A 52,007-nucleotide genomic window follows, 5' to 3' on the forward strand; every position below is an offset into this window, starting at 1 on the left:
AAGTTAGGGCCTTAAGTGAATAGCATAGGGAGGACAGCTGCTGGTCTATAGGGTGCTTGTGTGTATTTGAGGAAAAAAAACATTCCATCTCCTTCTCTAGACACTGCTGTCAGAAGTTGCCATAGTTATTTTACTGCCTCTCCCGGGAAATTATCATAAATCTATGATGCCTAAAATGTGAATGGCACTCCCTTAGATGTGACACTGTCACGTACTGCACAACCTGCAGAATCCTACACTGTGATTATGACTGTACAGATGAAAAAGGGGCCTAGAAACAAATAAGTGCCAGTTTCTTTCCCAGAGTCTTTATTTAGTCCTGGATTGTCTGAAAGGCTGAAGTCACTGACTGCTATTACCCACTAGAATACCTCGAGTTTCTCTAAATCAAGTCTGGTCAAGAGAATGTTTAAAACTTATAAGTTCTGGAGTTATTACAAAGGTGAGACCCAACACTGGGATCCTAGACAGGACTACACTCTCTGGGTCCTGTAAACCAGAACCATCCCCAAATCTAGCAAGAGCTAGTGGTACAAATTTACATACATTGAGTTAAATGCCATGGTTACTCACCCTGCCAGCATCCTAGGATATCTTCCTAACCAGAGCTCACACATACAGGCGCTATGATGTTAAATTCCCAGTTCTGAGCCTGGTGGGTCTTGTTCTGCTATCAAAGAAGAAAACATGCATGCTTTAAGTATTTACTGTATAGTAAGCACTGTGTTAGAAATTATAGGGCTTCCCTGGTGGCAGAGTGGTTAAGAATCCCCCTGTCAATGCAGGGGACATGGGTTCGAGCCCTGGTCCAGGAAGATCCCACATGCTGCAGATCACCTAAGCCCATGTGCCACAACTACTGAGCCTGCACTCTAGAGCTTGCACACCACAACTACTGAAACCTACACACCTAAAGCCCATGCTCCCCAGCAAGAGAAGCCAACACAATGAGAAGCCCATGAACCGCAACAAAGAATGCCCCCACTCACCACAGCTAAAGAAAGCAATGAAACCCAACGCAGCCAAAAATAAAAATAATAACACATATATATGGAATCTAAAAAAAAAAAAATGTTCTGAAGAACCTAGGGCCAGGACAGGAATAAAGATGCAGACGTAGAGAATGGACTTGAAGACATGGGGAGAGGGGATGGGTAAGCTGGGACAAAGTGAGAGAGTGGCATGGACATGTATATACTACCAAATGTAAAATAGATAACTAGAGGGAAGCGGCCACATAGCACAGGGAGATCAGCTCGGTGCTTTGTGACCTCCTAGAGGGGTGGGATAGGGAGGGTGGGAGGGAGACGCAAGAGGGAGGGGATATGGGGATATATGTATACGTATAGCTGATTCACTTTGTTATAAAGCAGAAACTAATACAACACTGTAAAGCAATTATACTCCAATAAAGATGTAAAAAAATAATTAAAAAAGAAGAAATTATATAGTCAGTACCTAATTATACTTGTATTCTTTAAAACCTAATATATCAATTCTTTATTTCACTCATTTATTCAAGTGATATTTACTGAGGGTTTCATTACCTGTTCATGCTGATGTGATGAAGCTGGTTCTTAGAAGGCTGGTATCATCCCAAACTTTTTGATCAAGGAACCCTTTATTTTATTTTTTTCTTTTTCTTTTTAAATTTTTATTGGAGTATAGTTGCTTTACAATGTTGTGTTAGTTTCTGCTGTACAGCAAAGTGAATCAGCTATACGTATACATATATCCCCTCTTTTTTGGATTTCCTCCCCACTTACGTCACCACAGAACACTGAGTTCCCTGTACTATACAGTAGGTTCTCATTAGTTATCTATTGCATACATAGTAGTATATATATGTCAATCCCAATCTCCCAGTTCATCCCACCATCCCTTCCCCCCTTAGTCAAGGAACCCTTTAAACTCTTAAAAATTATTGAAGACCTTAACAGCTTTTGTTTATATGATTTTACTATAGTAACAATTAAAACTAAAAAAAAATAAGTATTTTTAATTAATTCATTTAAAGATAACAACAATAAACATATTGGATGCTGACATAAATAACATGCTGTTATGAAAAACAATTATAACCAAAACAAAAAAAATATTTAGAAGAATGGCACTGATTTACATTTTTGCAAATCTTTTTAACATCTAGCTTTAATAGAAGATATCTGGATTCTTGTGTGTGCTTCTGTTTATAAACTGATGCCATATCACATATTATGTAGCCTCTGGAAAACTCCTCTCACAGGAGAGAATGAGTGAAAAAGATAATTAATCTCAGTATTATCATGAAAACAGTTTTGACCTGACAGACCATCTGAAAGGAATCCCCTGACCACTCTTTGAGCATGTCTGAGCTAGAGTATAAGACCTTGTCTGTCTGTTGTGAGCTGTATTTGCTAATGTTTCCCCTCCCTTCACTGACTACACTGACTTTAGAATTTAAAAGGGAGCTAGAAGTAGGGAAGCATCATTTCTTAGAAGTAGTGAGTAAAGGAACCAATGAGAGGTCACAGGTCTCTCTCATCTTTGGGCATTTCTATGGTCCATTGGAAGGGGCATCAGAAAATGTCTGAGTGGGTGAGGGGAGGAAATGAGATGTAGAGCTGGGGTCAGGAGGTTCTAAATGGGTCTCATCACCCATTAGTGTTTGGTATATGGGTAAGGGATGGGCTTTACAAAATGTGTTTTCCTGTTGATTTTCTCTTATTCCTGGATCCCAACCAGCAAATTGGAGCCTATGCTGTGATTCATAGCATCAGTTTCTGAGAATCAAGTAAGACCCTTTTTCCTCCCTCCCTCCCTCCCTTCCTCCCTCCCTCCATTGTTGGCTCTAAGCACACTGGAGTTCAGAGCCAAGAAGTACAGTTAAAAAAAATCAAAAGAAAAAGAGCTTCATCACTGCATATATCTAAGTGGCATCTATTAGTCATATTCCTTTCTTCTTTATCCTATGCCAAATTAGTATATGTGTACACAGCTGTATTTTATTCTGTTCTTAAGTATGGATCAAGTTTGACTATTTTGTGCCAATTTTATGCTGTTTTAATTAATATAGATTTATGATTTATCTTGATATCTGCTAGATCAAGAAACCCGTTGTATTTTTTTTCTAAAAGTCTTATCTATTTTAGCATATTACTAAATATAAGCCTATGAAAGCAGTGATATTGTTTATCATTTTGATTGCTGCACCCCAGCAGCTTTAATAAAAGTGACACAGTGTAAGCACTCAATAAATATTTGTTAAATAAATGAATGAACTAATTTTAGAATTAGTTTTTCAGTGTACATGCAGCATCTTACTGGGATTGTTCATAGGATGGCACTGAATTTGAAGATTGACTTTGGAAGAATGGACATCTTTGCATCCTTAAATCTTCCCACCAATGGATATGGCTCCATTTATGCAGTTCTTTCTTTAGGTCCTTCAGTAAAGTGACATAATATTCTCCAGGAGGATCTTGTCAATTTTTTTCTGTATTTTTATAAGGTGCTCAGGTGTTTTGTTATTGCTGTAAATGGATATTTTTATATAACAGCTCTATTGAGCTATAACTCACAGAACATAAAGTTCACTCTTTGAAAGTGCACAATTTAGTGGTCTTTGTTAAATTCAGAGTTGTGCAACTATCACCACTGTCTAATTCCAGAACATTTTCATCACGCTAAAAGATACCCTGCATTAGCAGCCACTCTCCATTTCTCCCCTTTCCTCAGCCACTCCCAAACACTAATCTACTTTCTGTCTCTATGGATTTGTTCATTCTGAACATTTTATATAAATGGAATCATACAATATGTTATCTTTTGTGATTAGCTTTTTTTGCTTAGCATAATGTCTCCAAGGTTCATCCATATTGTAGCATGTATCAATATTTCAGGTCCAGAGGAAGATGGCGGAAGAGTAAGACGCGGAGATCACCTTCCTCCCCACAGATACATCAGAAATTCATCTACACGTGGAACAACTCCTACAGAACACGTACTGAACGCTGACAGAAGACCTCAGACCCCCCAAAAGGCAAGAAACTCCCCACATACCTGGGTAGGGCAAAAGAAAAAAAAGAATAAACAGAGACAAAAGGATAGGGACGCGACCTGCACCAGTGGGAGGGAGCCGTGAAGGAGGAAAGGTTTCCACACACTAGAAGCCCCTTCGCGGGTGGAGACTGCGGGTGGCGGAGGGGGAAAGCTTCGGAGTAGCGGAGGAGAACACAGCAACAGGGGTGCGGAGGGCAAAGCGGAGAGATTCCCGCACAGAGGATCGGCGCCCTCAGGCACACACCAGCCCGAGAGGCTTGTCTGCTCGGCCACCGGGGCGGGCGGGGCTGGGAGCTGAGGCTCGGGTATCGGGTTTCAGTCGGAGCGCAGGGAGAGGACTGGGGCTGGCGGCTGGAAGAGAGCCTGGAGGGGTTGGTGCTACGCGGCTAGCCCGGAGGGAGTCCAGGGAAAAAGTCTGGACCTGCCAAAGAGGCAAGAGACTTTTTCTTCCCTTTTGTTTCCTGGTGCGTGAGGAGAGGGCATAAAGAGCGCTGCTTAAAGAAGCTCCAGACACGGGCGCGAGCCGCGGCTAAAGGCGCGGACCCTGGAGATGTGCGTGGGACGCTGGGGCTGTTGCTGCCGCCGCCACAAGGCCTGTGTGCGAGCGCAGGTCACTGTCCAGCCCCCTTCCGGGGAGCCTGTGCAGCCCGCCACTGTCGGGGTCCTGGGACCCAGGGACGGCTTCCCCGGGAAAGCGCACGGAGCGCCTCGGGCTGGTGCAACTTCACGCCGGCCTCTGCTGCCGCAGGCCCGCCCCGCACTGCATGCCCCTCCCTCCCCTCGGCCTGAGTGAGCCAGAGCCCCCGAATCAGCGGCTCCTTTAAACCCGTCCTGTCTGAGCGAAGAACAGATGCCCTCCGGTGACCTACGTGCAGAGGCGGGGCCAGGTCCAAGGCTGAGACCCGGGAGCTGTGAGAGCAGAGAAGAGACAGGGAAATCTCTCTGTGCAGCCTCGGAGGCAGCGGATTAAAGCTCCACGGTCTGCTTGATGTGCCCTTTGTCTGTGGAGGGCATGAATGGACAGCGAATCATCCCAAATTGAGGAGGTGGACTTTGAGGACAAGATTTAAGATTTTTTCCCCTTTTCCTCCTTTTACAACGAATTATCCCAAATTAAGGAGGTGGACTTTGAGAGCAAGATTTCAGACTTTTTCCCCTTTTCCTCTTTTTACAACGAATTATCCCAAATTGAGGAGGTGGACTTTGAGAGCAAGATTTTCGATTTTTTCCCCCATTCTCTTTTTGTGAATGTGTATGTGTATGCTTCTGTGTGAGATTTTCTCTGTATAGCTTTGCTTCCACCATATGTCCCAGGCTTCTATCTGTCCGTTTTTTTTTTTTTTTAATAATTACGTTTGTAGTTTTAATAACGCCACTATATTTTATACTTTATTCTATTTTACTTTATCTTCTCTCTTTCTTTTTTTCTACCTTCCCTTCCTCCCTCCCTCCCTCCACCCCTTTCTTTCTTTCTTTCATTTTCTTTCCTTGCTCCCTCCCTCCCTTCTTCCTTTCACTTTCTTTTTCTTTCCTTCCTCCCTCCCTCCCACCTTTCTTTCTTTCTCTCTTTCCGTCTTTCCTCCCTCCTTCCCTCCTTTCTTTCTTTCATTCATCCTTCCATCCTTCCTTCCTTTTTTTCCTTCTTCCTTTCTTTCTCTCTCTCTTTCTTTCTTCTACTAATTCTTTCTTTCTACTTTTTCTCCCTTTTATTCTGAGCCAGGTAGATGAAAGGCTCTTGGTGCTGCAGCCAGGAGTCAGTGCTGTGCCTCTGAAGTGGGAGAGCCAACTTCAGGACACGGGCCCACAAGAGACCTCCCAGCTCCACATAATATCAAGCGGCGAAAATCTCCCAGAGAACTCCATCTCAACACCAGCACCCAGCTTCAGTCAACGACCACCAAGCTACAGTGCTGGTCACCCTATGCCAAGCAACTAGCAAGACAGGAACACAACGCCACCCATTAGCAGAGAGGCTACCTAAAAACATAACAAGGCCACAGGCACCCCAAAACACACCACCAGATGTGGACCTGTCCACCAGAAAGACAAGATCGAGCCTCAACCACCAGAACACAGGCACTAGTCCCCCCCACCAGGAAGCCTACACAACCTACTGAAACAACCTTAGCCACTGGGGACAGACACCAAAAACAACAGGAACTACGAATCTGCAGCCTGCAAAAAGGAGACCCCAAACACAGTAACATAAGCAAAATGAGAAGAGAGAAAAACAAACAGGTGAAGGAGCAAGATAAAAACCTACCAGACCTAACAAATGAAGAGGAAATAAGCAGTCTACCTGAAAAAGAATTCAGAATAATGATAGTGAAGATGTTCCAAGATTCTATTTCCAAGATCCAAAATCTTGGAAATAGAATAGACAAAATGCAAGAAACAGTTAACAAGGACCTAGAAGAACTAAAGATGAATCAAGCATGGATTAAAAAGACAATAAATGAAATGAAAAATACTCTAGATGGGTTCAATAGCAGAATAACTGAGGCAGAAGAACGGATAAGTGAGGTGGAAGATAAAATAGTGGAAATAAGTGATGCAGAGCAAAATAAAGAAAAAAGAATGAAAAGAACAGAGGACAGTCTCAGAGACCTCTGGGACAACATTAAACACACCAACATTCAAATTATAGGGGTTCCAGAAGAAGAAGAGAAAAAGCAAGGGACTGAGAAAATATTTGAAGAGATTATAGTTGAAAATTTCCCTAATATAGGAAAGGAAATAGTTAATCAAGTCCAGGAGGCACAGAGAGTCCCATACAGAATAAATCCAAGGAGAAATACGCCAAGACACATATTAATCAAACTATCAAAAATTAAACACAAATAAAACATATTAAAAGAAGCAAGGGAAAAACAACAAATAACACACAAGGGAATCCTCATCAGGTTAACAGCTGATCTCTCAGCAGAAACTCTACAAGCCAGAAGGGAGTGGCAGGACATATTTAAAGTGATGAAGGAGAAAAACCTGCAACCAAGATTACTCTACCCAGCAAGGATCTCATTCAGATGTGATGGAGAAATTAAAACGTTTACAGACAAGCAAAAGCTGAGAGAGTTCAGCACCACCAAACCAGCTTTACAACAAATGCTAAAGGAACTTCTCTAGGAAAGAAACACAACAGAAGGAAAAGACCTACAATAACAAACCCAAAACAATTAAGGAAATGGGAATAGGAACATACATATCGATAATTACCTTAAATATAAATGGACTAAATGCTCCCACCAAAAAACACAGATTGGCTGAATGGATACAAAAACAAGACCCATATATATGCTGTCTACAAGAGACCCACTTCAGACTTAGAGACACATACAGATTGCAAGTCAGGGGATGGAAAAAGATATTCCATGCAAATGGAAATCAAAAGAAAGCTGGAGTAGCAATTCTTATATCAGACAAAATAGACTTTAAAATAAAGACCATTAGAAGAGACAAAGAAGGACACTACATAATGATCAAGGGATCAATCCAAGAAGAAGATATAACAATTGTAAATATTTAGGCACCCAACATAGGAGCACCTCAATACATAAGGCAAATACTAACAGCCATAAAAGGGGAAATCAACAGTAACACACTCATAGCAGGGGACATTAACACCCCACTTTCACCAATGGACAGATCATCCAAAATGAAAATAAATAAGGAAGCACAAGCTTTAAATGATACATTAAACAAGATGGACTTAATTGATATTTATAGGACATTTCATCCAAAAACAACAGAATACACATTTTTCTCAAGTGCTCATGGAACATTCTCCAGGATAGATCATATCTTGGGTCACAAATCAAGCCTTGGTAAATTTAAGGAAATTGAAATTGTATCAAGTATCTTTTCCGACCACAATGCTATGAGACTAGACATCAATTACAGGAAAAGATCTGTAAAAAATACAAACACATGGAAGTTAAACAATACACTACTCAATAACGAAGTGATCACTGAAGAAATGAAAGAAGAATTAAAAAATACCTAGAAACAAATGACAATGGAGACACGATGACCCCAAACCTATGGGATGCAGCAAAAGCAGTTCTAAGGGGGAAGTTTATAGCAATACAATCCCACCTTAAGAAACAGGAAACATCTCGAGTAAACAACCTGATCCTGTACCTAAAGCAATTAGAGAAAGAAGAACAAATATCCCCCAAAGTTAGCAGAAGGAAAGAAATCATAAAGATCAGATCAGAAATAAATGAAAAAGAAATGAAGGAAACGATAGCAAAGATCAATAAAACTAAAAGCTGGTTCTTTGAGAAGATAAACAAAATTGATAAACCATTAGCCAGACTCATCAAGAAAAAAAGGTAGAAGACTCAAATCAATAGAATTAGAAATGAAAAAGGAGAAGTAACAACTGACTCTGCAGAAATACAAAAGATCATGAGAGATTACTACAAGCAACTGTATGCCAATAAAATGGACAACCTGGAAGTAATGGACAAATTCTTAGAAATGCACAACCTGCCAAGACTGAATCAGGAAGAAATAGAAAATATGAATAGGCCAATCACAAGCACTGAAATTGAAAGTGAATAAAAATCTTCTAACAAACAAAAGCCCAGGACCAGATGGCTTCACAGGCGAATTCTATCAAACATTTAGAGAAGAGCTAACACCTATCCTTCTCAAACTCTTCCAAAATATAGCAGAAGGAGGAGCACTCCCAAACTCATTCTACGAGGCCACCATCACCTTGATACAAAAACCAGGCAAGGATGTCACAAAGAAAGAAAACTACAGGCCAATATCACTGATGAACATAGATGCAAAACTCCTCAACAAAATACTAGCAAACAGAATCCAACAGCACATTAAAAGGATCATACACCATGATCAAGTGGGGTTTATTCCAGGAATGCAAGGATTCTTCAATATACGCAAATCAATCAATGTGATACACCATATTAACAAATTGAAGGAGAAAAACCATATGATCATCTCAATAGATGCAGAGAGAGCTTTTGACAAAATCCAACACCCGTTTATGATAAAAACCCTGCAGAAAGTAGGCATAGAGGGAACTTTCCTCAACATAATAAAGGCCATATATGAGAAACCCACAGCCAACATCGTCCTCAATGGTGAAAAACTGAAACCATTTCCACTAAGATCAGGAACAAGACAAGGCTGCCTACTCTCACCACTCTTATTCAACTTAGTTTTGGAAGTTTTAGCCACAGCAATCAGAGAAGAAAAGGAAATAAAAGGAATCCAAATTGGAAAAGAAGAAGTAAAGCTGTCACTGTTTGCAGATGACATGATACTATACATAGAGAATCCTAAAGATGCTACCAGAAAACTACTAGGGCTAATCAATGAATTTGGTAAAGTAGCAGGATACAAAATTAATGCACAGAAATCTCTGGCATTCCTGTACACTAATGATGAAAAATCTGAAAGTGAAATCAAGAAAACGCTCCCATTTACCATTGCAACAAAAAGAATAAAATATCTAGGAATAAACCTACCTAAGGAAACAAAAGACCTCTATGCAGAAAATTATAAGACACTGAGGAAAGAAATTAAAGATGATTCAAATAGATGGAGAGATATACCATGCTCCTGGATTGGAATAATCAATATTGTGAAAATGACTCTACTACCCAAAGCAATCTACAGATTCAATGCAATCCCTATCAAACTACCACTGGCATTTTTCACAGAACTAGAACAAAACATTTCAAAATTTGTTTGGAAACACAAAAGACCCCGAATAGCCAAAGCAATCTTGAGAACGAAAAACGGAGCTGGAGGATTCAGGCTCCCTGACTTCAGACTATACTACAAAGCTACAGTAATCAAGACAGTGTGGTACTGGCACAAAAACAGAAAGATAGATCAATGGAACAGGATAGAAAGCCCAGAGATAAACCCACGCACATATGGTCAACTTATCTTTGATAAAGGAGGCAGGAATGTACAGTGGAGAAAGGACAGCCTCTTCAGTAAGTGGTGCTGGGAAAACTGGACAGGGACATGTAAAAGTATAAGATTAGATCATTCCCTAACACCATACACAAAAATAAGCTCAAAATGGATTAAAGACCTAAATGTAAGGCCAGAAACTATCAAACTCTTAGAGGAAAACATAGGTAGAACACTCTATGACATAAATCACAGCAAGATCCTTTTGGACCCACCTCCTAGAGAAATGGAAATAAAAACGAAAAAAAACACATGGGACCTAATGAAACTTCAAAGCTTTTGCACAGCAAAGGAAACCATAAACAAGACCAAAAGACAACCCTCAGAATGGGAGAAAATATTTTCAAGTGAAGCAACTGACAAAGGATTAATCTCCAAAATTTATAAACAGCTCATGCAGCTCAATAGCAAAAAACAAACAACCCAATCCAAAAATGGGCAGAAGACTTAAATAGGCATTTCTCCAAAGAAGATATACAGACTGCCAACAAACACATGAAAGAATGCTCAACATCATTAATCATTAGAGAAATGCAAATCAAAACTACAAGGAGATATCATCTCACACCAGTCAGAATGGCCATCATCAAGAAATCTAGAAACAATAAATGCTGGAGAGGGTGTGGAGAAAAGGGAACACTCTTGCACTGCTGTTGGGAATCTGAATTGGTACAGCCGCTATGGAGAACAGTATGGAGGTTCCTTAAAAAACTAAAAATAGAACTACCATATGACCCAGCAATCCCACTACTAGGCATATACTCTGAGAAAACCCTAATTCAAAAAGAGACATGTACCAAAATGTTCATTGCAGCTCTATTCACAATAGTCCAGAGCTGGAAACAACCTAAGTGTCCATCATCGGATGAATGGATAAAGAAGATGTGGCACATATATACAATGGAATATTACTCAGCCATAAAAAGAAACGAAACTGAGCTATCTGTAATGAGGTGGATAGACCTTGAGTCTGTCATACAGAGTGAAGTAAGTCAGAAAGAGAAAGACAAATACCGTATGCTAACACATATATATGGAATTTAAGAAAAAAAATGTCATGAAGAGCCTAGGCGTAAAATAGGAATAAAGACACAGACCTACTTGAGAATGGACTTGAGGATATGGGGAGGGGGAAGGGTAAGCTGTGACAAAGCGAAAGAGAGGCATGAACATATATACACTATGAAACGTAAGGTAGATAGATAGTGGGCAGCAGCCGCATAGCACAGGGAGATCAGCTCGGTGTTTTGTGACCGCCTGGAGGGGTGGGATAGTGAGGGTGGGAGCGAGGGAGATGCAAGAGCGAAGGGATGTGGGAACAGATGTATATGTATGACTGATTCACTTTGTTATAAAGCAGAAACTAATAAAAAATATTTCATTCATTTTTATGGCTAAATAATATTCTAATATATTGATAAACTCTATTCATTTATCCATTCACCAGTTGGTTGAAATTTGGGTTGATTCCATATTTTAAGTGTTATGAATATAATGTTGCTATGGACGTTAATCTACAAGTTTTTGTGTGGACATGTGTTTTTATTTCTTTTAGATATATGCCTAGGAATGAATTGTTGCTGGATTCCATTTTGTTGAGGATTTTTGCATCTATATTCATAAGGAATATTGATCTATAGTTTTTTTTTCTTGTTATGTCGTTGTCTGGTTTTGATATTAAGATAATACTATTCTCATAGAATGAGTTGAAAAGTATTTTCTCCTCTTCTGTTTTTTGGAAGAATTTGTAAAGTATTAGTATTAATTCTTAATGTTTCATTGACTTTACCAGGGAGACCGTCTGGTCCTGGGCTATTCTTTATGGGAGGTTTGTTCTTGTTATAGGTCTATTTAGATTTTCTATTCCTTCTTAAGTGGATTTTGAGAACTTGCCTCTTTCTGGGAATTTTCCATTTTATATAGGCTATGTAATTTGTTGGCATACAGTTGTTCATGTAATTCTCTTATCTTTTAAAATTTCTGGAAGGTCACTGGTAATATCTTCTCTTTAATTTCTGATTTTGGCAGAAATTGCATCCCCTCTCTTTTTCTCTTGGTCAGCTTAGCATAAATGTTTGTCAACTTTGTTGATTGTTTTAAAGAACCAACTTCTGGTTTTCTTAATTATTCTATGTTTTCTATTTTCTAACATCATTTATTTCCCCTCCAATCTTTTTTTTTCCTTTTGTTTGCTTTAGATTTAATTTGCTCTTCTTTTTCCAGGTTTTTAAGGTGAAATCTTAGGTTAATGACTTGGGAACTTTCTTCTTTTTTAATATACACATTTACATTTATAAATTTCTCTCTATGCACTGCTTTTTCTGTATTCCATAAATATTGGGATGTGTTTTCATTTTTATTCATCTTAAAGTACTTTCTAATTTTCTTTATGGTTTCTTCTTTGACACATCGGTTATTATTTAAGTGTGTTAGTAGTCACATATTAGTGAATTTTCCAAATTTCCTTTATATATATATATTTAATTTTGGCTGCTTTGGGTCTTTATTGCTGCACATGGACCTTCTCTAGTTGCGGTGAGCGGGGGCTAGTGTTGTGGTGCAGGGGCTTCTCATTGTGGTGGCTTCTCTTGTTGCAGAGCACAGGGCTCTAGGCGTGTGGGCTTCAGTAGTTGTGGTGCCAGGGCTCAGTAGTTGTGGTTCACAGGCTCTAGGCATGCGGGCTTCAGTAGTTGTGGCACACGGGCTTAGTTGCTGTGTGACATGTGGGATCTTCCTGGACCAGGGCTCGAACCTGTGTCCCCTGCATTGGCAGGCGGATTCTTAACCACTGCACCACCAGGGAAGTCCTAAATTTCCTTTTATAAGTGATTCCTAATTAGTTTCATTGCATTCAGGAAATATACTTTGTTTAAAAATCAATCCTTTTAAATTTACTGAGGCTTACTTAAGGGTCTAACATATGTTCTGTCCTGAAGAATGTCCCTTGTTGAGAAGAATGTGTGTTTTGATAGGGTGGAATGTTCCTTGGATGTCTGTTCTAATTGGTTCATAGAGTTGTTCAAGTCTTCTGTTTCCATGTTGATCTTATGCCTAGTTGTTTTATCCATTATTGAAGATGGAGTATTAAGGTCTCCAACTATTATTATTGAATAGTCTATCTCTTTGTTCAATCTGTCAGTTTTTGCTCCATGTATTTTGGGGCTTTGTTGTTAGCAACATGTACAATTTATAATTATTATGTTTTCCTGATGAATTTAATTTTTATCACTATGAAGTGTACTTCTTTTCTCTTGTAACAATTTTGGTCTTACAGTCAATTTAGTCTGATATTAATGTATCCATTCTATTTTTTATTACTTTTTGCATGGCATATCTTATTTCATCTTTTTATTTTTAATGTAATTTGTCTCTGCATGGCTTTGAATCTATAGCTTGTCTCTTGTGAACACCATATAGTGGGATTGTATAGTTTTAATTAACTCTTCCAATCTCTCTGTCTTGATTGGATTATTTAACTTATTTCTGTTTCATATTGCTGGCCAGGTAGGACCTACATCTCCCGTTTTACTATTGGTTTTCTTTCTTTCTTTTTATTTTTAAGTATTTGAGTTTTTTATGTGAAATTCAATTTTTTAAAAAAAATCTTTATTTATTTTGGCTGCACTGAGTCTTTGTTGCAGGCATGGGGTCCTCATTGTGGTGCATGGGCTTCTCTAATTGTGGCGTGCAGGCTTTTCTAGTTGCAGCATGCAGGCTCTAGAGCATGCAGGCTCAGTAGTTGTGGCATGTGGGCTTAGTTGCAGTATGTGGGATCTTAGTTCCCTGACCAGGGATTGAACCCTGGGCCCCCTGCTTTGGGAACACAGAGTCTTAACTGCTGGACCACCAGAGAAGTCCCTTATTATTGGTTTTCTTTCTGTCATTCTTTATTTTTTTTTCTTTTGTCAACCTATTACTGCCTTCCTTTGTTAAGTAGACATTTTCTTTTGTAACATTTTAATTACCTTGATTTTTCTTCTCTAGATTTTTTTGAATTATTTTCTTAGTGGTTGCCCTGAGGAAGATTACAATTAATTTTTACTTTAAAAAAATTCTAGTTCTTATTCATACCAACTTAATTTGCAAAGCATACAAGGACTTTACTCCAATATAGCTTCATTCCCTCACCTCTCGTGCTATTATTGTTATATATATATATATGTAATATCTTTATACAATTTTATACAAGTCCATCAACATAATTTTGTTTTGATTGCTTTATGGTTATATTTTAAGTCAGATAGGAGAAGAGTGCAAATGAAATAGATCTATATTGTGTTTTATACTTACCTATGTGTATACATTTTTGTCTTTTTCCTGGCTTTAGTTGGAATGCTCAAATGTTTTGTCATGATATATGCTGTTTGGTGCAGACTTCTGATGCTCATAGGTAAAGGAAATTTCTTTTTAGTCTTAGTTTGGTAAGAATGTTTATGATTAACTGAATGTTGGATTTATATCTAAGGTTTTAGTTTCTCATCTTTTGAGATAGTCATATGAATTTTTTCCCTTAACTTTTATTATTCTGATAGATTCTTTTAACGTTGAATCTTCTTAATATTCTTAGTCTAAACTCAAATTGGACATGCTGGGGGTTTTTTAACCTATGGATTCCTTTTGTTAAAATTTTATTTAGAATATTTGCTCCTATCTGTAGGTGACATTGGTGTTTAATTTTGTATTTTGACTGACTATTTCTGGTTTGATATAAGGTTTTTGAAACTGATGTTCTCATGATTTGAGTTGGGGAGATTGTCCTCTTCTTATAAGACCTGAAAGAATGTGCATATTTTCTCTTAAATGTCTGGTCTCATGTCTTTTTCTTGAATAGGGGTAGAAAGTGTATTTTGATTAAATTTTAATTTTTCTTGATTATTGGTCTATTCATTTTTCTAATTATTCTCAGGCCACTATTAATTTATATTTTTATTAAAATTGTGTATTTAATCTACATTTTTAAATTTATTGATCTAAAGTTTTTCCTGCTATTATCTTACAATTTTAACAATTTTACTTGTATCCCTAGTTATGTAAATGTCCTTATTTTATTTGTGGTTTTATTTACTAGTGCTTTTCTCATTTGCTCTTGATCGTATGCACCAAAACTTTTTATTTTCAAGACCTAATTTTTATTTTTATTATTTTTTATTAAGGTATAGTTGCTTTACAATATATTAGTATCAGGTGTTCAATGTAGTAATTCAATATGTGAGTCACTGTATTGATTTATCTTCAGTATTCATATATTGTCCCCTTATTTCACTCCTATTTGTCTTTTTGTTCTGCTATTCAAGACATTTCATCAAATTTCTCTTGCCACTCTCATACTTAATTTTTTATTTCAGCTGATGTATTTTTAATTTGTAAAATATCTTTCTGCTTCTGAGAACGTGTCTTTTATATAACACTGCTTGTATTTCTCTGATAAAGGATTTTGTTGTATCCTTCTGGAAATGTTAAATAAGTATCTTTTGAAAGATTTTAATCTACTCCCTGCACTGTATCTGATTCTTCCATATTCTTTGGTTATCTGTTTATTAGGTTGATGTCTCTTTTCATGTTAGTGGTTTTTCTCAAATGCTTGGTGATCCTTTCAGTGCATTATAGCTATGATTGACATACTAACAAGCTGTTTAGAAACTCTGTGTGCATGTGTGTGGTGAGGTGGGATATATTGGATGGTGGGCTTTATTTACTAGGGTGATAATGCTGGGTAATGTGATAAAGCTGGCTTTATTAGGGTAAGCTTACTTTTGCAACATAAGACATTGAGCTGTCCATATCTAAGTCTTTGTTCTTGACATGCTGAATTCCTCAGGGGAAAATCCTTCAGTTTCTTGGTGGGGAGCTGTAAGCTTTCCATTGAGCAAGAGAAGTGAGTTTAATTTTCTTATAATAAATTACTTTATAAAAAATATTATAGCATTTTAGCTCCACACTTCTAGTATCTAGTTGCTTCCTGCTGTATTTATGGGGGGTTTTCCCCCTAGTTTTTGTTATGGCTAGACTCTGTGTCACTGCCATGCCTCTTTCTCCATGCCTTTTCCAGACAAGCATTGCTCTTGTCTGGAAACCACCAACACTGTTCTGCTGCTGCCTACCTGGGAGCAATAGCTGACGGGGAGGGCTCCTTCTTCTGGGCTAATACCTCCTATTAGTTTCTCCTGGCATTTATCATTATTCTTACTTTCCTCCGTCACTGGGTATGAAGCAACTTTTGTGTTGCTCCCAAGTTTTGTGACTGGACTTTAGTTTTTATTCCCACATACTTCTAAGATACCTTATCAATCTGATTACATTTGTTGGGAATCTCTATTTCATGCCTCATTGTTGCTCAACATGACATATTTTCTGTCCACTAAATATTCCATTTTTTAAAGCAGTGGCTATATAATCCTAATTTTAAAATCTTTTTTTTTCCCTTCTTGGGTTTGGTGCAGTGGTGGGGTTGGGGAGTGTGGAGAGGAGAAATGTTGTATATACTTATTTGGTCATAGTGAACATCAAAAAAACAAACGTTCCACTTTCTTCTTTATAATTTTCTGAAACTTTTTTCAAAGAATTAGTATTGCTTTTGTGATCAGGAAAATGCCAATTCACATACTACTATTTCAGAATAAAAGGAGACAAAAGAAAAATAGGGCACCTCTTTCTCAACTACTCACCTACCATTTCAGCCCACTTGGCATGTCACTCATGTATGCAACACTGCTTATGGCATCCATATCTCCCCATGTTTTCCCTAAGTTTAGTGGGTCACACCAGGAATATCTCAAAGTTCTGCTTTGCTTTTGGTATTTGGTCAAAATCTGCTGCTGGGTTGCTACTTTGGTTTTCAATCTCTGCAAAGTTGATGACTCAAAATCTTGTATGCCATTTTTTTGGCATCTCTGAATTTGTAGGTGAACAATGATCATTTAATAGTATGGGTTATTGTCTCTAATCAGTCTAACAACATCAGTACTCTGAATAAAGCAAGTCATTTTGATTTTTTTAAATGTTCAAATATGCATTTTCAAATGCAGTTAATCATTTTATCTGTGACTTAGGCTGTGACTTAGACTGAAATAGCTTTATATGCTTTTCATGATAAAATTCTATCAAGCAATTGAAGTATACATTTCATTTATTATTACAAGAGTAAAATGCAAGAATAATTGATGATATTGTGAAAGTTGTTAATTTTCTGGACAAATTTAAGAGTTTTAAATAGTTAAATAGGAAAATAATATTTCATATAAATATTGAAATAGTTTGTTGCTTATTAGATAGTTTTAGAAAGAACACTATATCCTTATAAAGCCAATAGATATTTATAAAATTTAAATTGTACAAAGCAGAATAATGGAAATTAGATATCAGAATTTTAATCTTTGTAAAATCGTCTGGTGTTTTGTATTTATAATATTAAATAAAACAACTTTTCAACACTGTGTTTTTAGCTTCTTAATTCCATTTAAGCCATGAATCTTATCAAATTTTATACATGAGTTACAGCACAATTTCAGTTTTGCCACCCAAATCATGTATGACAGTATCCAGTATAAATTATTTTTAATCTGTATCTAATAAAGACTATGAAGAAAAGAAAGTGTTAGAGAAAAATGAGATATTACCCTCAAGATATTTTGATTTTCTATCAGTCTGTTTCTCACTTGAAAAATAAGCATCTATCTGGTATACCAAATGTGTGTTTTAGTGACTGCTAGAACAATCTAGCAGCTACAGTGAAGACTAAATGCCCTTCCTCTGAAATGTCAAATGTTTAAATATGATTACTGAATGTTTAATAATAAAATTCCAATGTTATTAAATTTTGAAATAAGATTTTAATTTTATTTAAGTATCCCAGAGACACAATCTGATGATATTGTGCTGAGGCATTGACTTCCGTTGAATATTTTAACTCTCAGTTATTGAGTATTTGGTCAAAATATGTCTTAGATGCACCTCTCTACACTAATATTACTTAAATAAAATGAAATAGAACAGAATTGACTAGAATGAAAAACATCAAAATGCATTGCATATAGTAAGGGTAAGTACTGTTTTGTCAATGTTTTGCTTGTTTGTATATGTATGTGTATGTGTATATATACACAGACACAAAGAAAATGTATGCATGCATACTGGGTTATGTTACAGTATGCATTGCTTATTGAGAGCCATGGACCATGGTAAAGAGTTTGAAATCTACTAACCTAGAAGGAGGGAAAGTGTTTGATGTAGAGCATGACAGGCATTAACTGCTGAAGTTGCTAACGAAAGAGAGTAATGCAAAGTTTGGAAGTGTTTTTTTCTTTTTTTTTTTTTTTAAATAAAGAACTACAAATACATGACCTGCAGATTTAAGGAAGGATACAACAGCAATTAGAACTTAAGTACAACTGGAAGGGAGGTAGGAGTCAAAAATTAGTGAAATAATATAAAATAGCCAGGAAAAATTGGAGAGGTAAGAATACAGGGATCATGTTAGCTAATAATAATAGGGATAATGATACATTATATTTCTTAACACCTCCTGTGGTTATCACAACAATTTCTGCTCTGTTAATTCTACTATAGTTGATTCTTACAATAGCCTAATGGGAAAGGCAGAGCCAGCATTGGTAACCCCATATTGTAGGTAAGGAAAGATTCCGTTACTTCCTTAGGAATACACAGTTGGGAAGGAATAAAGGTGTGTCTTAAATTCAGGTCTTCTTATGATTTTGTGTTCTTCCCAACAAAAGAACCCAGTTGAGAAATGAAGGGTGGAACCAATATGTCTGGGGAAACTAAGTAAAACAATCACTTTCTGTGCTCATGAGATCACTGAAGCTCTGTATCAGGCTAAATGACTGGGATGTGTCTGGAGGATTAATCATCCAGAAGCAGAATTCCCCTCATCATTCTTCAGGGTGTCTAAAGAAAGAGACTCGACCTTGCACCAGGAATAGAAATAAAAGTGATAGCAGGCAGACAAAAACACAGAATCAGAAATCTCTGTGGCAGTACCCTCCTCAAATGGATGAGATTGAACCCTCTGGGTTTCGTTGATATAATTAGAAGTTTACAGAGATTATAGCGCTTTTCTTACTCTAATAAAAATAAAGAATATTTGCCCCTGTTTTGTCATTTACAAAGGATTTTCACACTTCTTGTCTCATGTGTTTGTCGTGAGAAACTGACGTTTTGTAAGTGAGGAAACAGCGTCTTAGAGAAGTTAACTAATCATTCAAGTATATGTGGTGAATAAGAAGCAGAGCCAGGACTCAAAATGCAGTCTTTTTCTTACAGTGCTTATGTTATATCCACTTCACTCTGCTGGCTTCCAAAAACTGCTACCTAACATTTTCAGTGGCTAACTTTGCCGATATAGATTATTATTAATAAAGGTGAGTGAACAGGGCAGCATTTTTGAGGCTGCAGTCTAAAATTTAAAAAGTCTTTTTATCACATCTTTAAAAGTGACCATTGGCAAACCTGGGGTACCTTTATTTTGGGGTTCTCTTGGATTCCACCACAAATTTAAAAAAAATGCTCAAATTTATGTAAGACTGAACCATAATGGGCTATTTATGAAGTTACAATATTTGGACATAACACTAAGTTTTGAAATTAACATGAAGGAGAACGCAGCCTGTGAAAAACAGGTCACTTGGTACAAGTAAGACATTAAACTGTCCACTTAGTGAAGTCTTCATCTGTTTACAACATCACTCACTGCCCATTTCAGACTTTGATCCATGAAGACATCATGGGAAATGCTCACTATAGTAATATAATGCATGTATGAGTTTAGAGGTAGGAGAGTGAGGGAGTGATTTCTTCTTCATTAGAAAGTTCATAAAAGAGAGATGTTTCAGTTTGGTGTTTTAAAAGGAGAACACCCTGGTTGAGTGGGCAGTGAGGGTGGCAGTAAGGGATTTCTATTAAGTAGCAATAAGCTGTAGAAAAACATGAGAATATGAAATGGGAAGTGGGAAGCCACAAGTCACCAGGTGTTCTGTGTGGGACTGGATGACAGGCTGGCGGAGGGGTGCTGGAAGTGGAGGTGATTAGTGAAAGATGGCATATTAATTCAGGTCCTAGGGGGTCTGAAATGATAGTGTTGATGGTTTGAGTCTTTTTCTTTTGTTGAGTCACTAAGTTACCATATAGCTATTTCCTTACCCATCCAAACCTTCCCAATGTTCTCACCTGACTAATCCTTGATATAGATTCTCTCTTGTATTCCCACCCACTAGACACTTCTTTTCATTCTCCAAGCATCTCCAAAGGCAATACTAATTTTTTTTAACTGGGTGAACCATTCATATATATTATCACCAACAACCTTTGTACATTCTCATAATATAAGTGCCAATATGATTACTTGGTGCTACCTCTTTCTTTAATTAAATTGCCAAGGAATTTTAATCACTTTCCAAAAATGTTTCTATTACATGGTCCTGAAAACTTAAGTTCCAGGTTGGCCATATGGGAAAATGCAGACTTACGTGAAAAAGATCCAGACTTCAAGGACTGATTAATTGTGTAGATGTTTATTATCTCTGATAGCCATTTATTTATTTATTTGTAATAAATTTATTTATTTACTTTATTTTTGGCTGCACTGGGTCTTCGTTGTTGCACGCAGGCTTTTCTCTGGTTGTTGCAAGCAGGGTCTACTCTTCGTTTAGGTGCACAGGCTTCTCACTGCGGTGGCTTCTCTTGTTGCAGAGCATGGGCTCTAGGCGCGTGGGCTTCAGTAATTGTGGCGCAAGGGCTTAGTTGCTCCACAGCATGTGGGATCTTCCCAGACCAGGACTCGAACTTATGTCCCCTGCATTAGCAGGTGGATTCTTAACCACTGCGCCACCAGGGAAGCCCTGATAGCTATTTATTTATGATGTCTAAGATGCAAGGAACTTGAATTGTCCATAAAAGAATGACTTCAATTGGGTGTTAAGCCTTTGTAACTTTAAATGCATAAAAGGGAATCCCATGTCCAAAAAGAGTGTTATAGAATATATTTAAAAGTTTAGTCCTGCCTTGGAGTAGCCTGCCCTCATTAATTCGTTCTACTATCTTGATCTTATTCTGTCCCAGGTGTGCAGACAACCCATCTACTTCCCCAAATCAAGTTCTTTCTCCTATATTTATTGTTCCATACCATCTATGCTCTCTTGTCAGATGCAGGCTTGCTTGTGCTTTGGAGAACCTTCTCCCTTTCTCCAGAGGCTGGGTTTGTAGTCCTTTTTTCTCTTCTACCCAACCACTGCTTAGTAGGCTGAAGAATTTTCACTGTAGGTGCTGTGGGCACTGCTTTACTTTTTCTTCTCTATAGAATCTGCTAAGACCTTCTGTGAAACAGGCCCATCTTCTCAGGAAAGCTTCCTGCCAGTGGCCCGGAGCAGAGCATCCATGACCTCTTTGTTCCTCAGAGCATACACCACAGGGTTCAGTAGGGGGGTGATGATGGTGTAGGTCACTGAGATCAGCTGATCCTGATCCTTGGTGTTCTCTGACTTGGGCTTGGGGTAGGCAGTGGAGGCACAGCCATAGTGGACCATGACCACAGTGAGGTGGGAAGTACATGTGGCAAAGGCCTTCTTCTGCACCTTAGCAGAGGCAATTTTAAGGATGGTGGAGATGATGAGGATGTAGGAAATGAAAACCAATCCCATGGGAACCAGGATCACCAGGATACTGATGATTAAAGTCAGGATCTCATTGACAGTTATGTCAGTGCAGGAGAGCTTCCTCACAGGTCAGATCTCACAGATGAAGTGGGCCACCTTTGTAACACAGAAAGGTAACCTGAATACAGATGTAACCTGTTTCATGGTTACAATCAGCCCAATGCTTCAGGCCTCCCACACCAGCTGGATGCACGCCCTCTTGTTCATGATGACAGAGTACCTCAAGGGGTTGTAAATGGCCACAAAGCAGTCGTGCACCATTGCTGTGAGCAGGAAGCAGTTGTTGATGGCCAAAATGATGAAGAACATCTGAGTGGCACAACCTGCCAAAGAAATGGGCTGACTCAGTCCTGTGAGGTTACAGAGCATCTTGGGTATAATGATGAGTGTGTACATGGTCTCTGAAGCTGACAGCATGCTGAGGAAGAAGTACATGGGGGTGAGGAGGTGACGACCAACGCTAATGATGGTTATAATGATGATACTGCCTGCCAAGGTTAACATATACAGTGCAAAGAACATAATAAAGAGGGTGAGCTGGTGCTCATGGAAGCTGGAGAAAACCTGGAAAGTAAACTCACTCACCAAAGTGTGATTCTCTTTCTTCATTAAATCATATATGGCATCTAAGAAAGTAAAATATTATATAAGGAACCTAGATGGTTGATTTCTGTCAATAGTAGGCTGGGCAGATTCTTTTGGTTCATCTACTTCAGGTCTCTGCTTATTTATATTCATACCCATGCTCATTTCTTTTGGGAATGAACAGTTGAGTAATGTTCTTTTCTCACTAAGGAAAAAGTACATGGTTTTTAGAGTCAGGTGGTATAAACTCATATTTTAGTCCTATCATGGGCTAAGTTACCTTGGGAAAGGAATTTACATCTCTAAGTCTAGTTTCCTCACCTTTATATGGATGCAATTGTGATAACATCATAGAATTGTTGGTAGAAACATTTTAAACTGTTAAGTATCAACTTATATTAGAATTCAAACAATTATTGAATCCATTCAAGTTCAGTGGTATAATGTCGTGCAGAGCTCCAGGCTCTGTAGCTACCTACTAATTCCCAAGCTTCTAGGGTTTAAGGTAGGTAGAGCTCTTGTCACTATGGTTTACACACACTGCGTTCTCATTTCAGTCTTTCAATTCTGATGGCACTACTCCTCTCAACTTCTGTGCTTCTGTGCTACAGTCCTCTTCCCTAGATACTACTCATTTTTCAGAGCTACACAAAGCCCATAACCTCTGTAAAATCCTTTTCTATTCTCTCTCTCTCACCCTGCTCCCTCCCTTCCCCCAGCCCCAAACACGTGTCCTTGAACATGGAGGTAGCATACTAGCTCTTTTGTGTTAAAAGCACCATAGTGCATTTGTGATTACAAAATATGTTCACATACATTATTTAACTTCATCACCATCCAATGGAACAGGGAGGGCGAGGATTATTGTTTCTCTTCAGAAGCAGAGACTGAGGATCAGCTCCTTTTAGGAAATTGCCCGTGGACACACGGGTGTCAAAGGATGAAAATCAAGACTTGAATTCATGTCTTCTGATCCTGTGTCCATTGTTCCTCCTATTACACAAAACTGCATCATAGAACTGTCCCCATCATGGCTAGATTATATAGTCTTTGAGAGTAGGGACCATGTATTTCAATTCTTTATAACCCTATGACCACTGCAATGTAGGGCACAATGTCTGCTGATGGAATCGTTGCAGGTAACTGGTCCATCAAACAAATTGCCTGTTAGAAAGCAGAGTGCTGGGGAACCACAGTGAGCTCTTCTTCAAAGAAGAGGAGTTTTTAGGGCTTCCCTGGTGGTGCAGTGGTTGGGAGTCCGCCTGCCAGTGCAGGGGACACGGGTTCGTGCTCCGGTCCGGGAGGATCTCGCATGCCATGGAGCGGCTGGGCCCGTGAGTCATGAGCGCTGAGCCTGCGCGTCCGGAGCCTGTGCTCCACAGCGGGAGAGGCCAGAGCGGTGAGAGGCCCGCGTACCGCAAAAAAAAAAAAAAAAAAAAAGAGTTTTCAATGTTTTTTAACCTCTGTCTCCTTTCCCTCTGTCTATGCCTGTGATAGCAACAAACAACTAAAGAACTGGGCTGAATTTTAACATTGGAATTATAACTCTAGAAGAAAGCTAACACTATGAACATCTAATTGGAAAATATACTGGTAGTGTAACTTTTCTAGTAGCCTTTACCCTATAACTAAACAACATATAATTATGTAACGGGTTAGCTATAAATATAAATTTAATAATAGGATACACGGAGTGGCCTAAAAAGTGCATTTTGCTGGAAGTAAAGCAAATTAGCCGCATTGAAAAATGACTTAGTATTGGGTAAATTTCAAAGGCAAACTTCTTTAGTGCTTTTAAAATTAATCTCTTTTTCAGAAATATAACATTTTAAACAAAGGAAATCTACAAAAAGGTATTTATAAGGTATTGCTGCACAGTTACGCTTCAACTCCTCCGAGCATGATATGAAAAGAAGTGGAATGAGGTTGAAAAAAATTTTATGTTAGATGTCAGGGACCATTTCTTAACAGGGAAAGTTGTTTGGCCTTGATGTGTGTACCATGATAAGTAACTGTAAATGTATACTATGAGGCTTTATAAACAGTGTCTCTGTGGATTATGATTTGTGTGAAGACAAGAATATAGACAAGGAAACATAGCTGCTAAGTAGCAGAGCCACATTCTTTATTACCATATTAGTCAAGATAGTGTTTAATTCTGGAAGTCATTATTCCTTAGGATTAGCAGAGGATCTTTGAAAGTGGTAAATTAAGGCTAAAGAAGAACAAAAATTCATATACACCTGGACCCTTTCCAGCTTAATATAATTTGACCTTTAACAACAATAAAACACGTACATGTATTTTATTCCTTATGTGGCTACCTCTGTAAATGATTGAAGTCTTTTCCCAAATCTCACTTACTTTTCTTCCTGCAAATCTGTGGCTCAACAGAAAAATGGAGGTAGAGATCAGAAATGTGGCCCATTGGTCACAAGTATTCACAAATCAAGGTCATGAAACAAAGGCACATGGATGTGGTCCTTCTACCTGCTTTAGGGCCAGTCTAGGGCTGGAGGTAAAAGGAAAGTTACAGGGGGCTCCTCAGATACTAGATATTCTCTCCAGCTAGGGGAGGAGTTTTTGACACCCAAGAAAGGCTCTCTGGGGATCACCTCTCAAGGTTTCTGTGTGTCATTCCCTGAGCACCCTCGAGAGTCACACTGGGGCTAGAAGCAAGCAGACGGTCGGTGCCCAGGGACCTTGTTATGTAGAGGGCACATTTACCAGATTATATGGGTTTGTGCTTTAGGACTCTCATGGCACTTTGCACTGCAAGTAGAAACAGCAGTGGCTTATTTGTCGGGTTTTGTTTTTTAAATAAGTATCCTATTCTTATATAGTTGGGCCTTGGAAAACCATGGTTACAAACCCCAAGTGAGCTCTAGCTAAGAGCTTCTGTCTTGGATTCCAGGAAACTATGCAGCTCTTCCTGTAGTCAAGAACCCTGCTCAATATCTTTTTTTTTTTTCTTCTTCTTTTCTGGAACTAAAACAGTCAATCTGGCTATCGTTTCTGTCCTATTGTGGGACTCAGAAATGGTAGACCAAAGCTCAATAGACAGTAGAGACCTCTCCAGAAGGCCAGGAGACCACTGTCTGTGTCTAAAGAAACCTGAGCCAGAATTTCATACCCCAGGCCTGTCCAAGAAAATAGTTAAATGCACAGGGCTTCACAAGCCCAGTCTGGGGTTACCTCCACACTGGTTTCTTGGCCCCAAGTCCAGGCATTTTTTCTCCCCCTAGGAGCATCTTATTCTCACTATTTTCCTCTTTTATATTGGTAAAAGACAAACTGAGGCATATTAAAATTTTTAAGTTTTTTTTTTTTTTTAACAAAAATCAATGCAAATTGGGCAGTGCCAAAACAGAAGTTGTTAGGGGTGTCTCAGGGCCAGGAACTCAGGGAGAGACTTCTATAAAGAAAAAGGAGAAGCAAATTAAGGAGAGTAATGACTGGCTGTAGTTTAAAGCCTGGTTGGCTTTTTGTGATTGGTTGTCCTGAGACTTTGATTTTATAACCTGGAGGCATTTCCAGCCTTAGATTTTAGTTTGTTTACATAGGCTGCCATGGCATTAGAGGCCCCTCAGTTTGATGGCCTTCTTGTTTAGTTAATTTAACAACATGTACCTTATCTATCTTATGGCCAGATCCTGACAATTCTCCAAGTTAATTTTTCCACACATGGCAAAAAAATGAAGTGCCTGCATTCATACCTTGATAAACTTAAAAAGTGCCCCTTGTACTTGGTTTTGGTTTGTTTTTTGGTTAAGTGGGGTATGTGTGTGGTTTTTTTGGGTTGTTTTTTTGTATTCCTGCTTCTCCTTCTCTACTGAATTTGTGGTAGCTTTTAAATTTAGAAGACTATAGAAAGAAGTGTTTATAGCAAACATGAAGAAGTTTATAATATTTGCTCTTATCCATATCAGTTTCAGAGACATAAGAGGAAATGCTAGCCAAATCAGGTTTTCTTAGAAAACTCAAAACTTTTCATTAAATTATCATTAATGAAGTTAGCATCTCAACTTCTTTTCCTGGCTATTTGCAGCTGAGTAGTATCTTCATAGCCATTATAGCCTTCAATGTTTTGGAGTCAAAGTATGATTGGATAGTCTTCCATTTTGGGGCCACCCCTGTGATTAAACTTGTTTTTTTTTTTTTTTTTTCTCTGCTCTAGTGAGAGCAGAGCCAATTTGTCACTCTAGATATCACTGTAAACACAAATCAGCATTGAGGCATAAAGAGGCTCCCTGCCCCCAGTGGGAAGCAGGTAGAAAGCCTCTTTCATAGGAGACAATCAAGACAGCTCTAGCAACACACAATCAGAGTAGGAAGAACTTTGTACTCTTACAATCTGAGCTCTCTGTGAAAAATTAGGAGACCATGCTGTTAGAGGATGCACTAGTGACCTTATTTTTCCTGAGGAGGTATCTTTTTGTTTTAAGAGCTGAAAAGGAAATCTAGCAGAATCCTAGGTTTATGAATAATCAGGAGAGGAAGGACAGTGGTTAGGGTTCTGTTAGGAGGTTGATGGCCAAACAACCTGACTCCTGGTTAGCAGGTCTCTCTGGGTATGGCTGTGAGAACAGCTAAAGGGCTGAGCTAAGGGAAGTGCTGTATTGCTGGGCACTGTGTCCCTGGGTGACTTAACCTCAGCCTAGTGTTGTGTGGGTAGGCTTGTCCACATGCATGACTGTAGTTATCCACATCCGTGCTTGCTTGTATTGAAACTTGGGTGTTCCAGTTAGCGACATAACAAACTACTTGAACTTAGTGTCATAAAGCAACAACAGTCCTTCATCATCCATCTCTGGGAGACTGGTCTCAATGAGGCTCTTCTCACATCTGGTCTCCCATGTAACTGTGGTCAGGAGGCAGCGGGGGTTTGCTCACTCATGTCGTCAGTCAATGCTAGCTGTTGACTGAAATACCTACACCTAGCCTCTCCAAGTAGCCTGAGCTTCCTCACAACCTGTGCTCTGGATTCCAAAAGCAAGCACCCCAAGACAAAGAGCCCGACAGAAGCTGTATGATCCTTTATGTCCTGGTCTCAAAAGTCAGGATGTCACAGCATGACTTTCACACCACCATAATTGTCCAGTCAGTCACAGAGACATGCCCAGTCTCAAGGGGAGGGGTACAGACTTTGCTTTGCAATGGGGGTGCAGCGCACTAATAGGAGAGCATATGGAATGGGAGATACTGCATCCAGTTTTTGAAAATACAGTCTATTTGCTATAGTGAATTAGCAAATGACCAGGATCTTCTCTTGAACAGTTTAGGCTCGCTATCCTCAAAGGGAAACAGGAAACAAAATAAAAATTAGACTAACCAAACTCCAGGCTCTCCCTACTTAGATGTTTCTGTAAACCTGACCACTCTTTTTTTTTAGTTCTGAGGAATATTAAATATTTTTTTACATTTATTGTGCACTTTATTTCTATTATTATTACATTGTAATATATAATGAAATAATTATACAACTCACCATAATGCATAATCAGTGGGAGCTCTGAGTTTGTTTTCATTTGCCACTCAATGATAAGGTTTTTTTTTTTTAAATTGGGGTATAGTTGTTTTACAATGTTGTTAGTTTCTACTGTACCCCAAAGCGGAGTTCCTTGTGCTATACAGCAGGTTCTCATTAGTTATCTATTTTATACATATTAGTGTATATATGTCAATCCCAATCTCCCAATTCATCCCACTCACCCTCTTTCCCCACTTGGTGTCCATATGTTTGTTCTATACATCTGTATCTCTATTTCTGCCTTGCAAACCGGTTCATCTGTACCATTTTTCTAGCTTCCACATATATGCATTAATATACAATATTTGTTTTTCTCTTTCTGACTTACTTCACTCTGTATGACAGTCTCTAGGTCCATCCATGTCCTACAAATGACCCAATTGTGTTCCTTCCTGACCACTCTTTTTGAAATGCTTAAGTTCCGGGGATTCTTGGAAAAATGAAGGGGAAATGTGAACAACTCCTCCCCCACCACCACCACCAAAAACAAAGGAAGAATCTAGATCTTCTGCTAATCTAACGTTAGACACTTGAGATGACATTAATGATTAGAAAGTAAAATAGGTATATATTTAGTGCATTACATGATAACTGGAAAAGCAAGCCAAAGTTCTAAACAATTTCAAAATTAACAAAACTCTGCCTAGGCTGAAAAGAAGATTTTGAAGCTACTGGTTGCGATTTGCCTATAGGCTTTTGTATATGTTATGTTTGGTGTATGTTATGATCTTTCTTTAAAAAATATTTATCATATTTAATATAACATACTTACAAAACACTATGTTTAAAATATGTCGAGATGCATAACAATAAAACATGTGGAATCCCATCACTCGACTCAAGAACTACTCGATTCAGGAATCACTTAGGTAATTCTCATTTTTCCCACTTCCTTATCTCTTTTCACTGCACCCCCCTACCCTCACCCTCACCCCCAACAGTTACTACTATCCTGATTTTTATGTTTATTTTCATCTTACTTATTTTATACCTTTATTATATGTGTATGTGTGTTTAAACAATACATTTTTTAGTTCTGTTCTTGAGCTTTATAAAAATGATATACTGTATACAGTTTTTTGAGACTTGTTTTTTAAAAAATTCAGTGTTCCTTTTCTAAGATCCAGAGTGGAGCTATAGTTTATTAATTTAACTGCCTTACGCTATTCCATCATGTGAATATACCGCAGTGTTTTTTGTCCATTGTCCTGGTGAGGGATAATGGGGTTGTTTCCAGATTTTTGTTATTATAAATTGTAATGTTTCAAATATTTTACTGCATACTTTCTTGATTAAATGTGCACTAGTTCCTCTAAGGTTTATATCCTTTTGATAAATTACTTGCTCATGGGACATAAAAAGTTTCAACTTTACAAGATAATACGAAATCGAATTTTGTAGTGGTTGTACCAATTTACACTGTGACAAGTGAAGAATAAGAGTTCCAGTTGATCTACACCCTTTTATTCTTGTTATTAGACTTGCTAATTTCTGTCAAACTAGTAGGTGTGACATGGTTGTGGTTTTAATTTACATTTTCCTGAATAACAAGAGGTTGAACATCTTTTCAAAGTTTATTGGCCATGACTGTTTTGTCTTCTGCAAAATACTTGTTCATGTCCTTAATATGTTATACAAATATTTTCTACCACTTTGTGGCTTGTCTTTTCACTTCTTTATGGTGCTTTTTATTGAACAAAAGTTATTTTAATGGAGTCAAATTTATCATTCTTGTCTTTTTTGTTAGCACTTTTGCATCTTGCTTGGAAAAAGAAATGTCTACCTCAGTGTCAGAATAGTCTCTTTTATTTTCTTCTAAGCCTATTAATATACTTTTCATATTTAAATCCATTTGGATTTGATTTTTGTGTATGAGGTAAGATAGATGTCCAAATTCATTTTTCTTTTTTCAACTGGATAACCAGTTCTATCAGCTGTTTGAAAAGTCCTTCCTTTCCCCACTGGTTTACAATTTTATCTCTGTCATACATTATAAATCTTTATAAGCACTGGTCAGTTTAGCCACTTCATTCTGCTCCATTGGTCAGTTTTATTCCATGTACCCAGATTACACTATCTTAACAACTATAACTTTATAATAAATCTTAGTTATCAGGGAGATCAAACCCTCTTATCTTCTTTTATTTTTATGTAGCTGGATCTTTACCTTTCCATACAAATTTTAGATCAGGTTTTTGAAATTACATTAAACTAAAAAATCATTAGGGATGAACTGATATAGGCTCTCTCTCTATTTATTTAAATGCTTTAATTTTTGTTGTCAGTCCTCAAGATCACTATCCAGCTAGGTGATTCTCTTAGAAGGATTCACAGGGTACAGAAAAACTGTTACAGTCATGGTTATAGTTTATTACAGCAAAAGGGTACACATTAAAATTAACAAAGGGAAAAAAGGTCCATGGGGGCAAAGTCTAGGAGGAAACAAGCATAAACTTCCAAGTGTCCTCCCCCAGGGGAGTCACATGGACATGAGTAACTTTCTCAGCAACAATGCCAAGTGACCATAGGTTCAAAGTGTTTTTGACCAGGGAAGCTCACCTGAGCCTTGGTGTCAGGCTTTTTATTGGGAGTCAGTCACATTAGGCATGTAATAACCTGCATTACTGACCTCAGGTACTCAGACTCCAGCCCTTTAGAACAAAAACAGATGTTCACCATAAATTACACTTTTAGCATAAATGATCTGATCAAACAAATATCTGTGGTTCAAGGCCTCTGACATATCAAAACACTTATCAAGCAGAATTAATTCAAGGGCTCAGAGCTCCTCTCCCATTAGCTGGCCGAGGTCCAGTCCTAAACACAAGCCTTTCTTGGGAATGTGCAGGGTTTGAGCAGCCCAGGCCTGCTGGTTTAACCCTTTCCTGCACAAATATCTATAAAGAAATTTTAATATTTTTTTTCACTTTTTTGAAACTTTTCAAATATACAATTTCAGACTTATAGAAAAGTTGCAAGAGTACTATAAAGACTCCTAAATGTCTTTGTCTGGTACCCCAATTATTCACATTTTGTCCCACTTACTGTGTCATTCTCTTTCTTTCATCTATAATCTATCTATATCTATCTATCTATCTAACATTTTTCCAAATCACTTGAGAGTAAGTTGAAGCCATTGTGTCACTTTACTCCTAAATATTTTAGTGTGTATTCCCTAGGAAGAAGCTCATTATCTTAGGTAATCACAGTATAATTATTAAAAATCAGTGTATATGTATATATATACAGAGAGAGCCACATACACATATATATTAATATCAAATACAGTACTATTACCTAATCCACAAATAATATTTAAATTACCCATTATCTCATAATGTCCTTTATAGCTAAATTTTTTTTGTAGTTTAGTATCCAATCCAAGATTACTCTTTGCATATTTGTTTTCCTGTTTCTCTAGTGCCTTTTTATCTGAAACATTACCTTACATTTCTTTGTCATTCTCTTCCTTGATACTTCTGAAAAGTGCAGGCCAGGTATTTTATGGAATGTCTCAGTTTGAATTTATCTGAAGAGTTCATAATTTTCTCCTTGCACTTATCTTTGATTCTGTTTCACTTCTTTCCCTTCTTTGTACTTACTTTGATTTAATATCCTTCATGACTAGATTTAAATTTTGAATTTTTAGTAAGAATATCATGAAAGTGATATTGTATCATTCTCAGTGCATCATACCAGGAACCACGTGATGTCAATTTGTCCTAATATTAGTGATGTTAACTTGTTTAAGGTGGTGTCCACTAGGTTTCTCCATTGTAAAGTTATTATTTTACCTTTATATATATATAATTTGTAGAGTGATATATTGAGATTAATATCCTGTTCCTCATCAAACTTTCACGCTCTAGCTTTAGGATCCATTGATGATTTCCTAACTCCATCATTTCTCCTATAGACTGATATTCTGTAAGAAAGAGGTACTATTTAGATACTAGTAGACTTAGATAATATAGATACTATGAGATAATGTTAATGACTGTTAACATTATTTATGTTGATGTTCAAATCATCACAGAATTGGCAAGTGGGAACTGCATTAGTTTGGCTCCTTTGTTCTTTTGACATGTCTCCATTATTCTTTGAGTAGTTTTATTTTCAACTGAGGTATAATTGATATATAACATTATATTAGTTTCAGGTGTACAGTATAATAATTTGGTATTTGTATATGTTATGAAATATTCACCATGATAAGTCTAGTTAAAATCCATCACCATACCTAATTATAAATTCTTTTTTTCTTGTGATGAGAACTTTTAAGACTTAATCTCTTCATAACTTTCAAATATGCAATACAGTATTATTAATTATAGTCACCATGCTGTACATTACATCCTCATGGCTGACTTATTTTATAACTGGAAGTTTATACCTTTTGACCCCATTCACCCATTTCATCCACCCTTCCCCTAGCCCCCATCTCTGGCAACCACCAGTCTCTTCTTTGAGCACTTCTTTAACCTCAAGATAGAGACGTTCCAGGCTCATCTTGTACTTTCCCTGCACTGTCCCTGGAATCAGCCATTTATCTGAGAAGCTATGGTATCTTTCAGTGGAGAATTGTATTTAGAAACCAAGATCTGGGTGCTAGGTGTACTTATTGGCCCTGCTATATATTTAATTTTAGACTCTAAAGCTAGAAAATGGGGGGTGTATTAATCTTTATATCTTAATGACCATGATTTTATAATGATACCACCAATTCTAAACTAATATCTCAGAGTGTGTTCTAGTGTTCCCCATTTCTCACTTCTTTTCCCAATGATAAGACACCTATTATTCTCAGTATATTTGCATATTTGTTCAAGTCTAAAATACACAGAATTTTTTTATATAAATTACTAATCCTTGCCGTATCTAAAATGAAACCTGACTACTACAAGCAACTCTATGCCAATAAAATGGACAACCTGGAAGAAATGGACAAATTCATAGAAAGGTATAACCTTCCAAGACTAAACCAGGAAGAAATAGAAAATATGAACAGACAAATCACACATAATGATATTGAAACTGTGATTAAAAATCTTCCAACAAAGAAAAGTCCAGGACCAGATGGCTTCACAGGTGAATTCTATCAAACATTTAGAGAAGAGCTAATACCCATACTTCTCAAACTCTTCCAAAAAATTGTAGAGGAAGGAACACTCACTAACTCATTCTATGAGGCCACCATCACCCTGATGCCAAAACCAGAAAAAGATACTACAAAAAAAGAAAATTACAGACCGATATCACTGATGAATACTGATACAAAAATCCTCAACAAAATAATAGCAAACAAATCCAACAACACATTAAAAGGATCATACACCATGATCAAGTGGGATTTATCCCAGGGATGCAAGGATTTTTCAGTACACGCAAACCAAACAATGTGATACACCATATTAACAAACTGAAGGAGAAAAACTATATAATCATCTCAATAGATGCAGAAAAAGCTTTTGACAAAATTCAACATTCATTTATGATAAAAACTCTCCAGAAAGTAGTCATAGAGGGAACTTACCTCAACATAATAAAGGCCATATATGACAAACCCACAGCAAACATGATTCTCAATGGTGAAAAACTGAAACCATTTCCTCTAAGATCAGGAACAAAACAAGGTTGCACACTCTCACCACTATTATTCAACATAGTTTTGGAAGTCCTAGCCATGGCAGTCAGAGAAGAAAAAGAAATAAGAAGAATCCAAATTGGAAAAGAAGAAGTAAAGCTGTTACTCTTTGCAGATGACATGATACTATACATAGAGAATCCTACAGATGCCACCAGAAATCTACTAGAGCTAATCAATGAATTTGGTAGAGTAGCAGGATACAAAATTAATGCGCAGAAATCTCTTGCATTCCTATACAATAATGATGAGAAATCTGAAAGAGAAATTAAGGAAACACTCCCATTTACCACTGCAACAAAAAGAATAACATACTTAGGAATAAACCTATCTAGGGGGACAAAAGACCTGTATGCAGAAAACTATAAGACACTGGTGAAATAAATTAATGATGATACCAAGAGATGGAGAGATATACCATGTTCTTGGATTGGAAAAATCAATATTGTGAAAATGACTCTACTACCCAAAGCAATCTACAGATTCAATGTAATCCCTATCAGATTACCAATGGCCTTTTTTATGGAACTAGAACAAAAAATCTTAAAATTTGTGGAGACAAAAAAGACCCAGAATAGCCAAAGCAGTCTTGAGGGAAAAAAACGGAGCTAGAAGAGTCAGACTCCCTGACTTCAGACTACTACAAAGCTACAGGAATCAAGACAATATGGTACTGGCACAAAAACAGAAATATAGATCAATGGAACAACATAGAAAGCCCAAAGATATATCCACGCACCTTTGGTCAACTAATCTCTGACAGAGGAGGCAAGGATATACAGTGGAGTAAAGACAGTCTCTTCAATAAGTGGTGCTGGGGAAACTGGACAGCTACATGTGAAAGAATGAAATTAGAACAGTCTCTAACACCATACACAAAAATAAACTCAAAATTGATTAGAGACCTAAATGTAAGATGGGACACTATAAAACTCTTAGAGGAAAACATAGGAAGAACACTCTTTGACATAAATCACAGCAAGATCTTTTTAGATCCACGTCCTAGAGTAATGGAAATAAAAACAAAAATAAACAAATGAGACCTAATGAAACTTCAAAGCTTTTGCACAGCAAAGGAAACCATAAACAAGACGAAAAGACAACCCTCAGAATGGGAGAAAATATTTGCAAATGGAGCAACGGACAAAGGATTAATCTCCAAAATATATAAACAGCTCATGCAACTCAATATTACAAAAAACAAACAACTCAATCGAAAAATGGGCAGAAGACCTAAATAGACATTTCTCCAAGAAGACATACAGATGGCCAGGAAGCACATGAAAGGATGTTCAACATCAGTAATTATTAGAGAAATGCAAATCAAAACTACAATGAGGTATCACCTCACACCAGTTAGAATGGGCATCATCAGAAAATCTACAAACAACAAATGCTGGAGAGGGTGTGGAGAAAAGGGAGCCCTCTTGCAGTGTTGGTGGGAATGTAAATTGATACAGCCACTATGGAGAACAGTATGGAGGTTCCTTAAAGAACTAAAAATAGAATTACCATATGACCCAGCAATCCCACTACTGGGCATATACCTGGAGAAAACCATAATTCAGAAAGGCACATGCGCCCCAGTGTTCATTGCAGCACTATTTACAATAGCCAGGTCATGGAAGCAACCTAAATGTCCATTGACAGATGAATGGATAAAGAAGATGTAGTACATATATACAATGGAATATTACTCAGCCATATAAAAGAATGAAATTGGGTCACTTGTAGAGACGTGGATGCATCTAGAGACTGTCATACAGAGTGAAGGAAGTCAGAAAGGGAAAAACAAGTATCGTATGTTAACGCATATATGTGGAACCTAGAAAAATGGTACAGATGAACCAGTTTGCAGGGCAGAAATTGAGACACAGATGTAGAGAATAAATGTATGGACACCAAGGGGGGAAAGTGACGGGGGTTGGGGGTGGTGGTGGGATGAATTAGGAGATTGGGTTTGACATGTATACACTGATGTGTATAAAATGGATGACTAATAAGAACCTGCTGTATAAAAAAATAAATAAAATAAAATTCAAAAAGATAGACTAATTCACTTTAGAAAAGCTCTGAAAATTGTAATTAGGTGTTGAAATTAATATTGAAAATATTGCAAAGGGGATGAACTTTTCATTACATTCTATCACTTTTTGGAAACACCAATTTTGGTTGATGTGGTTCTCCAATTTTAAACACACACATAAATACACACACACAAGCACACACATTCACAACAGCATACACATACATCTGTAGCTGCTTTGTTTCTCTGACCATGTAAGCATGGTGCACTCTTCCTTTTGGACAAAGCTATCAAACAGTTGAGCAACATCCTGTCTTGAACAAATAAAGCAGATGGAGTTGTATGCAAAACAGTCAAACAGGCTTTAGTTTAGTATAGAAAAAAATAAAAAAATAATAAAATAAAATAAAACTAAACCTACTAAATAGAATTAGGACTGTTGTCTGCATATACCTGTGTGTGTGTGTGTGTCCCATTTTTTGTAATCCAAATGGACTGTATTCTGTGTACTGTTATATGACTTGCTTTTTCACATAACAATACATTTGAGATATCTTTACAAAACAATACATGAAGGTTTTTATCATTTATTTGAACAATTGCATATAGTAAGATTATAACATAATTTATTTACCCTATTCTAAATATCCATGGATATTTAGGCTGTTTGAAGTTTTTGGCATTTTTAAAGGGTATTATAAAGAAAATCACTTTATATATTAAGTTCATATATAATTGTGCACTTCTGAGAGCACATCTATAGGATACATTCCTGAAAGTAATACTTCTTAGTTAGTGATATGTGCATTCAAAAACTTGATAACTATTACCAAACTGAAACCAAAATAAGATGTATTAATTTACACACTTTTCATATACTTATTAATCATTTGTACTTAATTTGCTGTGAATGTCCATTTACATATCTTGCTCATTTTTCATATTCTGTCATCATTTTCTTGTAAGAGTTCTATAATAAGGAAATATGTCTTTTATTATACATGTTGCAGTATTTTTCTTCTGTTTACCATTATTACTGAGTTTGTGAGTTTGAAATTTTATTAGCATTTTATTTATGTGTTTATCAAGGCCTTCCTAACTCCAACATTATTTTTTTTAAGTACCCATGTCTTCTATACTTTTTATGTTTCAGTGTTTGATTTATCTGGAATCAAACTGGCTATAAGAAACAAAGATGTACTTCTTAAAATGAAATCAGATGCACCTTTTATTATTACCCATAACTAGGCCATTGTCTCAACACCATATATCGAATAATAAAAACGTCTCATATTTTTACTACATTATGCTACCGTATGCTAAATCTGCCCCTCCCCCCTCAATTATTCTTCTTTGGAATTTCCCCAGTTATTCTCATATTTAACAATTAATGGTATTTTTATTGAATTCTCATTGTATTCACAGAAATTTAATAAGCATCTTTAGTCTATAATACTGAGGCTTTCTACACAAAGCAAGATTTAAATGGTAATGTTTGTCTTCTTTTGTGTATTTCAGTAGGGTTTTAAAATATTCTTCATGTAGAAAATGATTATTTTCTATTTCCATGTATTTGATCTGTTTTGTTTCATTTAGGAATGAGATATCTTCTTCCCTTATATTTTCTAAAGAACTATTATTTTCATCACTTATCTTTCCAGTTCATTCTCACTGGTATCTTAATCTAAATAATTCCTCAATTTATAAAGCTCTATATTTTATATCTATGTTTATTTCTGTCATTTTCAAAGTTCCATGTTACTTCCCCCTTCTGTCCTCCCTACCCTGTTAAAATTCCACAGACTAGCATTTCATTGCATTCACCTTTAATTCACGTGCCCCTATCTTACCTGGCATAATACCAATTTTGGTTAAATCAAATTTTCCTCTTGTGCAGAGCACCCATGCAGCTGAACTTCACTGGTGGAAAATATAATCTTATGATAACTGGTCTTACTTAGAAGTCATGACATTTAACACTAAGTGGGGTCTTGACGTTACGGGGGAACCCCTCTGTATTCCTGCCTACCATTTTTTCTCTCACCCTCTTTGCATCTTTTCACACATTCTTTTCTATTCTCTAACTTCCAAAGATTCTTCCTTATCCTTTTCTAAGCACATGACTTTAGTTTCTACTTCATTAAGAACAATTAAAGCAGTTAGGAGAGATCTTCCATGTAGTCCCACCAACACATCAACCCAACCATGTGCATCTGTGCTCAGTACCAATCCTTGTGTACTCTCACTGTGCGGAGCACTCCATGTACTTCTAACAAGACCATCTATGCACTTGTGCACTGCACCCCAATCCCCTTTCCCTTACTCAGGACTTTGCTTTAGCAGTTTTCCTCTATGTCTTTTGAATCATCAAATTTACATTAGATCACTTTCATTTACAAACGTATTTGCTTGTAATTTTCCTCATCCTAAAAGAACAAACATAAAGGCCAATAAAAACAACCTCCCTGTGATCCCATATCCTTCCCCAGCTACGGGCTCATTTATTTGCTCCCTTTTACATCAAAACTCTTTGAAGGAATTGCATTGTCTTCAGTTTCTCTCCTTTGTTCTCTTGAATTCACACGAAACAGGATTTTATCACCATCTCTCATACAGATTTTTTTTCAATGAGACCGAAAACCTCATATTGCCAAATCTAACAATCAATTCTAACACAACGTACTTGGCATATTGGCAGCATTGGACCCAATTGACTCATTTCTCTTACTCGGAAATCTCTTTTCATGTCGTTTCCAGGACACACACTTTTTTAGTTTTCATATTTTCCCCTTCCAATGTCATTTCTCTTTTCTCCTCAATCTCATGATGTTGGACTACCTCAAGTTTCAGCCACAAACCACTTCTGTATTTACAGTTGCAACCTACTGATCACTTCCTCTTCTGGCTTTAAAAAATTCCCAAACTTAAATCTCCACTCCATATTTCTTTCCAAAATCCAAAGTTGTATGTTCAACAGTCATCCCATTTTCTCTTCTTGAATATCTCCTCAGCATCTCAAATAGAACATGTCCCCAACTGAACCGATAAACTCTTCACTCAAAGGGACACTTTGTTCCAAGCTGCCATAACCTCTAACTTGGACCACAGCAGCAAGGTCCTGACTGGCCTCTCCTTGCTTCTCCTTTGGGTCTGGGGGTTGATTACAGTAGCAGTCAGAGTAAAGATTTTAATGTCTAAATCAAATCAGGTAGCCCCTTTGCTCAGATGGCTCTACAATGAATTTTTAACCCTCTTAGAATAAAATTCAAAGTCCTTACCATAGCTTATAAGACCACAGTTTCAATCTTCCCCTTAATTGCCTTGGTCATTACCTTCCAGCCACACTGGCCTATTTTTTGTTCCTCACACATGCCAAGGTTAACCTCTCCCTAGATCTTATCTTAGCTTGGAGCACTCTTCCCCACATTCTATGTGGCTCACTCACTCCTTCATTCATTCTTCTGCTCAAACATCACCTTTCCTGACCACCTGATCTAAATGCGCTACTGTTTCATGCTGCCAGGAATGACTATCCTTTTGTCCTTTTTTCCTTTTTCTTTTTCTCCAAACAACATCACTTCCCAAAATAACATTTCATATAACTTATATACTTTTAAAATCATCTATGTTTCTCTTGGAAAATAAGTTCTGTGACAGCAGGAACTTTGCTTCGTTCACTGCTTGTTTTTGTTAGTGATTTTTACTCTCCTTTGTTTGGTATTTTGCCTGGAATACAGTTTTCCATCCCTTATTTTCAACCTTCCTGTTTTGTTTTAGGTAGTGATAAGTGCTAAAAAAAAAACCCAAAAACCAAAAAAACCCATAAAACACCTAATAGAGTGCCCACATTGGTGGGCATTACAATAGATGAAGTGATCAAGGAAGGAATCCTTAAAGATTACTTCTCATTTTAGTTGAGGCTTGAATGATAGAGAATGAACATGCATAAATGAATGAATGGGAATCTGGAGAAAAAGAGCACTCTAGACTGAAGGAATAACAAGTATAAAGTTCCTAAGTGGGAATAAACCTATGTTGATAGTTACCGGACTAGTAGGTAAGAGGTTAGACATAAGAGATGAGGTCATTCTTAATGACATGGAGTGACAAGGACAGGTAGGGCCTATAGGTCATCATGAGGAGAGTAAATTATATTCCAAATACAATGGGAATCCATTGGGTATTTTTAATTAGGGTAAGAGCATGATCTGATTTTCATCTTTAAAATATAACTTTGGCTTTTGTGTAAAGAATTGATTGGAAAAGAATAAGAATAAACAAGGAGAGTAGATAATGGGAGAAGATTGTTTCTGTATAGGAGCAGTTTCAGGGGAGATGGAAGGAAATGGATAAATTTGTTTTGTAGGTAGAACTGACAAAACTTGTCAGGAAATACTACTCGACATGGCCTCAAAGGCTAATTTTCTCTCCCCTTTCAGTAATTTGGCAAAGAGCTGACAGTGGAAGAATAGGTTGATACTAGCTGCTGAGTTCTTGAAGCTCCCTCTTCTAACAAGGATCTTTCAACTAAGAAGCTCCTGTTGTTATGTAGTCACTTAGATGTTTCCTGTTCCTCTTTTTTTTAAAAATAAATATGCCACTCCTGTGAAATATTGTATAATTATATCAACTTTACAGAGAGAAACATTTGACAAAATCCAGCACCCATATATGACAAAAGCTCTTAGTAAGTTAAGAATCGAAGGGAATTATCTCAATTTGATAAAGAGCATATCAAAAAAAAATCAATAGGATCATACTTAATGGTGAAAGACTGAATGCTTCCTCCCTAAAATCAGGGACAAGGCAAGGATATCTGCTCTCACCACTCTTATTTAACATGGTAATAGAAGTTCTACCCACTGCAATAAGACACAAAGAGGAAATAAAAGGCATATAGGTCAGAAAGGAAGATGTAAAACTGCCCCTATTTATGTGGGTGACATTATTATCTATGTAGAAAGACCCAAGGTACTTGCAAAAACAAAATAAAACAAAAAAACTTCCTAGAACTAGTGAGTTAGGTAAGGTTACAACATACAGTATCAACATATGGAAATCAATCACATTTCTATATACTAACAGTGAAAATGAGGGAACCAAGATTAAAAGCACAATATCATTTACAGCAGGGGTCCCCAACCCCTGGGCCATGGACCACTACCACTCCATGGCCTTTTAGGAACCAGGCTGCTCAGCAGGAGGTGAGAAGCGGGAGAGCGAGCAAAACTTCATCTGTATTTACAGCTGCTCCCCATGGCTCACATTACTGCCTGAGCTCCACCTCCTGTCAGATCAGCAGTGGCATTAGAATCTCATAGGAGCACAAACTCTACTATGAACTGTGCATGCAAGGGATCTAGTTTGAGTGCTCCTTATGAGAATCTAATGCCTGATGATCTGAAGTGGAGCTGAAGCAGTGATGCTAGTGCTGGGGAGCAGCTGCAAATACAGATTATCATCAGCAGAGAGGTTTGACTGTGCAGAGACCATAATAAATCAACTGCTTCCAGGCTCATATCAAAGCCCGATCAGTGAGCGGCAAGTGAAAACAATCTCAGGGCTCCCACTGATTCTGCATTATGGTGAGTTGTATAATTCTTTCATTATATATTACAATGTAATAATAATAGAAATAAAGTACACAATAAATGTAATGCACTTGAATCATCCCAAAACCATCCCCTCACACACACCAGTCTGTGGAAAGATTGTCTTCCACAAAACCATTCCCTGGTGCCAAAAAGGTTGGGGACCACTGATTTACAGTTTCTCCAAAGAAAATGAAACACTTAGGTATATGCTTAACAAAACATGTATAAGATTTGTATGCTGAAAAATTACTAAATGCTGGTGAAAGAAATCAAAGAAGACTTAAATGGAGAAGCATACTTTGGACATGAACTGGAAGACTCAACACTATAAAGTTGTCATTTTCCTTAAATTGATCTATAGATTTAATGCAATTCCTATAAAAATCCTGGCAAGCATTTTTGTAGATATAGACAAGCTTATTCTAAAATTGATATGGAGTTGCACAGGCCTTAGACTAAAGACCTAAACTAAAATAATCCTGAGAAAGAAGAATAACGTGAGAGGAATCACTCTACCCAAAATTAAGATTTACTATACAGCTACCTTAATCAAGATACTGTGGTATTGGTGGAGCAGTAGACACATAGATCACTAGAACAGAGTGGAAAACTCAGAAATTGATGCACAGAAATACACTCAACTGATTTTTGACAAATGTGCAAAATGGAGGATGGTAGCCCTTAAAAAAAATTGAACTGAAGCAATTGGATATCTGTAGGCAAAAATTTAACCTTGATCTAAATCTCACAGCTTATTACCAAAAATCTCACAATGGATCATTGACTTAGATGTAAAAAATAAAACTTTAAAACTTCTAGAGAAAAATTACAGAAAAATGTGTAAAATATGGAAACAAAAAAGACCCCAAATAGCCAAGACAATCTTGAGAAAGAAGAGTAAAGCTGAGGTATCATACTCCCTGATTTTGAATTATATTACAAATCTACAATAATCAAAACAGTATGGTACTGACACCAAGACAGACATATAGATCAGTGGAACAGAACAGAGAGCCCAGAAATCAACCCACTCTTATATGGGCAATTAATCTATGACAAACAAAACAATATACAATATACAATGGGGAGAGGGCAACCTCTTCAATAAATGGTTTTGTGAAAACAGGACAGCTACACGCAAATGAATCAAACTAGACTACTCTCTCATACCATGCACAAAAATAAATTCAAAATGGATTAAAGACTTAAATGTAAGACCTGAAACCATAAAACTTTTTAGAGGAAAACATAGGTAGCAAACCCTTTGACATTTATCTTAGTGATATTGTTTTGGATATGTCTCCTCAGGCAAGGGCAACAAAAGCAAAAATAAATAAACGGGACCACATCAAGCTTAAAAGCTTTTGCACAGTGAAGGAAACTATTAGCAAAATGAAAAAGCCACCTGGTGAATAAGAGAAGGTATTCACAAATGATAGATCCAATAAGGGATTTTTTAAAAAGCTCATACAATTCAACATCAAAAAAACCAAACAACCCAATTGAAAATGGACAGAAGACCTGAATAGACATCTTTTCCAAAGAAGACATACAAATGGCCAACAGGCACATGAAAAGATGCTCAACATCACTAATCCTCAGGGAAATGCAAATCAAAACCACAATGAGACATTACCTCACACCTGTCAGAATGGCTATTATCAAAAAGATAACAAATAACAAGTGGTGGTGAGAATGTGGAGGAAAGGGAACCCTCATACACTGTTAATGGAAGTGTAAATTGGTAGAGCCACTATGGAAAACAGTATGGAGATTCCTGAAAAAATTAAAAATAGAATTACCATTTGATCCAGAAATTCCACTCCTGAGTATTTATCAGAAGAAAACAAAAACACTAATTAGAAAAGTTGCATGCCCCCCAGTGTTCATTACAGCATTATTTACAATAGCCAAGAAATGGAAGCAACCTAAGTGTCCATCAATAGATGAATAGATAAAGAAGATGTGGTAAATATTTACAACAGAATATTATTCAGCCATAAAAAAATGAAATCTTGCCATTTGTGACAACATTGATGGACCTAGAGGGTATTATGCTAAGTGAAAGAAGTTAAGCATATACTGTATGATTTCACTTATATGTGGAATCTAGAAAGCAAAACAAATGAACAGACATAACAAAACAGAAACAGAGTCATAGAGAACAAACAGGTGGTTGCCAGAGGGGAAAGGGATAGGAGGAGGAAAGAAATAGGTGAGGGATATTGAGGTACAAACTTCCATTTGCAAAATAAATGAGTCATGGTTATGGACATAACTATGTACATCTTTGTATGGTGACATCGTAGCTAGGTTATCATGGTTGATCACTTTGAAATGTAAAAAGTAAAAAACAAAAGGAGACTTAAACCAATGGAAAATAATACTATGTTTTTAATATGGAGGCTCAAGATCATTAAAATGTTAGTTTTTCATAAATTAGTTAATAAATGCAATAGGATTTCAATAAAATAATACCAGAGATTGGTTCGCTTGTATGTATGTAACGGTGCTGAGTATGTGTGTGCATTGGGGAGGGGTGTAAGTTAAACAAGCTGCTTCTAAAATTTATATGAAAAATTTAAACAGGCAAAACACCTAAAAATATTCTGAAGAAGAATAATGGCAGGTAACTATCGCTATTAGACAATAAAACATTTTTTAAAATCTATGATAATTAATGTTGTTGACACATTAAATAAATATATAAATGCAACAGAATAAAAAGTCTACAGTATTTCCATATTTCACATTGTTTCAGAGGACTTTCGTTTGCCCCAGGGAAGGGTAAGCCCAAAAGAATCCAGAAAAAAAAGGTCAATTGAATTCCAAAAATATTTTTTTTAACTCATAACTAAAACATTTGTCTTAAAAGCTGAAATAGTTTTTAACTTTAGCAAACTTTTCTAGAGAAGAAAGCTACATTTAGTTTACAAAGAATTTTGAATATCAAAAGTCTAAGCACTGAAAGTACTTTGTATGTGAAATGTATAATGTAAACTACTACAGAGTTAGGAAGAATTTAGGTTTTTCTGCCAAAATAAAATAAAGGTATCCAGCTTTGTGGAGAAGATAACACTGGAGTTAGTTGGATACTGGGGAAGGCCCACTCTTCGATCTACCAGCAGATACCAGGTTTACCCTGCTGTAAGGAAGGACGGGTGGCAACTGATAAAGCAGAAGAGATATGTCACTCACTTCCCAGCCTCAGAAAACACGTGAATCCTGGTGGAGCAGAAAAAGTTGAGTGATACATCCAAGTGGATGTCTTGGTGACATCCCACTGTGTCTTATTTACTCCATTATAGGGTCAAGGGTGCAACTGAATGTCCAATTGCCCTCAAGCAGTGGTTGAGAAAGGGCCAGTGGACCTAGAGTAGTCACAAGGAAGATGAAGTGCAGGAACCACATTGATTAAAGAGCATGATAAGACCAGAGTCATCACAATAGATAACAAGGATGACCACGGGAGTTCATGTATTTACATAGAAATCCAACATGGACAGGTGGAAGTGACCATGGATCAGGTTCCTCTTCCTCCATGCTAAGAAAACTAGAAGGCTTTGTTACCAACCCAGGGTTCTTGGACTCCTTAATCAATAGAAATTGATAAGAGGTCAAACTAGAAATTCACTCAAGGCTTTACTGGGACTTGTGTTGTGGCACAAGGGAGTGAAACCAAATAGCAGGTCCCCTTGCTCGCTCCTGAGTGGGGGTGAGCTGGTCCCTTAAATGGGGTGAGGGTAGGGGTGGACCCTTGGGTCAAGCCAGAGGGGTGGCTTAGGTGGTCTGTGCACCCAGTTGGTGGTGCTTTGTGCAGGGATCATGTGCAGGACTCTGGTTTTGCTTGACACCTCAGAAGTGGAAGTTGGGTTTTTGGTCGTTTTGTATCTTTTTTTTAATGAATTTATTTTTATTTATATTATTTATATTTGGCTGCGTTGGGTCTTCATTGCTGCTCATGGACTTTCTCTAGTTGCGGCAAGCGGGGGCAACTCTTCATTGCGGTGTGCTAGCTTCTCATTTTGGTGGCTTCTCTTGTTTCAAAGCATGGGCTCTAGGTGCATGGGCTTCAGTAGTTGTGGCACATGGGCTCAGTAGTTGTGGCTCGTGGGCTCTAGAGCGCAGGCTCAGTAGTTGTGGTGCATGGGCTTATTTGCTCCGAGGCATGTGGGATCTTCCCGGACCAGGGTTCGAACACATGTCTCCTGAATTGGCAGGTGGATTCTTAACCACTGCGCCACCAGGGAAGTCCCAGTCATTTTGTATCTTATTGTTCCTAATTGCCTGACTGCCATGTGTGCAGTTATTTTTAGACCCTTATAGTTTCTTTGTATTCTGTTGCTGGAGGAGAGTTTTGTACAGGTCCAAGCACTGTAACAAAGGGTCCCAGGTCCCAGGTCCAGCCTGTCTCACCTGCACCAGAACTTGATTCACCCAGAGGATAATGGGAAAGAAAGGGCAGGAGCAGGACCTTGAATTTCATTGTTTACTCATAAAATGACTTAATTACTAAATTGCCCCAGTTTACATGAAAAAGACTAGATGACTTTTTTCTGTCAGGCAGATTGGGAACTCAGAATTACAAAGTAGACTGAGCTGCAGAACTGTTTTAAAGTTAGATTTTTATGTGCTTGCATGCATAGCCTATAAAATGCGCAATGATTTTAGAGATGTTGATATTTTTGTATTTCAAAAATATTTTATAATGAGAACACTGTGTACTCATGTGTATCTTATGTATCTTTTAATAAATAGATCAGTATAATAATTTTTATTTGCTCAGTAATTATCCATTTTGATCATTATAGTTTGATTCAACACATATCTTGTGTCACAAATTGATTCTAAATTTCACCCTGATTCTTTTTTATATTTTTAAGGTGAGGAGCAGTAAATCGCCTTTTATTATTCCATTTCTAATTCAGTTGCTTTAATTTTATGGAAGTTTTCATGTCAAAATCCTTTACTGTTGACTCTTTTCAGGTTTTCAGGACTAATGAAATTACCTAATTTATCAGAAAGGTGTTATGCTGACTCTTTTCATATTTCCGTTTAATTCTCTTTCTTTATCTTTGTGACTTAGCTTAAAAAGGGCAGGAGAGGACCCAACCTGAAGGACCTTTTCTAAATTCTCTTTGGCTCCTCCTGACCCTCCCCTTGTACTTCTGGCTTCTCTTGCTCTCCTACCACAGGAAGCTCCAATTTGGATCTGCTTCTAAATTTTCTTTCTTTTCAGCCAATTTCACAGCATTCTTTCAGCAATTTGCTCCCTGAGCTGTTAGTCTTCTCTTCCTCTGAGCCTGCTGTGCATCCTGCCCATGAGGAAAACCCTTCTTTCAGCCCTGCAGGGACTTCTTTATGTGGCTCGTCTCTAGCCAGAAGAAGTGAAGCATCAGACCAAGTCATGTGCACTGCATGCCCATCATATGCAGTTAGGAGTTCTCTCCACTTAACTCCCTCACTTCCCATTCCATGGTTCCCTTTCCTTTGAAGTCCCACATGTTTGAAAATATTCTCTCTAGAAGGATTTTAGTTCACTCCAAACCCATTTCCTAAAAGATATCTATATTTTTGCTTTGCTTATCTTATTAAATCAAAAGACACTTAGATTTCTACACAATATCTTCCCTAGTGACCACTTGTTCAAGCATCCAATTTATGTTAAAAGAGGATTCAGTGGAGTGGCGATTTTAATGTGGTTTATACCACATTAAAAAGTGGATTGGTCACTTTAAATTTAAGCTTGAGATAAACACTAGGTCACATTCTGACCCTGTAATTATCTACTGGAATACAGACAATGGATGTCTTTGAGTGACTTTTGCTTTTATTTATGTTAACAAAAGGTTGAGGAAGTGAAAATCAATTATTAGAGGCTAGACTCCAGCTCCCTGGCCATGATGTGTGAGACTTCACTAATCATCTGAAATCTTGGTTCTGTAACTTTACCTATATAGGCTTCCTCCTGGAAGGCATGCACACCTATTTGGGTAGGGATTTCATCTTAGGAAAGGGATTTCCTACCACAGAGCATCCTGGACTTCTTTGTTTCTTAGACTATACGCAACAGGGTTTAGTAAAGGTGTGATGACAGTGTAGGTCACTGAGATCATCCTTGGTGTTCTCTGACTTGGGCTTGGGGTAGGGAGTGGAGGCACAGCCATAGTGGACAATGACCACAGTGAGGTAGGAGGCACAGATGGCAAAGGTCTTCTTCCGGCCCTCAGCTGAGGTGATCTTGAGAATAGTGGAAATAATGAGGATGTAGGAAATGAAGAGGAAGGTTGCAGGGCCTGTAATGACCAAGAGGCTGATAATTAAGGTCAGGATATCATTGATGATTGCGGTAGCACAGGCCAGGTCCAACACAAGTTGAACATCGCAGAAAAAATGCTCAATCAGTGACTTGCAAAAGGGCAGTCTGAAAATGGCCACAGCCTGAACCAGCGAGAGTGAGAACCCCGTGGCACAGACTGAGGATGCCAGCCTGGCACAGACCCTCCAGTTCATGATGATCGAGTAAGAAAGTGGCAGATGGCCGCATAGCAAGCATACCCCTTTACTGCCAATAGGAGGCAGTTGGTGATGACAAAGCCAAGGAAGAAAAAAAGCTGAGTCCCACAGGCCTCCAGGGAAGTGGATTGGCTCAGACCTACAGGGCTGGAAAGCATGCGAGGGATGATGACCAGGGAGTAGAAAGTCTCTGATAGGAGAGGACACTTAGAAATAAGTACATGGGGGTGTACAGGTGATGGTCAATGCGGATTACAGTCACAATGATGACATTGCCAGCCAGAGTTAGAATATACACGGTGAGAAACGCCACAAAGAGTGTGAGCTGATGTTCTTGGAAGTGGGAGAAAACTTGGAAAACAAACTCTCTTACCTCTGTGTGGTTGGCTGTCCTCATTGAAGATCTCAGGTCTGAAAGACAAAGTCAGTACCACCTCTTTGGACCAGACACTGCCCTGCCCTCTGGTGAACACACTGGCCAGAGCAAAGATTCAACACCACAAAGACCCAGTTCAAAACTTCATGAATCAACTGCCTTTTCCAAGGACATGGCAGACTAGGCCTAGAACTGGAATTAAAGATACAGAGAATTTGAGCAACACTATTTAAAAGTTTGAGGTAAAGCATTATTTTCAAGTACTCTTGGGTCATGTAAAAAATGACAACCTATGTATGGCTCATGAAATTGGCCTCAATTTTTTCTTAAAACTGGATTTTCTTAAAATGTAGACCACAGTCTCAGGCCAGAGTGTAATTAAGCTAGAAATTGTCACAAAAAGGAACTTGAAAAATTACAAATAGTTGATAATCTAACCAATGGTTCAAAGAGGAACTAATAATGGAAGTTAGAAAATATTTAGAATTAAAGAATAATAAAAGAATTATGTACCAAAACATGTACAATGCATTTGGAACATAATTAGAGGAAAGTTCGTAGTTTAAAATGCTTGTTTGTTACAATTTTTTTAAAGGCTGAAAATTAATGAGTAGAGCATCCATCCTAAGAAGTTATAAAAATAAGATAAAAAAAGACAGTAGAAGGAAAAAAATAATGACACAATGTTAATGATATATAAAAGAAAGATAAAACAGACAAGGTCCACAAGGGTAAAAGTTTATAAACTTTAGGTAAACTGCTAGTGAAATTGATGAAGAAAAAAAAAAGAGGACATAAACTCCAGTATGAATTAATAAAGGGACACAATAACAGAAGTTTCAGACACAAAAAGATGAAGAGCAATATGATGAACAACTTAATATCAATACATTGTTAAACTTCAATGAAATGGATGCATTTCTAGAAAAATAATTACTTACCAATATTGAATGAAGAAGAAGATATTTGAAAACTACTGGAAATAAAGACAGTAATAAAAAATCTACAAATAAACCTCCAGGCCAAGAACAATTTACGAATACATGCTATAAAACATTCAAGGATAAATTAATTTCAGTCTTACACAAACTATGTTTGGTAATAGAAAAAAGATGGTATAGGGGAGCAAAAGAGACCAAAATGTGTCTCTTTAGCATGAGGATTAATTTAGGCTGATTATTTTTTTTTAATAAATTTATTTTATTTATTTATTTTTGGGTGCATTTCTTCATTGCTGCCCATGGGCTTTCTCTAGTTGCTGTGAGCAGGGGCCACTCTTCATTGCAGTGCATGGGTTTCTCATTGCAGTGGCTTCTCTTGTTACAGAGCATGGGCTCTAGGTGTGTGGGCTTCAGTAGTTGTGGCACATGGGCTCAATAGTTGTCGTTCATGGGCTCTAGAGTGCAGGCTCGCTAGTTGTGGCACACGAGCTTAGTTGCTCCGTGGCATGTGGGATCTTCCTGGACGAGGGACTGAACCCGTGTCCCCTCCATTGGCAGGTGGATTCTTAACTACTGTGCCACTAGGGAAGCCCTAGGCTGATTATTTTTAAGGTCCAAAGACTCAGGAAGAATCTTTGACCTTTCCTCTAACTGACTAAAAGATTGTAGATGGAGGACTTGTTCCAGGAAGGGAGATAGCACAATAGATAACTATGGTATGAACCAGGTATGGTAGACAGGGAGGAAACTAGAAAAGTCTGCTTGTTAAAATTTCTGAGTCCCATTGTTTCTGCCTGGCCCAGCAAGCATTTGTTTACCAAACATTTGCTTTTCCATCTCCTTGTGAATTGCCTTTCTCTCCTTTGAAGTCCCAAACCAATACTCCCAACATTGTCTTCATTCTTTGACTGCAGATGGTATTTAAGATGAGGGTTTTAGCCATTTTGCTGAGTTAATCAGTTTTCCTGAATCTCTCCCATGTATACATGTTATTAAACTTTTGTTCGCTTTTCTCTCACTAATATGTCTCAGGTCAATTTAATTCTTAGACCAGCCAGAAGAACCTTGAAGAGTAGAGGAAACTTTCTTCCTTCCTGACTAGGGAATACTTCTTACCTCATTTTTTGCAGCTGGAATTATCTTGACACCAAATTTATCAGGCCAATCTCATGCACAGAAATAGATGCAAAATTCTTAAGCAAAATGTCACCAGACCACATCCAACAATGTATAAGATGGATATGTGACCAAGTTGGTTTTATTTTAGGATGCCAAGTTTGTTTAACATTAAAGCAGTCCAGTTATATATTTCCTCACATGAATTGTTTAAAGGAAAAGAGACATGATTATTTCAATAGCTGCCAAAAAGCATTTTTAGAATTCAGTGTCTACTTATAAGAGCCCTTAGTAAACAAACAATAAAAGGTTTTCTTTAAGCTGATAAAACGTGTACAACAATTCTTCAGCCAACATATACCTAGAGGTGAGATACTGAAGGATTCTCTTTAAGATTAAGAACAAGATAAGGGTGACTGCTTTATCCACTTCTTTTCAACATTGAATATTGAATATTCTAGAATATTCTAATTTCTTGCCCAGTAAGGCAAGAAAAAAGGAATTAAAAATACAAGGATTGAGAAGGAAGAAATTCTTTATAGATGATATGGTTGTGAACATAGCAAATCTAAGAGAAGCTACTGATAACTTATTAGAATTATTAAGAGAGTTTAACAAGCTTTCTGGTATAAAATTTATATATAAAAATTCATCACATTTCTGTACATAAAAAATTTGATAGCAAATTAAATTTAAAAGGGCTATCACTTATAATAGCTTAAAGATATAAAATACCTAGGAATGAAGACCTTTATTAAGAAAATTACAAAACCTTAATAATGAACACTAAAGAAGACTGAAATGAATGGTGCAATACACAATGCTTATGAATTGGAAGATCTAATATTATGAAGATTCCAACTAATCAAAAATCCATGAATTCATACTCTATGAATTCTGTGCAATTCAATCAGAATTCCAAATGGATTGTTTTTGGTTGTTTGTTTGTTAGATTAACAACTGATCCTAAAATTTATGTGGAAGTACAAAGATCCAAGAGAAGCCAAAACACTATTAAAGGAGAAGAAGAAGAGAGGGTTGCCTTTCAAATACCATTACTTATTATAAGGCTATAGGAATTAAGAAGGTATGGTATTGTCACAGGGATAAGTGGTCACACCAATGGGGAAAAAATGGAGTTCTGGTATATGGAAACTCTTTGCACCAGAGCTGGCATTGCAGATTGGTGGAAAGCACAGAGTCATCAATTAATGGTCTTAGAATAGTTGGTTTATCCATATGGGAAAAAATGAAATTAGATTAGCTTACACCATTTAAAAAAAATCAGTTTCAAATGTATTAAAAGGAAATGAACAAAACATCCTATGAAATGTCTAGAAGATAATATATGAGAATATTTTTAAAATTCGGGATAGTAGAAGATACAAAACATAAAAGAAAATAATGATAAATTTTATTCCATGAAAATTAACTTCTATTTTTCAAAATAAGTCACAAGAAAAGAAAAAGGTAGAAACCAGAAAAAAACATTTACAATAAAATAACAGATAAAATAATAATATCTGAAACATCTAAAAATCAAAAAGATCAGCTTAATATAATGATAGTTTAAAAAGAAAACAGGAATTTTTTATGAGAGGAAATACAACTGGCATGTGAACAGATTTTTAACATCATTAATAGCCAGGGAAAAATAAGACCACAGACCACAAGCTAAGACCACAGACCATTTCACACTTATCAGATTGCAAAAAATCAAAACTATCACAGATATAGAGTAATGGAAGCTCCAGTTCCCTGTTAAAGGGAATGTGAACTGATAAAATTATTTTTGGAAAACAGGTAGAAATTACCTGTCAAAGCTGAAAATGAACATATCCTATGCAATTCTACCATTAGGTATTTAACCCAGGAAATCTAAAGAATCACAGGCAAGATGATTAAAGCAAGTTTGTTTATTATAGAAAAATAAAACTGAAACAAACCATGTTTTTCAAAAGCAGAAAGGATATTTAAATTGAAGTAAATTCTTACAATGAAGTATTGTAGAACATTG

General features: G+C 37.2%; 1 pseudogene across 1 annotated transcript; it reads right to left on the minus strand.

Annotated features, from left to right (window-relative positions):
• Positions 1 to 21,344: 21,344 nt before the first annotated feature.
• On the minus strand, positions 21,345 to 47,954 carry LOC308629758 (annotated as a pseudogene). The gene is made up of 3 exons: positions 47,069 to 47,954; positions 22,403 to 22,452; positions 21,345 to 22,288 (listed from the first exon to the last, which is right to left on the minus strand). The product of its transcript is annotated as an uncharacterized misc_RNA (transcript).
• Positions 47,955 to 52,007: the final 4,053 nt, after the last annotated feature.

This window comes from Mesoplodon bidens (genome assembly GCF_964165515.1).
Source record: "Mesoplodon bidens genome assembly, chromosome: 2".
In the NCBI taxonomy this organism is placed as follows: Eukaryota; Metazoa; Chordata; class Mammalia; order Artiodactyla; family Ziphiidae; genus Mesoplodon; species Mesoplodon bidens.